At 38.3% G+C, this 72,089-nt stretch overlaps 3 protein-coding genes and 2 long non-coding RNA genes across 11 annotated transcripts in view; 3 read left to right on the top strand and 2 right to left on the bottom strand.

Moving 5' to 3' along the window:
• Positions 1-16,394: 16,394 nt before the first annotated feature.
• Positions 16,395-20,677, top strand: LOC107218306. 7 transcript variants are annotated; one of them, XR_006905308.1, is made up of 6 exons: positions 16,504-16,827; positions 16,998-17,122; positions 17,286-17,412; positions 17,770-17,896; positions 18,003-18,180; positions 20,416-20,677. XR_006905308.1 is itself a non-coding variant. In XM_046745224.1 (5 exons), exons 2-5 carry the CDS (start codon positions 17,036-17,038, stop codon positions 18,016-18,018), a joined length of 357 nt encoding a protein of 118 aa, XP_046601180.1. In that variant the 5' UTR covers positions 16,504-16,827; positions 16,998-17,035; the 3' UTR covers positions 18,019-19,282. The 7 variants fall into 7 exon arrangements, 2 of the variants coding, with proteins under 2 accessions (XP_046601180.1, XP_046601181.1); XR_006905307.1 differs by lacking the exon at positions 20,416-20,677 and adding an exon at positions 19,025-19,282 and having other exon boundaries at positions 18,003-18,952; XR_006905305.1 differs by lacking the exon at positions 20,416-20,677 and adding an exon at positions 18,426-19,282.
• A 6,503-nt stretch (positions 20,678-27,180) lies between these two features.
• Positions 27,181-31,128, top strand: LOC124295311. Its single transcript, XR_006905211.1, has 5 exons — positions 27,181-27,420; positions 27,514-27,699; positions 27,835-28,035; positions 28,184-28,385; positions 30,990-31,128. It is a non-coding gene; the product is annotated as an uncharacterized LOC124295311 (long non-coding RNA).
• Positions 31,129-37,270: 6,142 nt separating this feature from the next.
• LOC124295569 lies at positions 37,271-38,401 on the bottom strand. Its single transcript, XM_046745995.1, has one exon. It carries the CDS (start codon positions 38,399-38,401, stop codon positions 37,271-37,273), a length of 1,131 nt encoding a protein of 376 aa, XP_046601951.1.
• Positions 38,402-45,199: 6,798 nt separating this feature from the next.
• LOC124295335 lies at positions 45,200-48,507 on the top strand. Its single transcript, XR_006905253.1, has 3 exons — positions 45,200-45,335; positions 47,312-47,324; positions 48,498-48,507. It is a non-coding gene; the product is annotated as an uncharacterized LOC124295335 (long non-coding RNA).
• Positions 48,508-70,391: 21,884 nt separating this feature from the next.
• The window catches only part of LOC124295570, a 2,246-nt gene continuing 548 nt past the window's right edge, over positions 70,392-72,089 (bottom strand). The window contains exons 3-5 of the mRNA XM_046745996.1: positions 71,900-72,048; positions 70,971-71,146; positions 70,392-70,451 (exon numbers count right to left, since the gene is read on the bottom strand). Coding sequence (XP_046601952.1) covers positions 70,392-70,451; positions 70,971-71,146; positions 71,900-72,048 — 385 coding nt within the window. The remainder of the gene's footprint in view (positions 70,452-70,970; positions 71,147-71,899; positions 72,049-72,089) is intronic.

Raw genomic sequence — 72,089 nt, forward strand, 5'->3', positions numbered from 1 at the left:
TAAAATGTGTAATAATCGTATGGCAAAATTGCATATTATCATTATTATTATTATCACTATTATTATTATCATTATTGTTATCATTATTATTATTATTATTATTTTCGTAGTACAGAGTATGGCACATGTGCGCACAAAGGAGATAAAATGTGGAAATATTTGTATATTCAAAATCTTTTATTGTAATTCGGAAAATACATACAAATTATGTTACATGTCTGTTTTATTCATCCAACTATTGTGCGAATTATCAAAACCCAACCACTTCACATAGAACAGATTCCCCCGTTTGCGTAACACTTTCTCCACAAGGTAGCCGTCGGGATATTTCACTTTGGTGAGCTCTTCCTCGTAGAAGCCCCCCTCGATGGGATGATCTTGATAATCGGTAAGTTTGTAGGTGGGTGGATTGGTATTTTTCACCTCACTCACGGTGAATATTTCTGTCGTCCAATTGGATGTATAGCCTTTTTCGAATACATTCTTGTACTTGCTGATTCGAACTCGATCGTCTACACTGAATTTCCGCGCTCGATCACTTCGTTTGATTTGCCGAGGCTTGTACACGCTACGATACAGCTGTTTTTCATTCTCCGTGCTAACATCCTGTAAGTTTTATTCGAATCGTGCGATGTTTGGTGTTGTTGTAGGACTTCATTAAATCACCCAAAATATTAATCCACTTGTGAAATCCTAGGAGAGTAAACCACATCCACATTTTATTTTTTCAATGTTCGACTAAAAACGTTCGCATATCGACGCCTTTATGTTGCTGAGTGTCAAATACATGTTGATATTGTGCTGCATCATGAGGGCTTTCAATTTGCTGTTGTGAAATTCTTTGCATTGATCAACGTATAGATGTGCAGGTATACGGCTCTGGGTTAGTACAGATTTCATAGCAGCAGCCGCATCTTTCCCCCCACCACGGATGAGGATGAAACAAAAATGTGACAACGGTGTTAAAGTGGGTAAGCGTGTCAAGGATGCGAAAACTGCAACGATAAATAACATCACGTTTAATGATTATAAGAACCGTCTGAGGGGCTTACCAAGAGTCGATCAACCCCACAGTGATTAATACGTAGTAAAAAAATGCGAGGTTAGCTCCAATGTACTGAAAAATTGATCATGAGTTGACAAGACGGTAATATGCAACCGATACCTGGGCAAACAGGCACCAGAACTTGGAGGGTGTCCTGCAACCCCGCAATAAACTAGCCGTAGGCTGGAACTGAGGGCATAGAACCGTTGTAAATATATGCGTTTGACATCCATGGCGATAGTTCATGAAGCAGAGACGTTTCGCCGGCAATACGATATTGAGCAGATCGAAGTTTTAAAATTCGAATACCGTGTAAATTCATGTATTCATCAATTATTTATTTATTTATTATTAATATATTGAACAATTATTCATATTTATTCGTTTACCACGAGAAAAATTTTCAGAAAATGGAAAAAAGTTTCCAGAAAACGAAAAAAAGTTTTCCGAAAACTTTTTTCCCATTTGATTAACACGTAAAAAAAGTTTTCAGAAAATGAAAAAAAGTTTCCGGAAAACGAAAAAAAGTTTTCAGAAAATGAAAAAAAGTTTCCAGAAAACGAAGAAAAATTTCAGAAAACGAAGAAAAATTTCAGAAAATGAAAAAAAGTTCATCAAAAAATAAAATGAGCATTAATCGTATGGAAAAATTATAGATTATCATTATTATTATTATTATCATCATCATTATTATCATCATTTGAAGGCCTTTGATCACGGCAGGCGATGGTGGAGGTGCCCCCTGCTACCAGGGTCCGGCACTATCGACGTCGAGGCCACCTGCAGCCCCTCTCTTCCGCAGTCCAGGAGGACCGCGATCCTCGCCCCTTCCAAGGTCGTCGCAAGAGCTGTCATTGCTCGCGAAGTAATGACCCCCGGATTTAGAGTTCGCATGATTGAGCTACGCATACGACGTCCTGGCGCGGAGCTTCAGGGGCGGCTGTGTCCTAGCATTTCACAAGTGGACTAATATTTTGGCTGTGCCGCCCCGAAGCTCCGCGCCAGGACGTCGTATGCGTAGCTCAATCATGCGAACTCTAAATCCGGGGGTCATTACTTCGCGAGCAATGACAGCTCTTGCGACGACCTTGGAAGGGGCGAGGATCGCGGTCCTCCTGGACTGCGGAAGAGAGGGGCTGCAGGTGGCCTCGACGTCGATAGTGCCGGACCCTGGTAGCAGGGGGCACCTCCACCATCGCCTGCCGTGATCAAAGGCCTTCAAATGATGATAATAATGATGATGATAATAATAATAATAATGATAATCTATAATTTTTCCATACGATTAATGCTCATTTTATTTTTTGATGAACTTTTTTTCATTTTCTGAAATTTTTCTTCGTTTTCTGAAATTTTTCTTCGTTTTCTGGAAACTTTTTTTCATTTTCTGAAAACTTTTTTTCGTTTTCCGGAAACTTTTTTTCATTTTCTGAAAACTTTTTTTACGTGTTAATCAAATGGGAAAAAAGTTTTCGGAAAACTTTTTTTCGTTTTCTGGAAACTTTTTTCCATTTTCTGAAAATTTTTCTCGTGGTAAACGAATAAATATGAATAATTGTTCAATATATTAATAATAAATAAATAAATAATTGATGAATACATGAATTTACACGGTATTCGAATTTTAAAACTTCGATCTGCTCAATATCGTATTGCCGGCGAAACGTCTCTGCTTCATGAACTATCGCCATGGATGTCAAACGCATATATTTACAACGGTTCTATGCCCTCAGTTCCAGCCTACGGCTAGTTTATTGCGGGGTTGCAGGACACCCTCCAAGTTCTGGTGCCTGTTTGCCCAGGTATCGGTTGCATATTACCGTCTTGTCAACTCATGATCAATTTTTCAGTACATTGGAGCTAACCTCGCATTTTTTTACTACGTATTAATCACTGTGGGGTTGATCGACTCTTGGTAAGCCCCTCAGACGGTTCTTATAATCATTAAACGTGATGTTATTTATCGTTGCAGTTTTCGCATCCTTGACACGCTTACCCACTTTAACACCGTTGTCACATTTTTGTTTCATCCTCATCCGTGGTGGGGGGAAAGATGCGGCTGCTGCTATGAAATCTGTACTAACCCAGAGCCGTATACCTGCACATCTATACGTTGATCAATGCAAAGAATTTCACAACAGCAAATTGAAAGCCCTCATGATGCAGCACAATATCAACATGTATTTGACACTCAGCAACATAAAGGCGTCGATATGCGAACGTTTTTAGTCGAACATTGAAAAAATAAAATGTGGATGTGGTTTACTCTCCTAGGATTTCACAAGTGGATTAATATTTTGGGTGATTTAATGAAGTCCTACAACAACACCAAACATCGCACGATTCGAATAAAACTTACAGGATGTTAGCACGGAGAATGAAAAACAGCTGTATCGTAGCGTGTACAAGCCTCGGCAAATCAAACGAAGTGATCGAGCGCGGAAATTCAGTGTAGACGATCGAGTTCGAATCAGCAAGTACAAGAATGTATTCGAAAAAGGCTATACATCCAATTGGACGACAGAAATATTCACCGTGAGTGAGGTGAAAAATACCAATCCACCCACCTACAAACTTACCGATTATCAAGATCATCCCATCGAGGGGGGCTTCTACGAGGAAGAGCTCACCAAAGTGAAATATCCCGACGGCTACCTTGTGGAGAAAGTGTTACGCAAACGGGGGAATCTGTTCTATGTGAAGTGGTTGGGTTTTGATAATTCGCACAATAGTTGGATGAATAAAACAGACATGTAACATAATTTGTATGTATTTTCCGAATTACAATAAAAGATTTTGAATATACAAATATTTCCACATTTTATCTCCTTTGTGCGCACATGTGCCATACTCTGTACTACGAAAATAATAATAATAATAATAATGATAACAATAATGATAATAATAATAGTGATAATAATAATAATGATAATATGCAATTTTGCCATACGATTATTACACATTTTATTTTTTGGAAAACTTTTTTTCATTTTGTGAAAACTTTTTTTCGTTTTCTGAAAAGTTTTTTTCATTTACTGAAAAGTTTTTTTCGTTTCCTGAAAACTTTTTTTCATTTTCTGAAAACTTTTTTTCGTTTTCTGAAAAGTTTTTTTCATTTTCTGAAAAGTTTTTTTCGTTTCCTGAAAAATTTTTTTCATTTTCTGAAAACTTTTCTCGTGGTAAACGAATAAATATGAATAATTGCTTGATATATCAATAATAAATGAATAAACAATTGTTGAGTATATGAATTCACATTTTGAAACTTCAAATCCATTAAATATCGTATTGATCATGAAACGTTTCCGCCCGATGGTGGATCGTTCGAGGCGTCAAAACATCAAATATTTACATCAATTCTATGTCTAAAGTTTATCCTATAGCTATTGGGGGCTGGGACAAAACCCCAAGGTACGGTGTCGGTCTGTCCAGGTATCAATTGCCGCTTGTCATCCTGCCAACTCAGAGCCAATTTTTTTTGTACTATCGTGCTTACTTCGTGTTTTTTGCTGCGTATTAAACACTGTGGAAGAGTCAACTTTCGGTAAGCCGTCAGACAGCGCTTATAATCATCAAACGTGATGCTATTTATCGATGAATTTCTTACACCCTTGGCACGCTTACTCACTTTTACGCCACTGTCATATTTTTCCCCATCCTCACCCATCGTAGTAAATGTGTACAGCTCTGCTCGCAGTCTCACAAACTCTGTCATAATTTTACCATTATTTTCATCCTTCATTAGCCCCAGTTGTTTTTTGTTTTTAAGGGGAATACCATACACATTGTCGGGCGGATAGTCAGAGGTGTCAAACATTGTATCTACATCACGTTTGATGATATCGTAGATATTAGGCACATTGAATTGATAAATAAGGCTGTCTGTGTCGGTATACATCAATTTAGCCTGTTTATTCGAAAAGTTGGTTTTAATATAATTATAGTGGAAATCGTAGAGAAAGATTTTTGACAGATCTAGAATTGATGCGCCGACGTAAATAGGTTTGGCGAAGTGAACTTTGACACGATTCATTTCAACGATAACCATATCAGTGTCAAATACGGGTGCAGCTGTGAGCTTATATGTATATAGACCGATAGATCGCAAGAATTTGGGAACTGTGTGCACTGCGTTCTGCGCATATCAGAGGGTAAAATGACGTCAAAGATGCGGTGCGCACTGCGTTCTGCGCATATCGGAGAGTAAAATGACGTCAGAGATGCGGTGCGAACTGCGTTCTGCGCATATCGGAGAGTAAAATGACGTCAGAGATGTGGTGCGCACTGCGTTCTGCGCATCTCGGAGGGAAAAATGACGTCAGAGCCGACTGGGCCCACCCTTTATCCGACCGGCCATCCCTAAATTTTTGAGTTTTATTGCTCTCCCGGCTCTGCAGAGAAGATGAAATTCATGTAAAAAATGAGGTCAGAGGCGACGGGGTCCGCAGTCCCCCTCCCGCCATCCCTAAATTTTTGGGTTTTATGAATCGTTAAGCAGCGTGAGCCATGTGGTGGGAAAAATCGGTCAACGAAAAGCGAGTGGCGAACAGTGTTTGGTGTCAGAAAAATCTTATCTTGCCCGCTCTTCACCGGATGGTATGTGCACATGCAGTTTTGGGGTTTTACGACTCTTGATAGCGAGCAAGTCCGAGCCTGCACATCCCCAACCATATTAGCGTGGGGTATGCAATGGAAAGCTGGCGAGCTCTTGAGAAAATTTTCTCCTAGCTTATACCGCCTCCCCTGCGTTACTCTTTCGTCGAAAAATCGGTCAACGAAAAGCGAGTGGCGAACAGTGTTTGGTGTTAGAAAAATCTTATCTTGCCCGCTTTTCATCACCCTCCCGACTCTGCAGAGAAGATGAAATTCATGTAAAAAATGGCGTCAGAGGCGACGGGGTCCGCAGTCCCCCTCCCACCATCCCTAAATTTTCGGGTTTTATGAGTCGTTAAGCAGCGTGAGCCATGTGGTGGGAAAAATCGGTCAACGAAAAGCGAGTGGCGAACAGTGTTTGGTGTCAGAAAAATCTTATCTCGCCCGATCTTCACCGGATGGTATGTGCACATGCAGTTTTGGGGTTTTACGACTCTTGATAGCGAGCAAGTCCGAGCCTGCACATCCCCAACCATATTAGCGTGGGGTATGCAATGGAAAGCTGGCGAGCTCTTGAGAAAATTTTCTCCTAGCTTATACAGCCTCCCCCCGCGTCACTCTTTCGTCTCTATGTCACGTGATGCGTGCTCTACGAATGATTGGCCGGCTGGGTTTTGCTCGGTGGGGGGCGGGTGCGAGTCCTTTAGTATTTATTCGAACAGTGGTTTGAAAACTTCTCTAGTAATTTTGAAAAAATCCTTCGTGTCAAAACAGACGTTTTTGATAAAGTGAGAAAGAAAAAAATCGGTGTTCATTGGAAAAATCTCAAGACTTCAACGAGTTTATATTTTTTGTGAGTACTTTATAGAATACACATATATATGTATATGGTGCTACGCCAATCTTACGATACTGTGAATGTTGATTTGAATTCCGTAATGATTATCGCATTTGATTAGTATGTTAACAAAAGTTTTTTCGATTTGTTTTAACTTTTCTGTATTCCCTATCATCGTATCCATAAAAATTCTGGAAAAATTTTAGAATCATATCGAAAAAATATGAACGGACAGAAAAGGGGGTCATCAGACTCCCCACCTCATTCACCACCACGATCGCCCACATATAAGCGGGTATGCAGAGGGGCGGCTTATTATGAGGAGGATGATGATGATGAATTGACAGATAGTGATGCTGATAGGCTAATTATCGACCCCGAGCATCATCTCGAATCATCATCATCATCGAGTGATGTGGAGGAGGAGGGGGAGGAGGAGGAGGAGGAGGGGGAGGAGGAAGCAGAGGTGGAGGATGTTTGGAATGGCGGTGATGATAATGACGCACGCTTTCAATTCGCTTTACTTCTGGCTCAGATTGATGAAATCCGCGAAATCCTGGGAGACATAGATAGGGCTGACGATGATGGATATTTTTCGGACGAGGATTGGTGAGTAGCACTACATTAAAATAAAATTCTAGTATCTTTCACACCTTCTCCGTATCACTCATTTTGAATAGGTGGAAACTTTTTTGAATTGGAGATTTATCATGCATATAAATGATGAGTGCAGCAGCATCAACTTTTCTATTTCGGCTTGCTCTGTTTACAGATTTTTCATCGCGAATCAATTTTGGAAAGAAAAAATGTCATCTCACTCGAGTGATGATAACGACGAGTGGTCGAGCATTGATTGGGGCGAGGATGAGGAGGCTGAGGAAGAGATAATTATAGGCTTTTCCGAAGCAACACGCGAGTTCTCGTTGGAGGAGCTTCGGGATCTCGTTGAGGATGCGCGAGCTGCTCGAGTGAGACCAAACAGCCAATATTATATAAATTACGGTGATATATGTATGCAAATAATTGTAGAAAAATGGGCGAATGAAACTGTTGTAATAATTATAGATGTTGAAAATAGCGATGATGATGATATTGTTAACGAGCAGGATAGCGATAATGATTTTATGGATGATTTCGAGGAATAAACCACGCAAAATTCATAATTATTGATTATATATTTTTCACAAGTAAAAATTCATAACATTTACATTTTGTATGACGAGAATGGGTAAAAGTTATAAAGATATATATTTGTAATGTATCCTATTTCTAGATTATAATTTTATTGAATAGTAAATTTTTTTAATTCTATGTATAAGCTATGATATAATTGAGATTAATTCTATCGAATATTCTACATATAAACGCGAATATAATTGTATATATCCTAATAAATTCTATTTTTATTTTGGTAAATATTGTCCATATTATCTATACACGCGATTGCAAGCTAAACAGTCTTTAATTAGGGGATTCGGTCCATCCACGATATCGCCATCGGGTCCTGGTGTATAATGTATGCTACATCTGCGGAACCTTGCGACGGGGTGGTCCATTTTCATATTCTCTGGTAGTTTATCCCATGCATCATTGATGGAGTTTGATGCGAACGTGCAGATAAATTCTTTTGGTAAAAAAGCTATATCCTCGGACATCATTCCCCTTAAACCATCCAATTCTTTGTACAGACGGAAGGATTTCTCGAGGGAGCTGGTACACTCCTTCGAATACCAACTCCTTAGTCGCTGCACATTTTCAAACGCGCAATTGTATGCCGGGATGTATTCAGAGTTGTCATCATACCAAATTGAGCCTGGCGCTGCTGCTTGCTGGAGGTTATTCGCTGGAGAGTATCCATGGTTCGCGTCGTGCCACGATGCCGCTTCCATATACCTCAATTTTTCCAGTGCAGGGGGTATGATATGCAAATCTTCCATATTAATAACCCTCGTTGTACCATCGACGATCTCCGTCAGCCATGCTTTCTTCTCCGCCCCTTTGACGTATACGTAACACGCATTTTCAACCATTTTTCTCACAATCTTCGTCACATCCTCGTGAGATTTGTTGCCTGCGTTCCATGATATTCCATGGTGATTGTGCGTCAACCATACATTGGTAGCTCTACATTCAAGTGGTAGGCTTGCCAAATCATAGGGCGGCTTGAAAATGATGTAATCCAGACCCGACCCGTTTACATTCACGACTGCGACTTCCTTGGGTACAAACTTCATGTTATGACCGATAAAACATTGCACGTCTAGGATCATCGCCATGTTGAGGAGTGGGAATGTTGCGCTCGATTATATACTGACGGATTGTATGTGGAAGACTGACTATTCCATCTCCAGCACGCCCGCTTTTACCCCCTCGTGGATGAATTTTGTGGAAGTAGAGGGGGGTCGCATAGTTCATTTAAGGTGCATAACTGCATGAAAATTCGAACTTGTTGAATTCTCCACCAAGGTATTTCATTTGCAGGCGATTTTCTCCGGCCATGCTACACATTTCAGTCAACTGACTGGAATCTTCTTGTAGAACTCTTGCGATTCTCGGCGGTAAGAAGACGTTGTATTCTCCATCGATTGTCGCCAGAACACGTACCCCGAATTTTGTTTTGACCAGTCGTAACCCGATGACGTCATACACTCCCCCAATTTCGAGTTCCGACATCTTCTTGGTTGGCAGATTCTCCAGGCGGCTGACGTGGTTAACTTTTGCTAGATCCATCGCGTTTCGAGGTTATTTCACGAGCGAGAACAGTTCACAATGAGAATACGATGAGAACAGAGTGACGATCACGATAGACGTACGCTTTATATACCACCCACCCCCACTACAATTTTTCCATTGGACAAGTCTCGACACGCATATTGTGCGAGGAATTTTTATGGGGGCCACTCCCCCACTATCCCAGATTGGTTTAAGTGCATTGTCGGCACTATCTCAAAGAGCAATTTCCTGGAATTTTTTCAATAGATCTGGCAAGTTTTTACCCTATCTGATTTATGTGCGGCTTTCCGGCGCCAAACAAGTCTCGACAGGAATTATTTAGTGTGTGTGTGTGTGTGTGTGTGTGTGTGTGTGTGTGTGTGTGTGTGTGTGTGTGTGTGTGTGTGTGTGTGTGTGTGTGTGTGTGTGTGTGTGTGTGTGTGTGTGTGTGTGTGTGTGTGTGTGTGTGTGTGTGTGTGTGTGTGTGTGTGTGTGTGATCCTATGGAAATAGCCGCCAAAAATGACGGGGGGGGGGGGGGGGGCTAGGGGGGAGCTAGGGGGGAACTAGGGGGGAACTAGGGGGGAGCGCCGCCATCTTTGAGTTAGAACTCTCATATATATACTACTAGCGTTCAGAACGTTCAACAAATTTAATTCGTATAAAAAAAACAAGGGGTCACTGTTATATTGTTAAATAATTAATTATTTAAACAATTAGTTAGTAACTTTTGAGTGATATTAATGTTGGTTACTATATTTCATAGTATGCCAATTGTTGCTGAATTTTTTCAGATTTTTATTAAATCCCAAAGTACAATAATTCTGATCTAATAAAATTTTCGTCCGAAAAGTGTCCCGAATGCATCCTTAAGGCCTTACATATACCGTGGTGCCTCGATTTTCGAACATTTTTTTTTTTACGAAGCAAGGGGAAATCTTTTTTTTTCCTACATTGTTTATTAACTGTTTAATTCTATTAAAAAAAAATTTAATTTTTATTTTTCATCTTTTAAGATCATTATATTTAGTTTATAAGGTCGGGTGGCCAATGAAGATGGTCGACATCCTTACGCCTACAATATTGATCCAATCTGAAAATGAACTTATAAACTAAATATAATGATGTTGAAAAATCAAAAATAAAAAATCAAAATTTTTTTTAATAGAATTAAATAGTGATTAAACAATGTAGGAAAAGAAAAAAAAAGATTTCCCCTTCCTTCATGAAAAAAAAAATGTTCGAAAATCGAGGCCCCACCGTATGTGTAAAGCCTTAACTTTTATTCTGTACATCTGTAAATTATGATTTGTTTATTTCTGAAGTTTCTGTACAACTTTCATTAAGATCAGCAGTGCTTAATTTTCTATGTTTTTACAGGCAACTCTGGTTTATTAAAAAGGAGTTTAACATCGCTCGTCAAGTCTGGCGTTTGTGCATCACATTTCACGGAGGATGATTTTGTGACGCCTGATCATTTAAAAAGCACAGCTGTTCCTGTCGATCATAACACGTCGGCCCTGAATAACTCTTCGGAAATCATGCAGCACGATCAGTCTGGAGTAAATGATTTCGCGGTTGAATTGCATTCATTTGCCGAAGAACCCATGGAACACGATCAACCTCGCATGACTGAAGCTGCGATGGATAATCTCCTGAAGAGGGTAAAGTTACTGGAAAAGGAAAATCATGACTTTCGGAAAGAATTGCGCGCCTTAAAAAAAAAGTTCGTAAATATCAACGAACGTGAGAATCGAGTAAAGACAAAAGCTCACACGTTCACTAGGAAAAGAACACGTGAAATAGTTTTGTCACTTTCAGACTTATCGGCAGGTGCAAAAGCGATGGTATGTTTGCAACTGCATACTAAAAATGCGCCCTTCTCGGAGGAAGAGAAAAATTTGGCAAAACTATTGCACTATTACTCTCCAGTTGGCATGAGTCGACTTCGACAAGCAGAACGCAACTTTCCCAGCTCATGTACAATGAAACGTTGGGCTATGCATTACGACATCAAACCTGGGTTTACTGAGTTGATTTTCAAGGCCCTGGGGGAGAAACTGTTGAATTTACCTCCCGAGCAACGACTTCTTTCTTTGATTTTCGACGAAACGAAAATAAAGAGTATGGAGGAGTACTCTGAAACAATTGATCAAGTCGAAGGATTAGTCGATCTTGGCCCTCTTGGACGACGAGATCAGCGAGCGACAGACATTTTGGTATTTTCATTTGAAAGTATCAACGCTCAAAAACCGTATCGCCAACCGATAGCCTACGTGTTGTCGCACTCGGCGGTACCTGCAACACATCTGCGTGAGTTGGTCACGATATGTTTGGAAAAACTTGCTGCCGTTGGAGCTGATGTCCGCATGACATGCTGCGATCAAGGTGGGCCAAATCTAAAGCTGTACAGTACCGAGCTTAAGGTGATACATGAGCAGCCATATTTCACGCACAAGGGCAGGCTGTATTATGCAGTAAGCGACTTTCCACATTTGAGTAAAAGGCTTGCGGCGTTCTTCAGAGAGGGCAAAGATGACTCCAAAAAACTTTATCAAAATGGTGAAGTTATCGTGGCTTGGAGTGATTTTGTCAACACGTGGAGAATCGATTGTGCCACGGAAGCTGGGTCAAACCTGTTGTCTCACATCACTGAAACACACATGAAGCCGAAGACTTTCGAATCGATGAATGTGAAACGAGCATTTCAGTTGTTCAGCAACCGTTTCTCGTGCGCAATAGAAACGGCGGGAACGACCGGCCAACTGAAGAGTGACACGTGGAAAGCTTCATCAAATTTTGCGAAGAAGCTAAATGATGTCATTGGTGCGTGCAACTCGTACAGCTTGAAAATCACTGTCGGGAAAAAACGAGTTTTATCGGATATGAATCCCGATATTGCAAAGTTGCTCCAAAAATTCATCAATGAGTGCGAATCGTGGAGTACTATCCCGAATGGCAAAAAGCAACTGCCATTTATGCGAGGCCTTCGGCAAACGGTGACAGCCTTACTCTCACTCTACAATTCTCTCAAAGACGAATTTCGCGGATTCGAACTTGCAACGGGATTATGCAATCAAGACTCGGGTGAACAAATTTTGTCCAAGTTGCGGCAACGTGGGGGATTTTTAATGCAAATCCAACAGCTCGGACGGCACGCATCTCGCTAAAGCATATAATATCCAGCAAAGACATCTATGCTCCAGAAAAAGGTAATTCGCAATGTCCTGAAGCTCCTCAACTTCTCCATACTCCGTTGATTGAGACACAAGAGTCTGAGGTCGATATTGTCGATTTTATAACGCCGGAACAAGATTCTGAAATTGTGACAGATATCGAGCAGATGGAAGAGGATATTCGAAGCGTTACCCAGGATACTTAATTCGATCTCAACGCGTTCAAGGGCTACGACCAAAACGCTTTAGCATATTTTAGTGGCTTTGTGGCGTTCCGCACAATCGCCAAGTTCAATTGCACTCAGTGTCGCGATGTTCTTATAAAGACGCCTATGGAGCAAATCACCGATGACGAATTCTATCTGGCAGCGGAGAGAGTATGAGAATCCGAACGAAGATGAACCATTAATTCCAAAACTGACGCGACCACAAGATATTCTGAAAAAAGTCGTCTTCGTGCAACTCCAGCATTTTCATAATACGATTGAAGACTACTGGAGCCAAGAGGATGTTCTCCAAAAAACGATGCACGGTTGCGTGCTTATGACGGATCAAAAAGTGCCGCAATGGTTTGATTCCGAGCACCCGTGTCGGGAACATCGCATGCATGCACTCAAATATCTTCTGAAAGTGAAAATGTACGCACTCGCCAGATTCAGAAATCAACAAGCCCTCGACGATAAACGACACAAGCTTAGCCATAAGCTGAAAAATTTGAAAAGCTTGTGAGAAAACTTGTGTAACGACCGAATACGGCGCTGTAACGAGTCACCGGATATATGCACGAGTCCAATCGCAGCTCTCGCGCTCGAGGTTTGGCCCGTCTCTCTGTCGTCGCATACCGCGCGTTACCCGTATCGCTATTATCAAACGTATTGGAATATTCAATTACGAGTAACGAAAAACGAATAACCCATTTTCATGATTTTCTTCCTTATTTTGTTTTTCTGCCAGCAGGTCATTCCGTTCTGCGGCAACAAAATCATGATCTGTTTGGCATGTTACGTACGAATTTTCTTACGCATTTGTTCGTTAAGTACAATTATTGTACCGTATTCATCAGCTTCTTTGATCTATGAAGGAAAAAGCATAAGAGAGAGAGAGGAAGATTGATTGATTGATTGATTGATTGAACCTTTATTATGCCTTGGTAGTACCATGAGGCGAATTATGAAATTACATAAGATTATTCAGTGTAAATCAGAAATAAGTTTTTCAAGGATATTAAAATAACAATAGTTGGTATAAGTATAAAAAAGAAATATAAAAAATAAGAACGCAATTAAAATGAAGTTAAATAAAGGTCAAAGGATTGTGGATAGATACAATGTGATGATAGTTAAAATTTAAATTAAAATAGCCAAAACGTTAAAATTTTGATTAAAAATAGCTAAACCGTAACCCTATCTATAGCAAAGAGGTGGTTGTGCAGTCGAACCTTTAGAATTGGAAGTGAGGGAGAAGTTGCTACTTCAGCAGGGAGAGAGTGCCAAAAATGCGTGGCAGAAAGATAAAATGAATCGCGATAGGTAGACGTGCGGGGTAGAGGTAAGTGGAAATAATGAGTTTTCTGCTGTCGGGAAGTATGGTTCGTTTGATTTTGGAGAGAAGATAACTCTTTCAAATATGATGGTGAGTTGCCATGGATTATGTTAAATACCATGATACCTAGAATATAGAGGTGCAGAGAAAAAAATGGTGATTCAATGATAGATGAAAATAAGATGCATATGCCAAATAAAACAGTGGGAGGGCGTGTAGAGACGAAAAAGCGGGTGTGATAATGAACGAGAGCGAGTGAAACAGCATCGTCTGTCTGTTGTCAAGAATTTGTGAAAAAACTCCAAAGGTCGAGCGCGAATAATAGCCACATAAATGCGTTCTTTAACTGTATGGTTAACAAATAATGTATTGCTTGAAAAATAATTGAAAAAAAGTTGAATACATTAAACAGATTTCCACACACACAATTTCAACGAATGGAGGAATGAATTGGCCAACTTTTAATTATAACTACATATATTCCAGCAATAATTAAATTTGTGCATACGCGTAATTTATAATTGTATCAAAGCAGGTGGTCAAGAGATAAGATTATCGTGAGTGATAAGAAAAAAAAATTCTTTAAATTCGGTTTGACACGTTTGACACGTTTGCCACGCTCAATATGTTTGATAGTACATAATTGTTTACCTTGTCGCTAAATTATTTTTTCTATAAAAATATAAATGAGGAAATTTTTGTTTCTTTTGTAAGGGGAAGGGAGGGGGGAGAAAGAGAGTAATTTATGATTCGTTTATTATTTATTTATAATACCAATATTTATTTATTTTTATAATACTGGATTTGTTTGTAGTACTATAATAATTAATTGAATAAGTATCACATGTAGAGTATTGCATCCGTTTACGAAGCAAGATCCGAAATTGCATTTCTGTAATATTAAGCAACTGAATCTTTGAAAAAAGCGGCAGAGTGGCCGAGGGATACCGCGGTTTCACCCTGTAATACGCGTGCGTGTGAGCTTACATGTATGGATCAGCAAAACAGAGAGCTCAGCGGTGGAGCAGATAATACAGAGCATGCTTCGTTATCTGTGTCCATCGCTTACCCGCCGAGAATTTAGTTCACGGAACGGACACACAGATCCGACGGAACCGAGCTCCGCCAGTCTGTCCCAGGCTTTTCGCTCCGTGGACCCTCTCAGGTTTCTCTCTGCCACCGGCATAAAGTTCATGATCTACGTCTTGAGGATTAGGCTGTAACATCCGACCGGAACGTCCGTATGTTTTATCGACTATTATTACTGCATGTTTCTTTTATCAACTAACCAAACTCGAAGTACGAGAATCTTGTAACCATAAGGAATTAAAACAACTGTCTAACTATTTGGAATATCCCTAGATGGAAATAACTATGACATTCACTAAACAAAGCTTAAAAACCATGTTACGAGATCTTCGCACTACAAAGAGCAATAATATTATTATACGTTATTATATATCACTATTATATTAACACCATAATTAACTAACACGATTATATCCAATTATCATATAGCACTCGACAATGCCATTTGTGCATTCGGAGCTGAGAGCTATACTATAAGCAACTTACGCTTTACCATATAGCCTGGAGTATAGAAGACTGTAAAACCATAGATAAATGTATAACCAATAGAATGTAAAGATAGCACTGCTGCAATAACCCATAAAACCAGAGACTGCAAAACCTTCAAAACCGTGAATACTAATTATCCAGCATGAGCTATACCTTCCTCCGTAACGCCGTATTGTAGGCAACACGCGCAACGTTTTGAAGGCAATGCAGATCTCCAATGTAGAGCCATACAGAGCTTCATCTAGAGAACACATTAGGAAACTTACCGACGAAACGATTGAAGGTAAATCAACTCGCAATAAACTCATAGATGCATACGTGGCAACGCCCAATGACAGGCAACCAACAAGTATAAATAAAACGTTCTAGAAGCTTCCAAGCCGATTTATATCAATATAAGAATTAATAATTACAGTAGAGAATTATATACAAAAAGCACACATGTAAACCTGCTCTAAAGCTATGAATTATCAAATTGTCAAGTACCCTAAATCTGTTAAGATAGTTATAACACAAACACCTAAGAATATTCGCAGCAGCGTGATTCTAATAATGTTAAGCAAATAGCAACTATGTTTCATAAACAATCGCTATTGTACTCCAGGTGAATAACGACAGTAATCGAGTATAATACATATGTAATTTTATATAGATACACATATGACATATGGACTTTGTAACGAGCAAGATAGTAAAAATATTAAGAAGTAAACAGGAAGAAGCTCAGTAGCCGAGGGGCCAAGGGGGGCTTGCGCCCCAACAAAGAAGCTCACGCAGAATGGAAAATTACAGAACAAAGTCCCCGCACCTACACCACCGCACCAGTGCAGCGTTATACCATATGCAAAAACTTACAATATAGTAATAGCTAATGAACTAAGATCACAGGCGTGCATGCGGCGAAGATGTCGTGTCCTAATTAGAATTCCTAGAAAAAGGGGGAGGTGCGCAAAGGTGACAAAAAATCTAAAGAGGGGGATCGTTCTGCGCAACGATCGACCCCTATAAAAACGGCGACCGATCACCCGATCGTCCTCTTGGTTTCTACCTCCAGATTCGTCATCTTGTTCCGGTACAGTCTCGCGGTAAAATCCTTTTGCCTTTTGCATTTAAACTTTTCATACAACGTTACTCTGCCCAAAAGTCCAGCGAGCTTCAGCTCCATTGTGTCATACTAAGTTTAAGATCTCACACTGTGTAACTCCGTTTTTGTGACTTTTAAATATCGAACTTATAAAATAAACCAAGTCAGTCAAAATATCCAAATATTAGAGTCAGTTATTCCACTAAAGCCTCTCACCAATCTACGCTGCAAGTCATCACACCCAGAATATTCTCAAAAAGGTAAGCCAAATTAAATCTTTTATCCAACAATTACTCCCTCTTCGGTTCGTTCGATTAGAGCGACTGAATGCCCGTTGTCCGGTGTATTTCAATACTTAATCGGTAATTGGTGACCCAAACTACTGATGTGAGTCTAGCTGTAGCTGCGTGTGAATGTTTCCGGTGTCTAGCATCTGGAAATTTCCACCAGGTACCGTTCCGACGTCACATGCACTACCAGTATATGCGAACTGTCAAACTAATCTCTTTATCTGCATGTGTGTGGGTGCGTAACAAAAGACATTCGTCAGGTCCTGTAAGTATAAAATTCTTCAGAATACAAAATTCATTTATTTAATTGTTCGTTCTGGTTGTTGTTGAAGTGGAAATAATTAAACCTTTCGTCACGTTTGACCTAATATCACCCAATTTCTAACCTATAATTCGAGAATATTCATATCATAACCTCTTATTTGCAGCCTGTGAAATGTGGATACTGTAGCTGGCTAATACAAGGTTGTCCAAATATCCTACAACACAAATGCTTGGAGCATTATGACGAGCACGTAGAGTGCCTGAAAGTTGATGAAAATATTGTTACTTTGGGTAAGTTTAGCTCTAAGTCTTCTCCGCCAACGAATCACTTTTTTTTTTCAATTGAGTCACAATGAATTATTGATTTAACTGAACCTTTAAAGCTATAGACTAAGGGTGAGAGTTTGGCTAAGATTTGGTTAAGCGTTTTCATGAAACCTATAGAATTGTGAAAAGCTAGGTAAGGGGCCCATAATACAAAAACTGTACATGGCCACGTGCGACCAGTAGTTTTTTTAAACATATGGTTCATTTTATTCTTTATCGAACCAAGTACTTATGTATCTCATTGATACAGGGAAAATATGCCTGAGCAAGAAAGATTTCATACTATTTTATTCTTCTAATCACATCACGCAATTTTTGTAGTACCAAGACCAGGCGTTACGGAATCTCCAAGTACCGAAGAGGTCGACGATGAGAATGTACTGTGCGACGAGCTTCTCATTGAAGCTGTTTCCAAAAGAGTCTTTTCAAATCAGCAACACCTTGGGAGGTTGGTGCGAATAGTAATGTTCTGACGATCAAAGCTAGTTAGGTTAGGCTAGCTAGTTGGCTATCTTCAAGTAGTCAATAAGTCCATATTCTATCAAATGTTACAGGCATCACTACAAATGATGCGAAAAAAAGATGGCAATACTTACGAGATTGTTAAATGAAGGAAAAAACGAAGCAGCAGACATACACACCTAGCGGGTCTGCAGCTGGCACATTAAAAAAACCGTCATTCCGACATTATGACCTAATGAAGTTTGTGGGCGACTTGTTACCGAATACACAGTACGTTTATTTTCTTATCAGAAATATGATGGGAGATTTACACTGCCAGCCAAAATTTTGGGTACACCAGTTGAAATTTCTTGTCGCACTGAAAAATTAGATAGAGGACTCAAAAATGAAGATAATCGAATTTTCCAAGCGGCGTTTTAAAGAGGAGAAATTAACTTTCATTTTTCTTTTTTTTTATAAAATTCTCCAATTATTTTTTATCTCAGTACATATTTTTGAAAATGGCCATTTTTCAGCTGCCGAAAATGACACCTACAGCTAAGGGAAACTTTTTCCTCGGTTCTAGCTACACTAAAATTGAAAAGGATATCAAAACCTACATTTTCGTTTTTTAGAAAGTTTCGTACGATTTTTTCGCTCCCGTATTGCATTTTCAGTTAAAAAATGCATGTTTTAGACAAAAAAAGCGTAATACAATAACTATGGAGTTTCACAGGAAATGTCAAGAGAGTAAAAAGTTGCGTAAGTTCAGACCAGAGTAGTTAGAATTTTTCAGATTTTTTGTTTTATTTTCATTTTTTTACAATTTTCTGTCGGGACTGAAGAGTGGAGGGGCTCCATTTGGGAATTATGAGGTCTAGGATAATATACCAAGAAAGAAAATTTGTTTACGTTTTCAATCTTAAAATCTTAACTACAATTGTTTCAGAATTTTTTGAAATCTTATGTTAAAATTTTTTTCGGCTGGAACTCGGAGAATCATCGTCAATGAGCTTTTTTCCTGAAGTACGAAGAATTACTCACTAGCAGCGCTAGTAGTTCGGTAGGGACAAACACTGTCTAACCCCCATATAAACACACAGTAAAGTGCACTAAAAAAAAATGTTTTTAACAGAAGACGACGTTCCTGGAGCAAAACTAAAATTTGCAACCGTAAAAGACAACAATGTAGTAACACTAAAACGTTGGCTTGCGTGCCGTAATTTAAAAGTTACCGGAAAAAAAACGAGTGAAAAAATAGCGGGAGATTCAAACTGTAATAAGAGAAATTGAAAATAATAATAAATTTCAGATTTATTTCAGAGTGAAATATGAATCAAATATAGATGGTAATGAAAAAAAATTAAATAAATGAATATGATTTAGTAACAGATAGAGGTTATATGTCATTCTAGTCAATGGTAATTAATAGTGAATAAATTAACTATTCATTTAATTTTTTTTTTTAATAATTTTGAAAACATATATAAATGATGACTCTCAGTGATGAGTTTATCAGTTAGTTAGAATTTAATAATTTAATAATCTTTTATTAGTACGCATTAGGGTCAACGATTGTATAAATAACGGAAGAGAAGGAGTTATTTTTGAAGGTGTCGACAAAGGAATATGGTTAGTGAAGAAGAAACAATGCTTGCAAGCATCTTTAACAGTCTCATTGGCATCTACATCTGGATCAACAGTGACATCAGATTCTTCTACAACATTACCCATCCATACTACTTTCTATCCTAATGATAATTGGCAAACATTTCCATCTAAACAGGTTCCTCGTTCATTTTGTTACGGTATTATACATGAGTACATTACAGAAGGTAAAAATTCACAGGAAAGCGATGACGATGATCAAGAAATGGACGACGATTTAATGCCTGTCTCTGGTAACTCTAAAACCATTCAAAGAGGTAGATTGTACTGTATTAGTGATTGTATAAAAGATTTACAAGATAATAGTTGTAACAATATTTATTATCTAAGGGCAAAAATCCAATAATCCTTTAAAACTACGATTTACGATGTGGTAATAGGTCTTGATGACGATGGAAACGTAATAAATGCTGCATGTCAATGTCCAGCGTCTGAATCTTTAAATTGCTCACATATTGTAGCATTACTTTTTAAACTAGAAGAATATACGCTTCAACATGGTTTTGAACCGCTAACTTGGACTTCTAAAATAAAAGAATGGAATCAAGGTCGCAAAACAGGAAATAATCCATCAAGTATCATCACTGCTGAGTGTAAAAAAGTTGAATCAACGAAAAATTCAAGTGAAGAGTGTAAAAAAAAAAAATTGTAATGAAGCTAATAGAAAAAAAGTAATTGATTTTAGTGTGCAGTCGAACCTAAGCAGTTCTGTGAGTGCTGATATAATGACAACTGATTTTATTCAACGCTTACAACACAAAAATGAAAAATCAATGTAGATCGACTTACTGCAAATACAGTATGATGATTATGATTTGGACTGTGATCCAAAGTTAATATTAAAATTAAAAATTGCAGGGTTTCAAACTAATTTAAGCTCATCAACGCTTGGTCCATTTGAGCTTCAGGTAGAACAAAATAGTCCGGCATGGCTCAATGCACGAAGATACCGAATTACTGCATCAGATTGTAAGTCATTTTATACAAGCAAAGATTTAACAAATTTAATAAATACAAAGTTATGGCAAGAAACAAAAGATATTAGTCACTTGCCTGCGATTGCTTACGGTCGAGAAAATGAATCAACTGAAATCCAAGATTACCTTACGTCTATTAATAGGACTCAGATTAAAAAACCAGGATTGATTGTTAATAATCGGTTCCCAGGACTTGGTTGCAGCCCAGATGGCTTAAGGTGCCGCTGACCTGGCATGTCCTATATATATTTCGTGACGTCAGAAGCGGGGAAACGCCCGCACAAATCCTGATAAAACGGGGGTATGAATCTGACTGGGAAAATTTTTAAAAGATAGCTTGAATAAACTCAGTCACTACTATCGCAGATCATTGATAACGTCTAATAAAAATAATGATGAACTCAATAAAATCACGTCGCGTCAAACATGGCCGATCGGGCTAGCGACTTGTTGAATATGCACCGTTTGTACGATATCAGAATTTCTTTCACTTTTGCCAGGGAGATACCGACGTACAAAAACACACACGTAATCCGGGCAAACCTATAGCACCAGTCAGTTTTCTGTAAATATGTCACGATTTGTGCGGGCGATTTTCAGGTGACAGGAGCCCGTTCTGATGCACGAGAAGTCTGTAATTTAGTTCAACGTTGAACCTCCAGAAGCGCTGTAGTCGATCGAAGCGGTACCAGATGGTAAAACGACATGGTAATACGCACACGCCCTATGTTTCTGCTAAAGCAACAATCTGCAGTGCCGACGAGAGCATAGGCTTTTAGGTGGATACGAAAAAATGTACAACTCACTCAGAATAACCGCTAGATTTTGAAACTCGTGCATATCATAAGGCATCGTTTGGAAATTGTAACATCAGTTCACAATCGCGGTAACTATTCGTAATCGCACGTAGCCCGACTGTATGTGAACGAGGCATTCCATGCGAAACCGACCAACCCGTGACCCCGACCAATTTCGATTCTATCGAAAATTTTACACTTTCTTGTACCTGCCAAAAGCAGTCTTTCTGAAATATTTTAGATGTTTGTCTCAAACCATCCAAACACCTTAAATTTATCAAAATTTCGCACAATTTTTTTTTTAAATGCTCATGGCTTTTCCAAAACACGATATTAAAATAACATACTGTTTCTTTTCTCGTTTTGAGTCGTAGTTTCGCAAAAAAAAATTATTCTTTTTCATTTTATTGAAGGGTTTTGGGGCATTCTACATCGAGTACGCACCACTTAAATTCGCCTTTTTTCATCGATTTGATAGAAAATCATTAACAAAAACGAAAATACCTATCCCTTAATTCCTGTTCGTCGAAAAGGCAGATATAAATGGAGAATAATTGACATAGAATGCCCCATATACGCTCCGGATATCCTCATCTAATAGTAGCATCGATGTCCGCAAAATTGTCATACTTACAGATTATTGACCGAAAGATTAGATGCGGCAGTAAAATAAATACCGAAATTGCAGGAAACACGCAAGTATAGGCGTGAGGGTTTAGGGTTGAGATAAAAAATTATGCTCTTGAACACACCATTATTTATTGATTGATAGCAAATTTGGGGGGGGGGGTCGGTTGATAATCGTCCGAGCCTGTTTTAAAGATTACCCTAATACATACGCGACATTGTTTCTGAACCGGATGTGTTTAACAATACTAGAAATACATCCCGCAAAAAATCTATGTCATTGTACATACATACAATTACTGCATACAAAGGTTCAAGATTCGTGGCAAATATTTTACAGGGCCGATCCTTGTTAAAATTCTGATGAAGAATTTGCTTGCCAATTTTTTCTGTTTTTAATTCTCAACAAATAAGGATTTCATACTTTATTTGCTTCGTTTCATTTGTCAATTACGCCTAGTTCTGAATGATGCTACCAAAATTTTTTTTTACATTAGACGAACTACCTGAAAGTTACTCATTCGGTGGAAATCGTTATAAAACTACATACCGTGACTTCTCGTAGATGGTATACGCTACGGATACGCTAGAGAGTTTTGGGTTGGTTTCTGCATCGTATACAACCTACGAAAAGTCAGGGTATGTGTTACTGTTGTACATCAAATCCGGCACAATCCTATAAGATTTCACAGAAATTTGGAACTCTCGAAGGAATCAACTTCTTCGGATTCCGAGTACTATCCCTCACACCCCACTGTCCCCACTATCCGCGCGGCCGTCACTTCTGCGTTTCCTCGCGTACCGTCCACATTCACTTCTCGCGGCGAACGAAGCAAACGCGAGTGTTTTGGTAATTTGCCGTGTCACAAGTTCTAATCACGTGCAAATTTTCACGCGGCCAGTGTGTATACATATATTTGTTACAAACAACAATAATCTTGTGAGTGCAACAATGGATGAGTTACGTCGCACGGCTGAACCGAAAAAAGGTTAAATTTGACGCGCCGACGAACGAATCGTTCGTTGCGATGGTAAGTGTTTTATACTGCAAATTTCTGTTATGCAATTATACATATCATTTACAAGAATCCTGCCAAATCTGCACTTGCTATGCAGGGTGATTCGTAATTCACAGCAAATACTTGACAGGGCGAATCCTTGTCAAAATTGGAGTCGAAAGTTCCTAAGAAATTTTTCGGGAAAACGCCTTTTTTCATTCAAAGAAATGGAAATTTAATTTTTTCGGATTTCTGTTTAGATCAACCTTTTAATTTCTTGGGTCATCGTCAGAATTGATATCGAAATTCCCCGGTTAATTTGTAAATAATTTGTACGAAAATTTTTTTTTCACAGCTGTCTCGGGGGGGTCACTGGGAGTGTCAATTCAAAATGGCGACCAAATCATGCTTATGCGTATATTCGAAAAATGGTTTTTTTAGATTAAAATGGTTTTTCTTGAATTACTCGGCCGGTATCGATTTTACAGAAAAACCGTCGGAACAAAAGTTGTATCAATTTTGATTCTCTACAAGTTTAATTTTTACAGTTTTTCTTCCAGGATCAAGATTTTTGGAATTAAACCTGAAAAAAGCGACAAATTCGAAATATTTCCATTATCTCGTTTATTTTCAACTTAATGGCATTAATGAATAGCAACAAACTTGTTGATAATCAAATTCTGAACAACTTCGGTTGCTACCTTTTTTTCCAAAAATCGATATTTTCGGAATTTAACCCGAAAAGGAAGGATTCTCTGTCAACTCGGCCGCTTTTTTTTCGACCCATAATTGGTTAAATCAAAGTACTACTAGAAGGTGCTCTGCGTGAATTTTTTCAGATTTTTCAATTCATAATTTGAGAAATTGCCGTTTTTTTCTTCAAATGAATATACACTACCGTTCATAAGTATGGAAAAACTCGCCCCAGAGTGTTCTCACTGTACCCATGATGCTCATTGTATTTCTACGAAAATGTATACCGTTGAGGAGTGGTGAGGGACTTCCAGCATTTTCATAGTATAGAAAAAAAATGTAGGAAACAAATCGTCTTGTTTACGTTTGCTTCGAAAGAGTGGCGTTCGAAAGATCGTCGTTTTGTTGACATTTGTTTCGATCGTCGTTCTGTTATACATTTTTCAAAATATTGAGTGACCAAATTGTAGACGTGTTTCAAATTTTCTTTTCTCTGTTCTCTTCATGTATAATCATTTTGATTTTTCGTTAGGAGTGTGCAGAACATAAGAATTGCTGAATGCTTCGTTGCGAATACCACAATTTTATCGGAGCCTAGATTCGAATGCTCGGAGAGTTCAATTATTGTAATCGTACGGTAATTTTCTTTTCCGATAATTGGAGAAATTTACACTTGTTGACATATACCCTAAGTACGATGCAAATATGCGAGAAATTTCAAATCTTAAGGAAAATAAATATTACGACTGTTATTATTTCATCATGTAAACCATAAAAAGTTAGTTGGGACGAAATTTAGGTTCTTGAGTCAGAAATATCATTCTGACAAAATGTGACCGCGTATTTTCCAAAACAATGAAAGCTTTTTCGAAGTGATATGTGAGCATAAAAAGTCAAAACCTATTTCTACGATTTTTTTTTCCGGAAGCGCCGAGTCATTCAATTTTGTTGCAAAATGAGCGCGCAGCAAACTTGAAGAATCAATATCTCATCTCCAGTTCTACTTGACGTAGAAAAATTATTCACAGCACATTCGCGAGCAGAGAGGATAAGCTTTCGTAGAAAACTTTGGTTTATCCGGAAACATTGAACATTATTTGTCATAGGAATAATTCTCCAATTCGTTTCATTCAAATATCTCAACTGGAAAGTACGCTTAACTGTGAAACAGCCACTAAGGATGCCCAATTTTGCGGGTTGATCTTACCCCTTCCAGACGTTTATCCGCCGATAAAAAAAACATGTGTCGCTTTGATTTCAATGAAGAATAACATATCCTCAAATGGACGAAATCGGGCGGGAACACCTTAGGCTGTTTCCTTGTCGGCTTGACCTCTTGTATAACCACTACCAGCTTGGTCACTTGGAGCTGGGATACTCTGTATATTGCTAGTATCATCAACACGCAGTTAAAAGCTACGAGATAATGGCGACACCGTGATCGAGTAGTTTTAAGCTCGAGCAGAAGTAGGAGAGAGACTGATAGCTGGGTGGTCGGTCCGGGGCTTATATGGGCTGGCCGAGCGTGGCCGAGCGTATCGGTAGCTCGGGCAGCGAGCGCGTTGAGTGTGCCAGGCGGCCGTTTAGAGCACTACGGCCGCTCGCAGCTTTCGGCGAGGTGGCGGCAGCGGGTCGGTTTTCGGGAATTGATAAGCTGGTTACCGGCCGGACTGCCTATCACCTCGTCGCGTCCTGAAGAAATGCTAGTTCTCGCAGACACTGTACACTATCCGATGCTGCTTTGTTTAGAGTCAAGTAATGAAGCTGGTTCTGTTCCCTAAGCCAAGATTTCAGTTTTGATTAATTTATTAGTTAGCAAGAAAGCAAGTGGTTTGTTTTGTCAAGTTTTAAGAATAAACAAGAATTAATAAACTTTACAAAGGTTTGGCAATCATGCCCATGCTTCATGGGTTAGAAAATTTATTTTTACATCTGGGGCATTCCACACCAAATCGATCACTTTTGAACCCGGCTCCTTTCGATTTGGCTGAAACTTTTTTATCCTTTTCTACCTTATGAAGAACGTTTCTCAAAATTTTTTCAAATTCTTTTACCAAACCTAAAAAGTTATGAATTTTTGAAAAATATGGCTTTTTTTAAGTAGCTATAACTTTTTCAAAATTTAACTTATTGAAACGTTTTTGTTTCGAAATTTTCGTTTTTAAATATACTTATCGAAAAAAAAATACAAAAAAATTATTCAAACCTATTTTTATAGTGTTTTTTTTTTTTTAGATTTTTGGACAAAATCGAAAATTTCTCGATGATTACTATTTTTGATTTTTTTTCTCGTTATTAGATCTGTTACGTTCTGGTAAGAAGATCGCAAGAAATCCTTTCTTCACTGCGTGATTTTCAGCCTTAAGTTGATTTACAAACCTCGTGGTATTTAGATTTTGATACAGTTTCTCGTGCAGCCTGTCTTGGTTTCGAATTTTGTTGTGGCTCGTGCCAGCTGTCACTATGCGTGATTGAAATAATTTGCTCTACATACACTTTAATTTAAAATACACATTTATTAACAGTAATATATTCGTTGACTGATTTTCGAGATATAGGATTTTAGTGTTATTCACTTGGTTAGTTGTACTAAAGTTCGAAGCTTCTGAATATGAGTGCTCTATGACAGAATGATCTATGACGTTTTTGATTCCGAGGTGTGCAATGGTCTGAAGTCTAAATTGGTTCTGTTTCTTTCGATGGCTGAAGTGATTTCGGTTGCAAACCAGAACTGTCTGGTTCGAAAACGATCTTCAATAGTGGGAGATCTGGAAGATATTGGTCTTGAAGAGGCCAATTGGTGCAATGTTGACAAGATAATTAGTAGTAAGAATGCATATTTGAATTCTAAGAATGATACGTTGTGAACTGCTCGTCTTGTCTTTTCTTACGTTCTTTACGTTTGGTCAGTGAGAGTTCGTGAGCCTGAGCTCCGTGAATTTCGATTGTAGACCCATATGGTCTATGTGTGAGTTGAAATTGAAGATATAAAGTAAAGAAATGAAAATGATACATGAACGATTGTCGGTGCGAGACCATTACACACCAAAATAGTAACTAAATCTAAATCGATATGAATCTTAGAGGCTATGATATGAGCATGTGTGCTTTCTTATGGTAATTGCACGTCGCGGCGTCGGTGGGTTACACTGATCTCTATATTACACTGGATAGTGCATTAAATAGGACGACTTGTGACGATTTGAAAACCAAACCGCCATCTTTGATACAGTAAAATATGCTAATATGGCGTCATCTACTGTTGGCGTCTAATGTTGTTGTTATGGCTTGTGCTGAGGATCATTTTATTGTTTAAATAATCAGAATTTATCCTAAAACCAAAAATGGTATCAGCGTGTGCGTTTTGTGGTTCCAAAAAAGGGAATGACTCTAGAACATATCATAAGTAAGTATACAAGCCATATATATACTTATGTTCATGTCTCATGGGTTATATAATTCCTTTCTTGTATTTCGTTTATTATTTATTTCTATAAATCAATATCATATGTATTTCTTATAAAGGTTTCTCTTGAAAGATAAAGATATGTTGCAATCTTGACTGCAGAACATGGGACTAGGGTCAAAGTTTGTACCAAAAAATCATTCCTTATTATGTTCAGATCATTTCGAAGGAAAATGCTTTCAATAAGGTACAAATAATAGATGTCTTCGCATCGGAAGTATTCCGACATTATTTGGAGAATACAAATCGGTTTGTGTTTACTGTCACGCAGTGGAAGGACATGATGAAAAACGATCATTCCGCAAGTGAGGAATTGTGCAAATACATGATAAAAATGTATAAGTTTAATATTCATCTTGTAAAATTTGTATTCCAACCTGTCAATCATTCTATAACAGATTTCCCTTGGACAATCGAAAATTGCTGAAGAAATGGGTAGCTGCAATGAAGTTGACAGATTTTCTTCCAACTGGGAAGAGTTGGTTGTGTGGTGATCATTTCGATGAAAAATGTTTCCGATCGTCAGGGCGAGGTTTAGTACTTAAATGCGGTGCCAACTTTGTTTTCATCTGAAGACAGTGGAGGTATGATGACATATTATATGTATAAATTGTTTCAATTATAATTATTTGAATTGATTGATATTCTTGTAATTAAATAACTTGAGTTAAATGATTAAAGAACTATTCATCTATATAAGAAAATATATTTATTTTCAGGCACTTCTGTAGTACAGCAAGAGAACACAAGCAATACAACTGACGAAGTAGATAATACTAATAGTAATCAATCAACTCGGCAACACGGTGTAAAGCATATTTCAACAGAGTCTTCTGCTCCTCCTTCTAAGATTCGAAGAACTAGCAGTCCTCGTACTAGCCCATCAATTCATTCGAGGAACGAAGCTGTGATGGAATTACGTGAGAACAAAAAAAAATTTAGAAAATGTAATGTTTACGTCAAACTGTAATAACACTGAATTATGATGTCAACAGTTGAGCACTGTGAAGAAAATGTACCACCATCTATTTCATCAATTGCAGAAAAATTAAATGGTTCAATTTGTAGAAAGATGCCCGAAACACCAAGAAGTATTCCGAAAAGAATTTTTCAAACGGAGCACGATCACCAGTATGAAGTAACTCCAAAGATGATGAGAAAAAGATTTATCCAACAATAGCAGAGAATGCGAATTTTAATGAAACAGTCTCACGTACAGAAACAGCATATTTCACGTTTGAAGAAGAAAGTCACCTCCTTGAAGAAAATTGTGAGTGAATAACGAAAAACTCGTGCTATTCCGAATTCAAGTTTAGAGTGTTTAGATTCTATTGCTAATAATAACGTTTCCCAGTTTCTTGAGAGGTTCATTAATAATCATAATAAATCAAGCAAACAAAATTACGATGAAAATACGAACCTTAAGAAAAAGAAATCGAAGTCTCAGCATAGAAATAAGAAACAAGCCATTTCGAAAGAAAAATATCCAGCAGCTCTCAGATCGTTTGCGATGACTCTCCATTTTTATTCGCCCAAAGCATACGGGTTCGTTGGGCGAAAATTTTGCAATGCTTTGCCAGACTACAGTACACTTCGTTCATGGTACTCGGCAATCGATGGTACGCCTGGTTTCACTTCCGAAAGTTTTGAAGCTTTAAAGCACAAAGTTTAAGCATCAAAGTAGTGTCACAAAAAAGTTCTTGTGAGCTTTCAGTTGGATGAAATATCGATTAAAAAATCGTTGCTGCGTCTTCCCGATGGGAAAATTTGTGGACAAGTGGATTTTGGTGCTGAAATGGAATCGAGTGATACTATTCCATTAGAAAAAGATGCGTTGGTTATGATGGTTGTAAGTGTAGATAAGTCGTGGAAAATTCCCATAGGATACTTTTTAATTAATGGAATTGATTCCGCTACAAATTCCGGACTTATCAGAGAAGCTTTCATTCGCCTTCATGAAATGGAGGTCGAAGTTCTTTCCGTAACATTAGATGATGCAGCGAAGTACTTCGTAATAATGCGCGCTCTTAATGTGTCTTTCGATTTGTCAAATATCAAACCTTATTTCTCACATCCGTCCTCACAGTAAAAAATTTATATTATTTTTGACGCGTGTCATATGCTGAAACTAGTAAGAAATACATTAGGAAATTCAAAAATTCTGAAAGATGCTGACGGAAATTCCATTGAATGGAGATTCACTGAGGCGCTAGCTAAGTTGCAAGAAACTGAAGGTTTAAGAGCTGGGAACAAATTGAAAATGGCACACGTTCATTATTGGAAGATGAAAATGAAAGTGGCTTTGACCACTCAAACTTTAAGTGACAGCGTTGCAGAGTCAATAAAATTTTGTGATAAATATCTCAATTTACATGAATTTAAAGGTTCTCAGCCAACTGTCAGATTCATTAGGTTTGTCAATAGAATGTTTGACTTTTTAAATTCTCGTAATCCTTTAGCTAATGGATTTAAAGCTCCTTTGAGAAAATCCAACGAGGAATTTTGGCGAGCACCCATTTTATCACATAATCAATACATGGAATGCATCAAAGATATTTCTGGTACTCCAATCATTCACACGAGAATGTACGTTGCTTTCACAGGGTCCATTATAGCCGTAACGTCCATGATACATATGTTTGATACTTACGTCAATTCTGAAACTTCCCAGCTTGAATATCTATTGATTTATAAATTCAGTCGAGACCATTTGGAATTATTTTTTTGTGCCATCAGAAGTTGTGGTGGTTGGTGCCCAAATCCAACTGCTACACAATTTATGTCAACTTATAAAAGTCTTTTAGTTCACCATCAGATTAAGGCCATCAATGGAAATGTACAAGCAATGGATTCCACAAGCATTCTAACGGTGGCTTCTAATCCAAAAAAAAATTTACCGTTTTGACACAACTGTTTACGAGAAAATGGCTAATATCAGAGTAATAAAAAAATATGATATAGAAGATGATCACAAAGAAAATCAAAGAGACGAAAATTTTTGTAAAGAATCTAATGACTTCGTGAGCGCTATTCCTCGTCTCTCTACTTTCACCAGAGAATGTGTAGGTTACATTGCCGGTTGGGTTGTCAAGAAATTAATAAATAAAGATAAGCCTCTTGTACGATGTGAAACATGCAAAAATGCTTTACTACAGGATTTTCAAAATGTGGCCCAGCTGCAACAGAACTTTCTTATAGAGGCTAAAACGAGAGGAGGATTACTTTTTTCTAGTGAATCTGTGGTTCGTATTTGTGAAAAAACGGAAATATCATTGAGGCATTCCATTGATAAACTTAATGGTTTGGTTCCTGTTGAAAACAATTTTCTAGCTCTTCTTTACTCAAAGATCCTGCGTGATTTTGTACAATCGCCTTGTACATTGTTTCCCCAGTTAAACGAACACCGGTTTGACGATGCAGCTAATGAATTAAATCACATTTATTTACTTTCAAAGCAAGTGTGCAAAGCATACTTAGATTTAAGACTATATGCTGCAACAAATATAACATCTGAAAAAGTTGTTGGGATAAAAATTCGTCATCACCTCAATCGATAAATTATCTGGGAACGTCAGTAATATCTACTTAGTTAGTAGTATTAGCTGAGGCTTAATCTTTGTTTTTTATGTGAAAATTGTCTAGTCAAAGTCTATTGTCTGTGAATATTATGCTAGTCTTTATAAATTCCTTTATGAAATGTTATTTAGAGTATTATTTTATTAATGATAGAATTAAGTTCACATAATCATATGCACGGTTCATCGCTTGCATGAAATAAATGCAATATATATCATTTTTAAAACATGCTGTTGTTGAAACCACCCATCTACCCAACATTACAATAATTCTTGATATATTCATCTACTTTTTGCAGATACTATAAAATAACATTTATACACAAGCATTGTCGGAGAACAAGGATCTATTGATACATCAAGAGACCTAGCAGCATCGTAATGCACAAAATTTTTTGAAGTATGCGCTACAGTCTTTTATACAGTAAGCTGGTTGAATTTGATACGTATAGAAATTTTATATTTAAAACATTGTTTAATCACAATGAATTTCAGTGTATGGACTACACTAGAAGTTAATACAACTTGTTTCATTCAAATTTTTGCAGTCAATCACAGCACGAGCAAAATAACCATCATTACGGCTGATCCGATTTTTATATCCTTTATATTCAATCAATCATTGTATATAATTGTATTCAATTTATTATTCAAATCAATCATTGTGTATGATTATCTTCAATCAATTATTCAATCAATAATTTGATATAATTATCTTCAATCAATTTGTTTAATCAATTGTGTATATAATTATCTTCAATCCATTTATTTAATTAATAATTGTGTACACTTACCTTCGATCCATAATTATATAGGAATACTTATATTTACTATTACTTGGAATATCCTTTGCTTCAATATTTTTCGGAGGATCTCAAGAAAAAATTCCAAAAATACCGTTTTTGACTCGTATTTATGTGCAAGAAGCTGAGTATAATTCAACGGTTAATGGGAAAAATCTGAAATTATTTGAATTTTTTTACACCGATTTATCTTATAGAAGATATTGTTAGACTTATACATAGCAGAATCTTCTGAACAGTTTCTCATATTTGCGAAGATGTGTTACTATATGTATAGTTTAGTATTGAGTATTCAGAGAGGAATGAATCGTTTTCAAATTACAACCTTCTGAAATAAATTATAAAAGTAGAATATGAGGTTCAGAAGTATGTATCCCGAATTGCTCGCTATTTTTAGATAAACACCAATGGCCTCAGGCCATAAAGGTGAACAGACTATGCTCATACATATTCCATACACCCCTTCGGTTTTGCCCAGCGACATGATTGATTCTATACTAAAATATTCATTCATAGGAAAATTTGAAAAATAAATATGAAATAATAAATGAATTATATTTAGCAACACCATTTATTATAAAGACTTTGAAAATGAAATAAATTTGGAATAAATCATCATTTTGGCCTTTGAAAAGTATGTGTTATGCATATAAGAATTTTTTTCATATTCTTGACATACTTTTATATTTTGTGTATATTTTTTACATGTTATTATATTTCTTGATTAAAAAATGATTTTGTTAACTTAAAGCAAATATAAATATTGTACGCACTGTAAAAATTACTCTTAGTAATGATGATAGTATTAAAAGAAAAATATAGTAATTGTCATTTCTATATTTTCACGATAAAAATCGGCTAAATCAGAACTCATGATATTACCGCTATTTAAATGTACCGCTAAAACGTTCATATTTTACTACATCAAATATGGCTGCCCGGCCTTCACACCGTAACACACTTTTTCCACAGCATGCGCCATCCAGTGTAATGTAGAGATCAGTAGTGGGTTACGGTACAGATAGTCCAAGAGCTGATGACAAATTTAGAGAAGGTGTTTTGCCCACATTGAAATAATAAAAAAACAACACTATTACTATGGGTGCATCTCGAATGGTGAGTCTGGTAGAGGTCTTGCGGTTATTTCGCCATTACGCAACCTATTAGATTTGAAAAAAAAAACCAAAAAATATCGTTGGGCAAGTTGAACTTTTTTTTATCTATTTCTTTAGTTATTATACCAATCCACCCACCTATAAACTTACCGATTATCAAGATCATCCCATCGAGGGGGGCTTCTACGAGGAAGAGCTCGCCAAAGTGAAATATCCCGACGGCTACCTTGTCGAGAAAGTATTACGCAAACGGGGGAATCTGATCTATGTGAAGTGGTTGGGTTTTGATAGTTCGCACATAAGTTGGATAAATAAAACAGACATGTAACATAATTTGTATGTATTTTCCGAATTACAATAAAAGATTTTGAATATACAAATATTTCCACATTTTATCTCCTTTGTACGCACATGTGCCATACTCTGTACTACGAAAATAATAATAATAATGATAACAACAACAACAACAACAACAACAACAACGACGACGACGACGACAACGACGACGACGACGACGACGAATTTTCATTTTCCGAAAACTTTTTTCCCATTTGATTAACACGTAAAAAAAGGCGGCATTCTGCCTTTTCTCATTTCAATTTTGGCCGGTCTAAGCGCTACTGGGGCTCTTGCGGGTGGTGCTGCGGGTATAGCTAAAGCTGTCAACGAAGCTAGTGTCAACAAACATCAGTTGAACGAGGCCAAACGGCACAATGCAACAATGGAGGCGATTGCTTTGGGCAAGGGATTATACCTGCGACCCTACCGCAGCGGAATGGGCCTGTACTTACGTCCGGCAAAAAACTAGTAAATCTACCACACCGAGCTCTCACCAACATTGATTTACGCAACTATGCTGAAAATATGAAAATTTCGCATTTTCGTGGTGTTTTCATGCGGAATGATCTGCCGAAATCAGGACCAAAAATGCGAGAATCCGCAATTATTAATCTTGATGATAAAAACGGTCCGGGGACACATTGGGTTGCGTACAAGAAAAATAGTGACCATGTTGTGTATTTCGATAGTTTCGGTGATTTGAAACCGCCTAAGGACTTGATGAGGTATCTCGGCGTTGGTAGCGTTGAATTAAATCGTAAGAGGTATCAAGAATATGATACTGTGATTTGCGGCCACTTGTGTCTCAAATTTCTCAGCGAACAACTATAAAAAGACAGGTGTTACATGAGCAAGCATTAGTCATGTCGGAATCGTTGACGTTAACACTGTCAGGCACATCCTCCGTGCTGGAGGCTCAATATTTCCCTCCAATCGAGTTATAACCAGAAAAGAACTATGTTCTCGGACTCGTCGAGTTCCTGGCATTCAATTCAATACCCAATATTCACGAGAGGTGTAATGAATTTTACCTGAAACGAGCGGACAACAGCAGAGAGAGCATCGCGATACCCACGGGAAGCTATGAAATTGAGGATATTGAAAATTTTCTGCATAAGGAGCTACCCTCCGACATCACCCTTAGTCTGCCAGATAACAACAACGAGCTGAACAGTGAAGTCACATGCAATCATGTGATAGATTTTAAGCCCAAAGATTCCATCGGCCGATTATTGGGATTTAAGGAGGTTGAGCTATCACGAAACGTTACTCATAAATCTGAATTACCCGTAGCCATACTGAAGGTTAATACTTTACGCGTTGAGTGTAGCATAACCACAGGGGCGTACATAAACGGGCATCGAGCTCACACGAATCACGAATTTTTCCCAACCGTTCCATCGGGATGTAAGATTGTCGAAGTGCCTACCAACGTCATTTACCTGCTAATCGCCGTACAATCGATACATCATTTACAGCTGAGAATAGTCGATCAAGACGACGAGCTGATTAATTTTCGCGACGAAACGATTACTGTACGTTTACACGTGAAATCACTCAAATAATGGGAATCGTGTTTGAGACGAGAAAGTTAGGCAAAAGTTATAAAACTCAAACGTCATAGCCAAAAATCATCAGTCGCCCGACACCTCTGACAACGTTTACACCGTCTACGAGACTGACACCTCTGAACGTTCGGTTTCTCCAGAGCCTGGGTCTTCGATTACGTGGAAATTTTAGAAAATAAGAATTCGTGTTCTCTGCATCCTGTGTGTGTTACCATGGAAGAAATAATAAGAATACAGAAACCTGTTGTATTCGACGAATCGATCGCGCACTCTGAGATTCATGCTCATCAGCCGTTTGCATCATACACCTTCCAGAACAACGATGAAATCCATATTGTTGTTCAACATCAAGACTTGTGTCTACTGCCCAGTAAAAGCTCTCTACACATTCATGGAAAAATCACAAAGGATGATGGTGTGGCTGCGGTGACGGTTACGAAATTGATCAATATGGCTGTTTGTCATTTGTTTGAGGAAGTTCGCTACGAGTTGAACGGTCTAGAGATTGATCGGAATAAAAATGTCGGCATCACCAGCACTATGAAGGGTTACGTATCCTTGACTCCAGGCCAGCAATATAGTCTGGAGAATACCGGGTGGTTGAGTGGAGATAAGGAACTAACCGATGCCGCCGGAAATTTCGATGTTGTTTTACCGTTAAATTATGTGCTAGGCTTCGCCGAAGATTATCGTCGAATCATCGTCAACGCTAAACATGAGTTAATTCTCACACGTTCCAACACTGATTTGAATGCCGTGATTCAGACCTCGGCGACGGAAAACTTTAAAATTACCCTGAATAAAATCGAGTGGTTTTTGCCCTACATCAAACTGGCAGATAAACCGAAAATCCAGCTACTCAGCTACATCGCCAAGGATCCGGCCATATCCATGAGTTTTCGTTCTTGGGAAACGTACGTGTATCCGATGCTCCCATCAACAACGCGGCATATATGGTCAGTCAAGACATCGACGCAGCTTACCCGAGTGCGCGTGCAGGAAGGCCATTGTTGATGTTTAGGTTGAAGACGAGCGGCGCGTGGGCTTACCGGGGTCCGAATATGTCTGTAAGGTCCCGTTTTTTCAAACACTTTTTCCGCTTAGTTTTCTTGGCGGTTTCGGCACGCTTGGGTATCTTGGCCGATGTTTTCTTTTTCGATCTTCGTCTAATTTTATTTTTACTCGTAGTACCAGCTGCTCGGTGCGCGCCGACCAGTCTGTTGACGCGGGCAATGCTTGACTGACGCTCTAATCCGCCGTGGACATAGTAATTATCGTCCGAAGGGAAGATGTTTGATCGGAAACGGTAATTCGCCGGAGTGGACTGCTTCGGGTCGAAAAGCAGATATCCGTGTGGCGCTGCGGTAGCGCCGTGATAGGCCTCTTGAAGAAACCTCGGATCTTCGGGATATACCTGTCTGGCAAGATGTTGAATTTGAGCACGATCCCGTGGATTTTTGAAGAAGACTATGTAGTTTGAGTTGAGGGAAATATCTCGTTGACCGTTGCCCTTGTGAAAGAGATTTTGTGTTATATAGAAAACGCTGAGGTTCTTATGATGACAGACCTTGGTAAAAAGATCAACGACGACATTGTTTGAAGCCTCTCGCATCAGATCGTTGATTACCAAACGTTTCGGTTTTTTGTCACCCTCGTAATCGGCGTGTTGCGGTAACCCCTCGGGGTACTCTATACTCTTGTCTCTGTCGTACAACGGCTGCCATTCGTCAAAGTACCATATCACACGACTAAATCTTGTGTCGCACATTGACGTTTCATGACGCAGAAAATTCTTGACGAAATTTCATTTACCGCGTCCTGATGGCCCGGCTACAATGGCCGAAAACGGATGTTTCCAACGTGTGTCCGTCATCGAACAAGAAAAAGAAGAAGAAGAAGAGGAGGAGGAGGAGAAGGAGGAGGAGGAGGAGGAGGAGGAGGAGGAGGAGGAGGAGGAGGAGGAGGGGGAGGAGGAGGGGGAGAAGGAGGAGAAGGAGGAGGAGGATGGGGAGGGGGGAGGGGGAGAGGGAGGGGGAGGGGGAGGGGGAGGAGAAGGAGGAGGATGGGGAGGGGGAGGGGGGAGGGGGAGGAGGAGGAGGAGGAGGAGGAGGGGGAGGAAGAGGAAGAATCCAGGGATGATGCGGGATCTATAAATAATTGAAACAATTGAAAACACGTTCTTTTACTACGCTAGCTTGCTCGCGGCCGCGGCGGTGGCGGCGGCGGCGGCGGCGGCGGCGGCGGCACTCCCTTCGTGCGCTGACTATGAGCTTATTCAAGTGCACGCGGAAGCGTAATCGCGCAGGTACGAGCTCATCGGCGCGGTCGCGGTCGAGCTGATTGTGCGTGAGGCGCTTACGCCATGAGCTTATTCGTACGCGTGCGCGGAGTGATATCAGCTTGAAAACTGCGCGCCCCGCCGCGGTTCACGAGATGAATTTTTACGAGCAATGCGAGATTTTTTCACAATTTTTCATGTGTAGGGTTTAGGCGTGGTACTAACCTTTATACAGTTTGGTGGGGCACATACAAGAGAGTATCTGATGGGTTGGCCTGGCGTCGCGCCGGTTGGAATAACAGACAGTTGGGGTAAGAATCCCTTGGGTGTCCTCTGTCTGTCCGTCTGTTTGTTTGTCTGTCTATCTATCTGTCGCTCAAACGCGCGCGTGGCTTGCCGTCCGGGTATCTGTACTACCGCAGAGTGAAAAGACGGAGGCTGTGGTGTGCAACTGCTCGGAGTCCGGGTTCTTTGTCATCATCCAGTGCGATAACCGTAGGGAAGCGTATCAAAACTCATGACGCAGCAACGCCTTTTCACGTACACCGGCTTACACGTTTTGTGCTCGGAGCGCGTCACGACTGCGTGCAGTTCCGTTCGACGAATGGCGCGATACTCCGAGGGAATAGGTGCAGCGGCTTCTACCACCATCCGCTTGATGGCCTCGAAGTTGATTTTCGAGCTCGTTGTGTGATTCAGTGATATGCCTTTCACCTTACAAATTTTCACCTCTTCACCATTCGGACGTTTAATTATGAAAACATAGAATTTTGGCCCTCCCGAGACGAAAACACGTATAAAACTCCGACGGCCGTAAGACGCCAACTCGTCCGTCAGGTCGCCAAGAAAGTTGCCCGTGGGAGGTTCATCCTCGTTTGGCCTTCGGAGGTTTCGGGTATAAATTACTGAATCGGTGTCGTAATAGAGCACGCGCCGATCGAGCTTCTCAACGAACGAGAAGAGCTTCAGCCGAGCCTGGGCAGTGGTGTACGAGGCAATCACGACGTTTGCTAGTGCTGACGGTTCAACGCTGTGTTGCGCGTGTAACCAACGCACGTACAACACTTCGTCGTTCACGGGCAGCAAATCAGACACCTCGACTTCAGGGTTGGTCAAAAGCTCGAGCAGCTGCTGACGCGTCTTTATAACCTCTGTTTTTACCAGATTCTCGCGTTGCCTGAACTTGCCCCAAAACAAATTTAAGCATAATTTGGAAACTGATTGCATGCAGGGATTCTTAGCAATACGGTCGCGATCTAACCGTATACCCTCGACCCGCTCGTATTCATCAAGATAGCGCATTCGAGCCGGCTCGTCCCCGCATTCAGCAGGCCAGCCGCTTGCCTCTTGCTTAATCTTGAGGAAGGTGTCGATATAGCCGGCGAAATGCCCACCTTGACGAGTAGTCGGGTCAAACGATATCACCGTGTACGACCAGATCTCGCGTATGCTCCTGATCTTGTATCCCATTTCCACGGCTTTTTTTAATTCGATCGACACCGACGGGCCCTTGAATTCTCGCGTAGCCTCGTCATCATGTCTCCACTCGTCCTGGTTCAAACTCTGACAACATGAGTGGCACAAGGCAAACATGAGTTTGTCATGCATGCGCACCGGCAAAACAGGGTGATAAAGATTGCGAGGCAGTAAAACTCGGCACTTGATGAGCCCCTCATAACCTGCCCCTGATAACATGCGATATAAGCGCACTGTGACAACTTATAACCTTTGTATAATTTCGTGTTAAGTCATTCTTATATGTTACTTTAAATTTCCGTATGCATTGCATGCATACGGTTTCTTTTATCTTCTGAAAACCGTTTCTAGAAACAGTTATTTTTGTTTGCGTTAACCTTATAGTCCAATACTACTAAAGGCAGTCCGAATCCAAACAGACTACGTGCACGTGCGTACCAAAACGACACCAGAGAACGAGTGGTATCCTTTAACTATCACAAGCCAACGGTCAAACCATTTTCTCTTTTACAGTGCTTTTTATGGCTTTGACTATTCATCTCATCAAGACTTGAGCAAAAACTGTGTAGCGTCAAACAAAAGTTCTTTAGGACAAACCAGATGCCCGAAAATCATCTTTACGATATTTTCGGACGTGCAGAAACTGTTGAGCACGTGCAGCGTAATAAAAACTTTTTCAAGTCTGTTTGGGAAATGACGACCGAAGGCCAGAATAGCTTATCTTTGTATATATGATGCAATTACGGAAATTCTGACCCGCACCTGCGGGAAAGGCCGGAGTGGGTGGAATTAACCCACTACACTGGACCCAGAGGGCAGGGGTAGTTTGGGGCCAATAAGAAGGCCCAAAATATCATCTCAACTTACGTAAATCGCCCGTATTGGTTCTCTTCTCATAAGAATGGAAGGAACCAATTAGGAAGCACGTTAGAAAATCACACGCTAAAGAATAAGAGATTTGCAGCATGCAGAATCAGAGCAGTTCAATCAAGTTCTTTCAACAGAGCAGATCAATCAAGTTCTTTTAACAGAGTAGTTCAATTCAGTTCTTTCAATAGAGCAGTTCGACCAAATTCATTCAATAAAGCTGTTTTTCACAACCCTCTAATCGAGGCAGTTTGACTAAATCGTTTTTCAACGAGTACACTTCTTCGTAAACCTTCAATCAGAATAGTTGATAAAATCTCTTAGAATCAAGACTAGTAAATTAATCCTGAAGAAATTCCGTGCTTGGCGTTTTATTTGAATGGCATCATATTGTTATCTCTCTATCTAATAAAAAAGTTTCAAACAAGTGAACAGGTAGAAAGAGATTATAATAACAATAGTAAAAAAAATACTATAATAACAATAGTATAAAAAAGATTATAATAACAATAGTGTACGCATGAAGTTGGCGGTGGGGTGAGATCCCGAAAACAAAACAAAAAGCATCTAGCAAATCCTTTGACAGCTGTCATCGGCTGTTTATGACAAATATCTTTATAGGTATCTGTTTCTGACGCGCAAAAAATGAACACGCAAACAAAAATTATCAAGATGATTCCCGACGGGAATTGTCTTTTTCGCGCGTTGGCTTATTGTGTATACGGTACTCAAGACCGACACGCAGAGGTAAGACTGAGTATCGTTTCAAATATAGTGGATAATTGGTCTACATTTGCGGGTTTTATTACAGGTAATGAGTCAAACGGTGCTGTGATTAGGTCACCTGGTGATTACAAATCACATATGAATAAAAATGGAATATACGGAGGAGAAGCAGAATTAGCTGCAGCTGCGGACATTTTTAAGATATGTTTAATCGTGTATCGCGAAGAACAAATTCATCCACACCGGATCGGATCACAAAATGAAACACAATTCTCGCTACTCTTCACCGGCGACGGAGACAGTGGACACTTTGATGTCTTGCAGAACCAAAATAAAATTCAGATAGTGAGTAATAAGTATGAAAAGTAACAGTCAAATAATAGTAAATCTAAATATATCACCAAACAGTCAAAAGCAGTGTTGGGCAAAATTGTAATAAAAAATTAACAATTACAAATCACTAAGGATAATTTTTAATGACATTGAATTTCATTAAAATTATTTTCAGTAATAATAATTGAATCGGAGTTCAGTGAAATTACTTTTGATAATTGTATTTGACTCAGAGTCCATCGAAATTATTTCCAGTAATTGTAATTGAATTGGATTTCATTAAAATTACATTGAGTAATTTGAATTTAATCAAAGTTTATCAAAATTACTTTCAGTGATTGGAATTTAATCAGAAATCATTTCAATTATCCTCAGTGATTGTAATTAAATCAGACATTATTAAAATTCTTTTGAGTAATTGTAAACCACACGATGTGGTCCAATTGAATTTTTTTCTCTAACGTTATTCCTGTGAAATAATAACAAATAGACAAATAAATCTACTCCGTTTTTGGAGTATTCAAATGATGTGATCGAAACGAGTCTTTTACAGTCAATATGTGAATGGGCTATGGTTACCAAAGTTTTTTGGGTAGCTGATCAAGGATTTCACATTACTTTGAAAAATTAATTTGTTTAAATAATTTGCTTGACCAGTCAATGTGAATATGTAAGCTCCATGAAGTTCCCGATGTTTTCGGTATTTGAAATTATGTTGAGAATTCGACATTACGTTTCCAAAAGTAATTTGTTTAAATAAATTATGAAAAACAATTGAAATTTGAAAAAAAACATAATCATTTCCATTAATTGTAATGGATAACAGAAAAATTACAATTGTTCTAAGTAATTGTAATTAGTAGCAAAAAAATTACAATTTTTTCAAGTAATTTTAATTGACAACAAAAAAATTACAATTATTTCGAGTAATTGTAGTTGATAATCATAAAATTACAATTGTTTATACTAACTGTAATTGGTAAATCAAAATTTATAATTATTTCCCGCAATTGTAATTAGTTACTAAATATTACAGTTATTCACAGTAATTGTAATTTACGGGTAATGAAATGACGAAAGTAATTTCTGCTGCCCAATTCTGGTCAAAAGGTCAGCCAGGATTTACGATGACAATGGAGAAAGGAGGAGTTTCACCGGCAGAGCGGTAGTAAAAATAATTCAACGAAGGGTGTCGAAGAATTAGAAGAATCGATTGTAATTATTGATTTGGAAAATAAATCAAGAGGACGACCAACCAATGTGATGGACATAGAAGAGCGAAAAATTAGACGACGAGAACAGCAGCGAAAATATAGGGAAGCGAACAAAAAATATCATACTGGCTTTTCAACCAACGAACAGAAGGGAGGAGTTTCAACTAGCAGACAAGGCGATGGAGACGGTGGATGGTCGGACGTATCACAAAAGAAAAAGGAAAATAAAATTGTAAGTGCGAATAACCAAATAAGCCAGAGAATAATAATAAACAAATATTCCTATAACCAGGCAAGAGGACGACCAGGATCTATGTTAACCACATGAGAAAGAGGTGTTTTGCGGAGTGAACAGCAACACAAATATAGAGAAAAAAATAATATAAAGAAGGTGATTTTGGAGAATAACGGGCAGAGCGGTAGCAAAAATAATTCAGCAAGTCAAGGAGATAGATCGATATCAATAGAGAAGGAACAGCAATTTTCAACCAACGAATGGAAGCTTAGATTGATGAAAAAAAGAAAAGTAAGCACAGAAGGAATTGAAGTGGACAGCAAGTGCAGACCTGTCATCAAATCAACATGAAGGAATTCGCTTGTCTACTAGACAATGCGTAAGGAAATAGTGAGGCGCGCAGCGCCGAGATGGGGATGGCGCGCGAAGCGCGCAGGGGCGAAGCCCCTAGTAATATTATAACAATCCATTATTATAATTTCGATTCAACTAAAATTGTATAAACATTGTCATCGTGTTGAATCTATATTGTGAGTTAACAAAATTTATTACCTTTAATGTGACTAAATCAAACTGGCAAAACTCAACTATTTCCGTACAGATTTTAGTATACCCACTGGCGCCCTATTTGGCCTTGGTGAATTATCCTTCTTTTTTTTGGAAAACCTTCCATAAAACCCCACTGTAGATGCCAAAAAACAAGATTTCTAAACAGCTAAGAAAAGGAAGTAGAGCAGGCAGAAGGGTTAAATTCCGTAAACTCCGAGTAATCGAACGGGAAGCTCATTTTAGAGAATTGTATTCTATAGCAATAGAATCTATGCAAGTCAAAGATAAAACAGAACATAATGTAGTATAAGAACAATTTGAAAGTGCGGAGAATAACGAACTATTCCGAAGGGTTAGTGAACAATTAATATAAAACATTTCATTCATTCTGCCATAGCTGATAATTCAGTGGCCACCGCCGGAGCAATCGTGCGTGAATAGAAACGGCGTGCTTTTAGAAAAGACAGAGACAATTTCGCAATTTATCTCTTATGCAGTCTCCACTGGACACACAGAGCCGCCCACACAGCCCGAGGCTACTCAGATCGACTGAAGGTAAATGACAAGTTTTATTCCAAAAGCTCAACCGTGAGAGGAAAAGTCTGTGTTCATCTAAGGTAAATTGTGTTGAGGGATTCTGTCCTTGTATGAGGTTAATTCATTGTGGCGAATTTTGGTTTTCCGTGAATAAATAATATAACCAATCAAAATCCAGCCCATAACAAATCTCATTATGAGACATTGTATAATGTGTCATTTATAGGTACATTCACACTCGATCGTGATACAAAAACTGTATAATTCATTGAAACTTATTTGTACTGGATTTTTGAAAACCAGAGCAAATCGATAAATAGACATTTATCATTCAAATTGGCTGTTACACCATTATCATTTATTCATTATTATAGTTTATCGACATCCAGCCACTAACCTTATGATAGCAACTATTCGATGATTCAATAGCTGCAGTGGTAGAGATAATTTTTTCTACCAGATTACGCATAGACTTGTAGAGTAATAAACAGTTTCTATACCATTCGTCAAGGGTTGAAGTACTCGGAGAAAGCCACTTCGCTATATTTAATTTATGGTTATTATCCATTTCAAGTAAATGTTTTTCACTGAAGTCTTCATTCAACAGCATATGTATTTTTAGGAACAATTCAACGTTGTTTTGAGTATTATGCGCTCAAACACTTCGTTTAAATCACTGATGTATTAAAACTTATATGTAGGACTGTTGTAAATTAACAGTTGATTCAAGTGTAAGAATTGTTTAAGTGAAAATCCGGTACATCCAATTGTTCGGGAGAAATTCAATAAAAATCTATATCCGCACTTTGTATAATTTAGTCTCTGTAGTATTATTCATATTGTGTTATATTATAACAGATCGACAAAATCGCATAATTAGGTGATTTTCCCGGCTCACTCGTAAAGGGTGTAAAGGCATACTGGAACTAAATTGATGTTAGCGACTAAACAAACCCGTTGCCGTTGGAAACAGTTTGTGGGTCGTGTACAGTAGTGAAAGCAGATTTCTTTAATGAAAACATGAACTGGTTTTCTATTTACACTGAAACGTATTTGTTGCATTGTAACAAAGTTATGGATTTGAACAAGATAACAATATATTATCAATGAACAACTTATCAGAATTCAGGGAATAAAGAATAAATAAAGATCTACCGAGAGAATATCTTGAAAGTTCGTAATCGGTCACCGCCGACTCGGCACCACTCAAGTTCTTCATCTGCTTCTCGCAGGCTGACCATTCCATCTTTAATTTTAAACTGTGAAATGCCGTAAAATAATTACATTGACGACGACGCCGATTATGTTTGCATTTTATTTATAGGGTATTCCCTGTCAAAACTTCTGGGAATAATAATTTGAGTTTTTGATTCCATCTGAATTTTTATGGGTGATTACACCTAATGTGATAAGCCTTCACGACTTTTTATGATTTTTTTTGTTCATCTGTTCTTAAAATACGAATTTTTGATTTTCTTCTTATATTCACAACTTCTTGAAAAATTGACGTAATAAATCTTTTCTTTTTTTTTCTTGAAAACTTTTGTTTCTAAATATACTTTAAGATAAAAGAATATAAAAAACATGATTATTTTCAATTACGGTACGATTTTTTCATTTTAAGCTCAATCTTGACGATTTCGAGAGGTTGAACATTTTTTTTCCTAATTCCCATACAAAGTATTGTTTTTTTTTTTTTGTTTTACAAATTATGCCGAGTGATTAATCGACAACTCACTCTTTTTTTTCGAAATTTCGTTCTGTAGAATAAGGCTTCTGTATTAAATTGGACCGGAAAATCTCTTTAAATTTTAACTGAATAGTGAAATAGTCCCTTGTCTTCGAAATGGTAAAATTTACTGAGCGAGTTCTAGAGGGACTGATAATTCAACGAAGTTGTCCTGTCTGCAAAAGCCTTATTCCGCAGAACGAAAACGTCCAACCTCTCTAAATCGTGAAGTTTGAGCTTTAAATGAAATAATCGTACCGCATTTGATAATGATCACGTTTCCTGCAATTTTATTAAAGTATAGTAGTGAAAAAAATTTTTTTTTTCAAGTAACAAAGCACCTCAATTTCGATTATCAATTTTTCAATGATTGATATTGATATTAAGGGAGCTTTCCAGTGTGAAATTTTCAAAAAATCGATTTTTTTTTTTTTTGCTTTATCGAATAGTATACACTCTTCCGAATATTCCCTGAAATTTTCATGCCGAAATTCAGATTATTTCGGTTACTGTACAGCATTTCTTGGAAGAAGGCAACGGAGCGCTACAGCTGCCGCGTCGGCCGTCTGCCCGTGCGACCGTCATTTCTATTGTCTCGTTCCTACCTGCACGTACATGAACTTGGTTCGCCAATTGTCGAAAATGTGAATTCGGACTATTGCATAATTTGCGGTTAATTAGCCGTAAATTAGTTGCGCCACTTATTTTTTTGTCGCACTCGATTTTCAAAAAAAGAGCGGTGTACGGGCGCGAACACTCAAAACAATAACGAGAGCTTCAATCACTGTGTGTGGCAACTAGCCCCAAAGCACGTATTCTGCGGCAAGCAGATAGTAGAAATCGCTACGCAGTGTGCTGTGTGCACCTTCAATGAAGGTTATGACCCAATTTTAAAAATTTTGGAGACGACGGGATGCACGATAGGGCCGAGCGCCGCAGATTTCGCCGCTAAGTACAAGAATGCGCGCATCACCCAAGCAAACCGCCGGGCGTCCCTGGATAGCAAAGAGGCGAGGAGAGCTCGTCGGACTGAACAATCCATTGAGCACGATCTTTTCGAAGAAGCAGAAGGGATATTATATGGACCTGGTATCGCTGATTGACCGTAAGTAAACGATTTACCTAAAATTTCCTCACTTGAAACTTTGAACGCGTTTTTCTCGAAACAGCATTTTTCAAAACGGTGTCCAACTTGGAGGGCAGAGTTTTAAAGCTATCGAGTTGAATTTTTCACACAATATACTTAACGTCATTGTTTATCGTGCTATGGAAGCTTTTTTTTTTTTTTTGACATCTTCCTATTTTTTTATAAAAAAAACTGCCAAAAAAAATGCTAAAATCGATACTTTTTGTTCAAACCGGCACCATTTTTGCAAAAAAAGAAAAAAGCCTCCATAGCACGAAAGCCAATTATATACCGATCAATAACCTTTTTGGGTTTTTTGTTTCAGATCAAAATTGTGACCCCCAACGTGGACACCACATCCAAGTGCATTTTCTGCAACAATTGTTTCATCATTTTTATAGATATTAATTAATGAATAAATCGATCTTTAAAAAATTGTTTTGTATTCTTCAATACCCAATTAATAAACAAAAAAAAAACCAGACCGATTAGATTATTTTTTCTTTAAAAAAAAAAATCGTGAAAAACAGCGATTTTTCGGGCTGTCACACTGGAAAGCTCCCTTAACCAAAAAAAAATTATATTTTGTTTCCCCAAATTGAAAAATCATGACTTAAATTAGAGAAAGACCCTAAAGAAACTGATAAAAAACTAGGCTTATCATGTTTTAAATGAGTAAAAAAGGTTCAATCACGAAACGCATACTAGGGGTTTCAAATTAATCTAATTAATGTAATTATTTGAACAGTACCAAATTGTACCGAATCTTTCTATTATTGCAATATAATTTATCCTTATCACAATTTTTAATGATATCATTGAATAGAAGTTTTAATTAGAAAATTATAATTCTAAAATCTAATTACAAATATTGTTACACATCGAATTATCCTTTTTATTATTGAAAATCAAGATGATAAATTTAAAATGACAACAATAAACATAAAATATCATTGATTATGAATTAAAATTGATTTGAAATTGGGGAATCTCATCGAGTTTTCACTGTTTTACTCTTTCGAATAAAACTATCATCACGTCCATAAAAAGTTGGATATTTTTTTACGCTATCATGTGTTTTAAATAATCTTAGAAACACATTGATGAAGTGAAATCAAATAATTTTCGAATTAGAAAATATTGAAGTAAAAGGATCTCATCCATTAGTACATCGCAACTTACATTTCTGAGTCACCGATTTTTAGATTTAACTTCATTAATGTGTTTCTAAGGTTATTTTTTACAAATGTCAGCATAAAAAAAATTAGGATTTTTTAGTCACGTGATAATAGTTTCAATAGAAAAAATAAAATAATGAAGAATTCATTACAAAAGAAATAGTTAGGAGCCCCACTTTGTCCATAGGCTTGAATTGTTCGTCCGTACGTTGAGAGTTTGTGGAAATTTTGTCACAAAAATCAAACAGGTCCAACTTTGCGAAAACTCATTCCTTCTGTTTAAAGCATAATTTCAACGTTAAAAGTGCATTGAATATTTACTCACAATTTTTTGTAAGAAAGTTCATTTCAGGACAAAGAATTTAATGTACCTTATCTTGATGATTTAATGTGGCGATAGAAGGATGATATGGCTGATTCGAAATATGCTGCTCAATGAAAGTCGTAACTATTGGAAATTGATAGCGTGTGAACTATTCGAAATAAAAATCGGAGGAAAATACTAAGTATTGCTGTTATCGCGAGGAACGTCATCGAAAACTGGTGAGGAAATCGGAAGGGGTAATGTCCTGTGATAATTTATTCTAGAAAACAATTGATGCATGGTTCAAAATGGCTACCCATCATTACCGTGCAGTACCCCAGGCGATCATAAAATGCACCGGTAATGTTTAACACGTGTTCTGGTAACATATTCTCCAAGACGTTGGTGATTCTTGCCTGGAGTACGACACGGTTCCCGATGCGGCCTTGAGTGTACTATCGGTTGTTTAAATAAGCCCATAGGCTGTAATCAACTGGCGAGAGATCAAGGAACCGCGCGGGCCACTCGATGGTAGGACTTCCCCTGCCAACCCAGCGACCAGGGAATTCTTGCTACTTTCTCTCTACTTTCTAGCGTAAAATGGGGTGGCGTCCCATCTTGTTGGAACCATACTTTTGGACCCTGAAATATAGAATCAAAGAATGATATTCATATTATTATGAAAGATGTTTGTATCATTATTTCAACTTCGTATTTTTCAATTTTAATGTGTATTCGTTGAAATAATTCAATTAACAATGAATAAAATCATAACAATGATTCAATTGTTAATATCCTTGTCAGAATCGTGGAAAACCGAAGCTTCGGGTGACTGCACTGAGATTTGAACCCAGGTCCTTTCGATTGCATGCCAACTGCTCTGCAACCAGTGTTGGGTGTAATTGATTAAATTTGATTTTCGAATTACAACTGTAATTTATAATTGAAAGAATTAAGATCGCAGTCTACAAAGAAAATCATATTGAGCACATTTTATAATTTTAATTAGTTCGACAAATATTGTCCACTACTTTGGCCATCGAGATTTTAATAAGATTTTTAGTTCACATGGGGACCCCGATGTTACATTATTATTATTAATTTCATTATTGTTATCATCATCATCATCATCATTAATAATAGTATTTATAATCTAGCACTTGAATAACCTTTACTTACGTCCCTTTCAATCGCTATGATTGCAGGTATAGCTGCTCCCTGAGGAGCTATAAATATGTTTCCCCATTCAGGTTTCCCTCAATGAAAAGCGGCCCGATAATGTGCCGTCGACAACACCCACTTACATAGTCAACTAGACAGGGTACTGCGTTCGACTTTCAAGGAAAACATAGGGATTATGTTGGGACCACGCTCTTGTATTTTGCCTGTTCGGCTTTCCCACTAAAAACACCGTACTCTTGTCACTGAAGCACACTCTGAGCCGCGGATTTTGGTCATAAAGATTCATCATTTGTTCACAAAATATCAGGCGCCGTCCTGCATCACCAGGCAAAAGCTCTTGGTGATTCTGCAGCTGGTATAAGCTTTGTATTCCGCCGTACGCAACACATATCACTGAAAGTTTTGCAATTTCTTTCTTCTGAGCGATACGGCTTGCAGGTTTCATCGGATCTTCTTCGATACATAAACGTATCGCTATTTTCATTTCAAAACTTATTTGTATATTCGGTTGCGATACCTTCAGTGTTCTCCCATCTACACTTCCATTTTGTTCAAAGCGTAATACAATTTGACGGATCGTATCATCCGGTACGATTGGGCTATCTGGGTACGTTTCCGCGAAATGGTCCGAAATCCGTCTATAGCTCATTCCCTCGTAATGTTGTCTCACCATCGCCACTTTTTCTTCAAGAGTGAATTTATAATTCGGCATTTTTAATGATAGTGAATTGAAAAGCAGATTCAGTTACACCGAAGTAAATGATGGGCTGAACGAGCCATATCAAGCTGGAACGGCCACATTCAAAAATAGAAAAATTTCCTATGGAATAATTAACGGCTAATTAAAGGCTAATTAAATGGTCTATTTTCGAATTGAAAGCTCCGCGCTTTTTAAAAGAATCCTGTAGCGGTGCCAGCTCGAGATGAATCTGGAACCGTTACTCCGAAAAAAAACGGGAACGAGGTGAAATTTCGGAAAAATATTAGGGTCATGATTGAAGGCTAATTAAAGGCTCTTGGAATTTCCTATCTTTGATTTAATTGCTCCGCGTTTTTTCAAAAAAACCTGTGGCGGTGCCAGCTCGAGATAAACCTGAAACCGCTACACCTAAAACAAACGGGAACGAGGTCAAATTTCGAAAAAGTGTGAAGGTCATAATTGAAGGCCAATTAAAAACTTCAGGATAAAAAATTTTCTGACAACCACCCCTAGACAAGACCACCACTCCACCTCAAAACTTTAAAATTCGGTGTAACTCTTTGACGGAACAAGCTACAGACTTCCTATAGGCGTCAAAATTACTCTACAATTAAGGGCTTTCAATCAACCACCCGCGTGAATTGAATGCTGCACTCCCAAGGGGTGGAAATCACCACAAAACTCTAAACATCGCTGTAACTCTTGCACGGAACAAATTACAGAGTTCGTATAGGCGTCAAAATTACTCTAGAATTAAAGGCTTCTGGAATATCACCCGCTTGAAACAACTGCTCCACCCCCAGGGGGTGGAAACCACCTTAAAATTCGAAAAAATCAGTGTAACTCGTGGACGGAACAAGTTAGAGGGTTTTTAGAGGTTGTGACGATATTATAAATTCAAAAGTGCCCGCGGAATCTTGCTTAGCACAGCCATCTCAATTCAGGCGTCAGGCGGGAGACACGGCTTAGCATTTGAAAGAGTCTACGGGAAGACGCCCAACCAACCGGTTTATAATTCCCCGTAGTGATTACTTAATCATTGTAAACGAGAATTAAACTAAAATTCACACATCGACCTCGCTAGTTAATATCCATACGAATCTGAACGTCATTACGAGATCGCCGCAAAGAAAAGTTAAGAAGATCGTGGATTCCAAATTTTATAAAAAGATTCGCAAAATCACATGGACGATTACACGACGGAGCTGCTCCCGAGTATTAAATCAAGGGATAGGTGATTTTTAATATATTTATGACTGACCAACTTTTTACATCATCACCATAGACAATTTTAGATCCCAGTGAAAATTCCGGCGTATTTTATCTCAATTTATTTGTGAATGTTTGGAATGAATGTGTAATTTCAATTATTTTGACGATGGACAGGATTTAAAGAGTTTTTATATGTTATTTTTATTTTAGTTATATTTCATCTACATTTTATTTATATTTTATTTATATTCCCTTTATATTTTATTTAAATTTTATTTATTTTTCATTCACGTTTTATTTATATGATATTTATATTTTATTTATATTCAATTTTTTCCATTTATAGTCCATGTCATATTTATTACCGTACTAGTCTTTTTTTTTTTTTTTTGTAAGCCTGTCCATTGATTTCATATTATTTCTTTTATGTTGACAATAAATTCAAATTCTTTACCGTCCCCTTATTGAGGTATGTTATTGACCTCCCACATTAATTAGAATATAGGCAAAAACAGAAACAAAAAAAAATTATTTACAAGGTATTACATCAATTTCATAATGATAGGCTCTCTGCACAGTTCAAAAGTCTGTGTTTCAGAAAATCCATACAAGTCTTGAAGTAATCTATTTCAATTTTCAGATGTCGGTCACTCCAAAACAATGCATTATTGAATTGTCTCTGATAACAGAAGAATTTTCAAGATCACAAGCCCTAGAAAAATCAGCAGAGAAATTTGAGTAAATTTCAGGGTTCACAAAATTTTTCAGTGCTCAGTTGATTTCACCCATGTTTTGTCAACGATCAAACTGATTATTCTGTTTTGTTAGTACTACAAAATAATTCAAGTTTCACGGTACCGGTTGCCAGTATAGTTCGCTACTTCGTCGCTATCAGGAATCATGACCTCTTTTCAATCCATGATTCCAGAGACTATTTTAAATAGAGCAATTTCTGGTTGTGTCCGTAACTTCATGGTGGCGCATAAATACCTACGGAGTGCTATTCACCAGGTATCAATATTGTACAAAATTGTTTATCGCTCACAAATTTGTTGCAATAATGTGTTCTGCGTACATAAGCCAGTCATCGTCATCCAAACCATGTTTCGCTCTCCATTGACTTGGTTCATTTTCGACGTTATCGCCCCCGATCCGTTGATTTGAATCCACCCATGAATCAGATGCGTAAATCAGTGATGATTAGTAATAAAAATATTGATAATAAAATATGATTTGATAATGATCACAAAATGTAGGTCAACAAAGGATATTTCACATTGTTAGTGTTAATATTAAATATCATCGGTAGGAAAAAATCTTTTTCATTCAACAAAATAGCTATAGGTACTCACAGCATGTATGATTTCAGTAGACTGAGGATTGTGTAGAGGCTACCGTGATGTTGGCCATCACAGCACCACCGTACATCTCGGGAAATATTTTGATTGCGAGATTTTTTAAAATAATCAATATTGCCATTTTTAACTTTTCTTCTGTGGTGTGAAAATTAATCGACAATATATCGAAGTATATTCACATCATGTGCTGTACAGCGTTGTAAGCCCTGACCCTCAAACCATACTCCGTTTTTTCGTACCTCACCACAGGTAAACATGGGCCGTTTGCATTCGCGGCACATTGAACAACTTACAGCTTTACAATACTCAAAATACTAGAAAAATATCTTTTTATTTCTGGAGGTCTTAAATATGAGTTGAATTCATAATAATATCGAACAATCAATTTTACAACTATTGTGAACGTACAGTTAGGTAGCTTAAACAAAAATAGTAGTATAGCAATGGGGGTTCTACACGCAGATTCCTGTTACCGACACTTACTGACATTCTCCCCAGACTCAAACCCTTTTCCGCGATGACGTCACAGTCTGCCGTACTGACTTCAGGTCAAAACCATGCAAACTTACCGACAGTTGTATTGGTCGACGGTAAAAATCGCACTGCTTTACCAAAAATTCTTATCGGTCGAAGGTCAAAATCGTGCTGTCTTACCGACAATCTTACCGACCAAAGGTCAAAGTCTTTATGTGGTGCTCGTCTGCCAACGGTAGAGGGTGCGGCGGGGGCGAGAACTTTTTACCGTCCCGAATTCTTTTCCCACGATAGGACTGGTGATGTGTAACATTAACCACTCCAAATTCTTTCCCCAAGGTAGGACTGCTGATGTGTAACATCAACAACCCCCACATTCTTTTCCCACGTTATCAACCACGTGACATTCCAAAATTGATAGTTCCAAGAATTGTTTTTTATCCACTCGGATATCGCTGATGTGTCACATCAACCACCTCACATTCCTTTCCCACGTTATCAACCACGTGACATTCCAAAATTGATGGTTCTGAGAATTGTTTTTCACTTACTCGGATGTCGGTTTAATATCAACCACGTGACAATTTTTTGGCTTGTAACTGTCATGTGAACTGAACGATCAATTTTGAACGGGTTCAGTCAAGACCAGAGTGCAAGGTCGACCGATAACCGCGGTACATTCAGAGCCATGGATCAGCGGTGTTGGGTTACTATCGCTCTAGGAATGCTAAAAGGTGCGCGCGCATACACAAATATACGTACAGCTGCCCTATAAAAAGGACGCTCATCAATGCAAACGATCATTAAGTCACAACTTGTCAAGTGAACGTGAGGAAAAAGCTCAAGATGGAATCCGCGAAGTGGTTGAGATTGATCGATATTATGGAATCGGCGTACAAAATCTTTGACGAATCATCATCAACAGCAGAGATTCAGAAATGGATAAAATTTGGAAGTCACAATATTCGGCTTCTGAACAAAATTTTGCGAAAGGCTTCACCGATTGGAAAAACGATGAGAATTATCACAACGATCGGACTCATGAAAGCGCTCGCGGAAAAATTCAAACGTCTTCAGAAAACGGGTGCATGCACGCGGAAAGTAAGAAGAAGCGATCGAGTTCACTGGGAAGATTTGAAATCAGCTTTCGAGGGGATAATTCGAACTGGATCCATCGTCAATTTAAAGCATGAAGATGTGGAGAGATTTCTAGAAGACGCAAAGGTACTAGCTGTGAGGAGACTAAAAAACGCTTTGAAGAAAGACAGGAGCTTGAAAGCCAACGTTATCCTGGCTTGTAAATTTGAAGTTAGAAAAGACGATCGCACGGTGGAAGAGATCAATTTTTTTAATACGAGAAATGAAATCATCCTCCAGACAACGGATATCAACGAATGGTTCATCGAAAACGCTCCGTCGCGTTTGTCGAAAAAGGTGGAAGATTTCCAGGAAAAGGATTCAGGCTGGTCGCTGACTGGAATAATCAATTTGACTGTGAATATCAACAAGTACGTGCCACTACGAGGTGGTGTGTTCACATACACCCCGTTACCTAAGCATATCAGTGATAAGAAGGCTGTGGTAAAGATCAGAAACAACGACTCTTACTGCTTTCTTTGGTCGGTCACCGCAGCTCTGTTCCCAGCCGACAACAACCATCCTAACGCGACCAGCTCGTACCCGCATTTCAGCTCAGTGCTACGGTATGATGGTATAAAGTTTCCTATGTCTCTAGATAAAAACATCATTTCAAAATTTGAGAAGCTTAACGGTCTTTCAATTAACGTTTATGGTATGGACCAAGGTAATCGGAAAAAAGTGGAGTAGTACCGATTCACCTGAGTCAGAATGAGTCTGATAAACCTGTAATTCATCTTTTGGCGATAGAAACTAAAATCACTGACGATGACGATGATGATGTCGATATGGAAAATTATGAAAAAAATAGAATCTTTCATTTTACTTGTGTTCGAAATCTGTCTCGATTAAAAAGATCTCAAATTTTGAAGCATAAATGTCGTACTTGGTGATGTGATAGATGTGTGACTCACTTTCATTCTGAACAGTGTTTGACAAAGCACAATGTAGATTGCATGAATTTAAATAAAACGAAAGTTATTCTACCTACAGATGAGGAAAAAATACTGAAATTTAAAAGTTTCAAGCACAGAGAAACCGTTCCATTTTGCATCTATGCGGATCTCGAATGTTTACTGGAACCTACGCTCAAAAAGATGGGTACAAGAACGATTTATCAGAAGCATCTTCCGTATAGTATAGCTTACTATTTACATTGTGCGTTTGACGATTCGCTTTCAAAATTCAAAATTAATCGTGGAGAGACTTGCATTGAATGGTTTGTGAATGAGTTAGCGGAATTGGCACATTCGTTAGAAGTTTATTTCGGAACTGTTGTACCGATGGAACCGCTCAATTTCAATCAAATCAAGAAATTTCATTCAACAAAAGTGTTTCACATTTGTGAAAAACCGTTTACACTCACAGACGTGAAACATCGTGATCACTGCCATTTCACGGGAAAGTACCGTGGTGCTGCTCATCAAGGTTGCAATCTAATTTACCAAAATTCGCACACTATCCCAGTGATATTCCACAATCTGTCGGGTTATAATTCACATTTTCTCATCGAAGCACTGGCTAGATCGTTCTAGGGCACAATTGAGCTTCTACCCGTAAACAAAGAAAAATACATTTCTTATACAAAATATGTCAAGGGGACAGATATACAGTTTAGATTCGTAGATTCGGACCGCTTCATGCCCAGTAGTCTTGAGAAATTAGCAACGTATCTCGATGATGATCAACAATCTATCACACGAAAATTTTATGGTAGCTTAGATAAATTTCAGTTATTGACCAGAAAAGGAGTGTCCCGTACGAATACATAGACAGTTGGAAGAAGCTCGAGGACAGACGGCTACCACCGAACAACAATTTTACTCAAAATTAAATGATCGGGGTATATCAGACGACGACTATGCACATGCATGTCAAGTTTGGCAAACTTTTAACGTTCAAACTTTGGGAGAGTATTCGGACTTCTATTTACAGACGGACGTTATTTCACTAGCCGACGTTTTCCAAAAGTTTCGACAGAGCTGTTGGACAACGTACAACCTGGACCGGTTACATTATTACACCGCGCCCGGTCTGTCGTTTGATGCGATGTTAAAGTGTACCGACATCGAGCTCGAGCTTCTCACCGACATAGATATGGTTATGTTTATCGAAAAAGGTATTCGTGGTGGTGTGTCACAGTGCTCGAACCGATACGCAAAGGCTAACAACACGTACATGGGAGAGGAATTCGATCTTGAGTTCGAAGAATCTTATCTCTTGTACTTTGACGTTCATAATTTGTACGGTGCTGCTATGAGCTTTGCTCTGCCATACAGTTCCTGCGAATGGGTATCAGACTTCGGACAATGCAACGTTCTTACCATCTCGGACGATGCGGAGTTTGGTTACATACTGGAGGTGGATTTGGAATATCGTGAGGAACTGCATGAAATTCATAAAGATTTACCACTGTGTCCGGAGCACTATATACCTCCGATCTCGAATAGTAAGCAACCGAAATTCACGCTCACGCTACTTTCCAAGAAAAACTACGTTGTTCACTATAGCATTTTGAAACAATGCTTACAATTAGGCTTAAAATTACTCAAAATTCACAGACTTCTCAAATTCAGACAAATCCCGTGGCTCAAAAAATAAATAGATTTGAATACTGATTCGCGCGAAGAATCTCACAACGAATTCGAGAAAAATTTTCACAAACTGATGAACAACGCGGTTTTTGCAAAACAATGGGAAATGTTAGGAAGTATAGAGATGTCAGGCTGATCACGAAATGGCATGGAAGATACGGTGCTAGAGCTACAACAGCCAAACCCAATTTTCACAGCTGCACCGTTTTCGACAAAGATATAATTATCGTCGAAATAAGTAAGACGAAAGTCAAGTTGAATAAATCATTGTATGCAGGTTTCTCCATCATGGATCTGGCTAAAACACATATCTACGATTCTGATCATAATTCTATTGAGCAGAAATTCAGCAACCGAGCAGAATAATGTATACGGATACCGACAGTTTGATTTACAATTTCACCGTCCCCGACATATACGAACATATGAAGGAGGACTTGCACAAATTCGATTAGTCTGATTATCCGCTTGACAACGTTTATGGAATGCCTCTAGCTAACAAAAAAGTTCTCGGATTGACGAAAGATGAGAATAACGGAAAAATAATGCTGGAATTTGTAGGATTAAGAGCTAAATTGCACGCATTCCGAGTCTTGGGAAATGAGAAAGACAATAAACGTGCCAAAGGTGTCAAAGGATCAGCGTTGGGAAAAATAACTTTCAACGATTCTTTGGAATGTGTTTTGGACCGTGAAAGTTTGTCTACAAATCAGCATTTGAAATTAAGTCGAAAGCACGAGATATACACCGTAGATCAGCAGAAAGTGGCACTGAGCTGGAATGACGACAAGCGGATCGTGTTTCGAAACACAACCGACACGCTTCCGTGGGGCTACAAGCATACACCTTAGCTTTGTAATTTTTAACTGTACCATGATGTATAAAATATTATTATGTAGGATAGTGAAGAAGAATGCTCCGAAATATAAAAAATTGTACAACGATGCATATGTCTGTCGGGTGTTATGTGTCGGGTATAAAATAAAGAGGCACATACGTTTTTACAAAAAATACATCTATTCAAATGTTACATGTCCGATTTGTTTATCCAACTGTTGTGTGTATTGTCAAAACCTATCGATTTAATGTATATTTTCCTTCCACGCTTCTTGAGCACCTTATCCACCAGATAGATATCCGGATGTTCAACCTTGAGGAGCTCTTGTTCGTAGAAACCAGCAGCGATGGGTTGATCTTGGTAGTCTTTGAGCTTGTACGTCATAGGATGAGTATTTTCCACTCGACTTATCGTGAATATTTCAGTCGTCCAATTGGAAGTGTAACTTTTCTCGAAGACATTTCTGAATTGGCTGATTCGAACTTTGTCACCGGATTTAAATTTTGCCGATATGGTAGGTATCGCTCAAAGCCCTCCGTACGCCTGACGTAATAACAGCCTCTCGTTTGCAACGGTGACATCCGACGGTTTCGTTCTCACGGTTCGGTGTTTGGCGTTGTTGTAAGCCGCAACCAGAACAGATAAGATATCGAGCGACTTGTAGCTACCTTGCATGCTTAACCGTGTCCACATTTTACCTTTCAGCGTCCGATTGAAACGTTCACAAATCGAAGCCTTCAAATTACTGTACGCGGAGTAAAGTTTGATTCCATAGCGTGTCATAAGCGATTCAAATTTCGAGTTGTAATATTCTGTTCCTCTGTCGACGTGTTAATTTTCCGGCATCCGTCCTTGAACAAGCACAGATTCCATTGCCTTCGTAACATCATCTCCAGACTTGCTCTTCATCGGTACAGCCCACGCATACTTTGAAAAAATATCAATGACTGTGAGCATGTACTTGAAGCCTTTGTTTTGTCCAGCGTATGACGTCATATCAACAAGATCCGCCTGCCAGGTCTCGTCGATACCGCGCACGTCTACACGTCGACGCGGGTAATTCCGGCGAGCAGGCTTATGCAGTTCCGTCACCAGTGTTTGCTTTTTCTCGTTCATATTTCAACGCATTTAGTCAGGTGTCCAATTAAGAAATGTTATTAGCGTTTCGAATCGTCAGGTCTCTGCCTGTTTTAAAGTCTGTGTAGAAGGTATCCAAGGCTTTCTCCGTGGTGAGTTCTAAAGCTTTGATCATTTGATCGAGATTGTCGATTTGTTTTTGCAGCACGTTGAATTTTCGTCCCAAGGTTTTAGAAGTTACAGCATTGTTCGGCTCTGCGGGATCTGCGACATTGTACAGTTTCTTGTTCCGTACATCTTAATGCCCTTCCGCTGTTATTTGGAATCCGACACCCGGAGGACCGCGAGTGCTCGCGGCCGTGTTTTTATCCAGATGCCGTCCAAACACGTCGACGCTCATCTCGCTAATGAATGCGAAAACGATGGGAGCTGCTTGATAAATGATTCCTGCTTCGCGTAGCTCTTTGATAATGGAGATAATTTCGTTATTGTGACTCGGATTTCCCGCTGCCTGAGATGCCGGGAGTAAACGAAGACGCTCCACTCACTCGTTTGGATCATCCCAGAAAACGTATTTCGTTTCAACACCTTGTCGAGTGATCATAGCTTGCGGAAGTAGACCTTCACCCTTTCTGCGAGGTAATGGGGAATAATCCATCAATTTGGCAATGACATTTTTGAATTTGTAACTGTTATCGTTTCGAACAGCCCCATCGGATGAGTAATACTTTTCATGCGCGTTCGTTGCGAGGATTATATCTTGAAAATTTTCCGATCTCCGGCGCTCACAAAAGAACTGTCGGGCTTCTTTTTGAACAAAATTTCCAGCGAACTTTTCGTTTTAGGGTGAAGCGTGTCGCCAATACGAATGCAGTCACTCTCAAAAGATATCAACGAACCACCAATCATTGGTCCGTTTGAGAGGTTGCGTACACCGTACACGTTGTCCAATTCACCTTTTGTCTTCGCATCTCTCATCAGTGCAAAATACTCATCCCCGATTTTCTCGAACGGTGTTTCTGCGATTGTGTCATCTCCCGCCGAAGCAAAGGGATCGTCCATTTCCAAGACAGTTTCATTTTCGTTTCATTTTTGATTTGATTTATTTCTTCTTCAATTTCTTCCACTTCTTGTTTCACAGGTTTAGTATCTTTGGTAACATTCACCAGTTTTTGCAACAGAGTCACTACTGGTTTGAAAACGTCACTCAATTTCTGAGTCGTAGATTCCTTGCCCGACTTGAGCAATCTGTGTTTTCGACGGATCGCAGTACTTGCTTGAGCGGTCTGATGTAGGACATCTTTTTGATTGGAAATTTCAGAGCTCTGCATGTTGACGCAACTGAGTCTGCAACGCTACTGCGTCTCTCGATCGAAAACGTTAGATTTTATTTCTTTTCCAGGCTATCAAAAGAATCGAATCCCCTCCTGTATCGTCCTTTGTTGAGCTCACTGTCTTTGTCGATCACCAGAAACCCGTACTTCTCACCGTCTCAGCATGTAGAGCACACACTTTTAAACTCTGTGTAAGACACATCGGTGTTTACATGGTCGTTGTATACGTGTCTCTGTTTCAGATGGTCTTGTTTGAATAACACGAGTAAGTTTACGTTGTCGCGCACAAGATGTTCGGGAATACGCGCGTACGTCTGACAGAGATAGAAACAGTCAACGTCGTGATGTCTACCCATGCAAAAGTAGGCTCTAATATTTTCCTGCTTCTCGCACGCCACATCGTCAAATATGATTATTGAGTTGGGCCGTGCTTCTTCCGGTGTAATCACTTGCTCACGCTCGGTAAACGCGAAATACTCCGTATTCTCAATATGGTCCAACAATTGCTTCAACAATTGGTATTGAGGTTGGTTGAGAGATTTCGAGTAGATGTAGATATTTCTAAATCTGAGTCCGTTGGAATGGGTTATAAGTGTGAGCAACGCATTAGTTTTACCACAATTCGACGGCCCACAGAATATTGCACGTACACTATTCAGGAGTAATTCACCGTGCCGTTTGTGCCTTTTGACATTTTGCTCCGAAAGTTTGTCAAAATTCATCACGGGAAGCTTAGTAGGTTATTTCTCAAACCGCATCTCAGACATGACTGATCGGATTTGCTACAAATACCCCGTTTTGAAGCACTTCTCTTCGGTCAACGCACGAACATGAACGCGTACAGAGGTAAAGGAAGCAGCAGGCGGCAACATCGTGGCAAGGGTCCGGTGAATGAAATCATCAACAGCCTTCCAGTCGGATTGCATGTACCTGGTTATCAGTACTGTGGGCCTGGTACAAAATTAATGAAGTGACTCGCGCGGGGTGATCCGGGAATCAATCTTCTTGACGCAGCTTGCGAGGACCACGACATTGCTTACTCGCAGAAACGTGAAAATCTTGAAGTTAGAAACGAGGCTGATAGGGTGTTGGCTTAGAAAGCTTGGAAACGGGTTTTCGCAAAGGACGCAAATTTGGGTGAGAAGGTAGCCGCTTGGGCAATAGCTAATACAACGGAAGTAAAATCAAAACTCAGAATGGGAATTCGAAAATCAAAAAATGTGACCTTGAGAAGAATTATAAATGCTGCAAAACGTTCTATGGTTCCAAGCAACGATGCAAAAGTAGCTATCGAATCTGCGCTGAAGGAAGCTGAGAACGCCGTTGAAAAGTGGGTGGGAAATGTAAAGTGCGAACACCTCGCGTCCTACTGGTACCTTCAAAAGTCGGTGGTTTTCCACCGTTTCTGATTCCTATTTTCCCTGGACTTAGTGTTACAGGCGCGTTAGCCGGTGGTGCGGCAGGTATAGCAAAAGCTGTGAACGATGCAAGTGCTGCTAGACGAGAACTGGGAGAGAGCAAACGACACAACAAAATTATGCAAGCTAACGCGTTGGGCAAAGGGCTTCATATGAAAACGTACAAAACAGGTCTTGGACTCCATCCTTCAAAAAACTAGATGCGATGTTACCACGTCGTGCGTTCACTGATTGGGACTTGTTGGAATATGCAAAAATCTTCAAGGTCCCGCATTTCCGCGGTGTTTTTATGCGAAACGAAATGCCCGAAAACGGTCCACGAAAAAACGAGTCAGCTATAATTAACTTCGACGACAAAGACGGTCCGGGAACACACTGTGTTGCATACGAGAAACGCGACAATAATATTGATTACTTTGACAGTTTCGGCAACCTTCAACCACCCTCAGACCTCAGATTGTTAAATACAATCCTGAAAGGTACCAGGATTATGATACATCTGAATGCGGACATTTGTGTCCGAAATTTCTAAGTAGTGAGCTATATAAACATGGTGCGTGATTCGTCAAAGTCAGTCTACCACTCGCAGTCATGGATGATTCGTTAACGTTAACGATTTCGGGAACCTCTTCGATTCTCGAGGCAGAATATTTCCCATCGATCGAACTTGCTCGTGATGAAAGTTATGATCTTGGCTTCGTAGAATTGTCAACCTTTAATTCGATTCCCAACGTTGATGTTGGTCACGATAAAATTTACGTAGCTTATAAAGTGATCACCATACCCAACGGCAGCTACGAGATCAAGGACATAGAGAAGTATCTTCAAAACGTGCCAAGAAATACAGATATCAGGCTCGCCATCAAACCCAACAATAATATGTTACGCAGCGAAGTCACATGCAACCACACGACTGACTTTGAGCCGAATGATTCCATTGCTCAACTTTTGGGATTCACACCACGTGTATTAGAGGTTAATGAAACTCACGAATCAGACGTGCCTGTAACTGTACTCAAGGTCAACGCGTTGCGAGTCGAGTGTAGCATTACAACGGGCGCCTACGTCAATGGACACAAAGTACACACTATTCACGAGTTTTTCCCGACTGTCCCAGCAGGATATAAGATCGTGGAAGTACCGTCGCACGTCATTTACCTACCGATCACCGTCAGGACCATAGATTACGTTCAGCACCCGTTAGTGGATCAAGACGGAGACCTGGTTAATTTTCGTGGAGAAGTTATTACTGTGAGACTACATATCAAATCGCAATAAACGATGGGAATTGTATGTAACTGACTGTCAAAGAGTAGGTATATCAGTAAGTCAGCATGCCCCGATCAAGTCAGTCATCGATCGATTCTCGAACCGTTAACACCTCTAAACGTGGAGTTCCTGATAGCTCTGGGTCTGAAACTGACCACTTTTGGAAGAGGAATTTCCGACAACTAAAAATCCGATTTTCCTGTTTTATCATCTGCTACGTTCCATGGAGGAAGAAATCTTAAACATTCAAACACCAGTCGTCTTTGACAAATCCGTTGCGCATTACGAGATTCACGCTCACAAACCTTACGCCTCGTCAACTTTCAACAACAGCGATGAGATTCAAATCACCGTACAGCATCAGGACTTATGCATATTACCCAACAAAAGCTTGGTACATATCCATGGACGACTCCTCAAACCTGATGGTACAGCTACTGTGAACACACAGCTCGTAAACAACGCCATCTGTCATCTGTTTGCAGAAATTCGCTACAAAATTAATGCAGTTGAGATTGATAGAAGCAAGAACGTTGGCTTGACAAGTCTCGTGAAGGGTTACGCTTCCCTGCACCCTGGTCAGACTTGGCTGATAAAGAACGCTGATGGCTTGATGTAGAGGAGAAGAAAAAATCAACCGATGCCGACGGTAATTTTGACGTACTTATACCGCTCAGCATGATATTGGGTTTTGCTCAAGACTACCGCAAGATCATTGTCAACGCTGAACATGAGTTGATTCTGACGAGATCAAAAACGGACGTGAACGCTGTCATGCAGACTCAGGAGGAGGAATTCAAAATCACGATCAATGCAGTGGAATGGCTAATACCGTATTTAAAACTCGCGGATCAGAAAAAAGTTGACCTACTAAATTTCATTCAGAGAGATCCGCCTATTTCGATGAGCTTTCGCAGTTGGGAATTGTACGAATATCCCCTACTTTCCACAACATCGAAACACGTTTGGTCTGTGAAAACTTTCACTCAGCTTGAAAAACCTCGTTACGTCATTTTGGGTTTCCAAACAAGTCGAAAGAGCAAGACCGGCAAGAACGCAAGTCATTTCGATCATTGCAATATCACGGACGTCAAGCTATTTTCAAACTCTCAATCTTATCCGTACGGTAACCTGAACCTCAACATGAGTCGTAATCTGTACGCGCTCCTGTACGAGATGTACGCAAACTTCCAAGCTACCTCCTACGACAAGAACCCCGAGCCGTTGCTGACAAAGAGTGAATTCTTTCGAGACGTCCCCTTATTCGTTATAGACTGTTCAAAACAAAACGAATCTTTTCATCAATCAGTACGGATCAGTCGGACCTGTCGACATCAGTCTTGTCTTTGGAGCTGAAGCCAACTTTCCCGCTAAAACATCGGCGTACTGCTTGATTGTTCACGATCGTATTGTCGAATACAACCCGCTCAGTGGTGGAGTGAAAAAGTTGGTATCAAAGCTGACCCGTTCCCACCATCTCGCACAGTTCAAAGATGGAGCTTATCGTTGACATACAAGGCTTTCGTAAACCTTTCAAAAATACCTTCACATTGAAAGAATTTGCTGTAATTTCAATCTACTTGGAAGCAACTCCATCAATATTCTTCTTCAAGCCACCTTACGAATGGGATTGCTTGGACGTCAAATACAAAAGTCAGAATTCTTGATTAGAACGCGATTTTCACGGTTTACCTTGGAGCTGTGGAACCATACCGTTTGAGGAAGTTGAGTGGACCATTGAGGACAGGCTATGCACAGTTGAAACCGCGTACGTGAAAGGAGAAGAAAAACGAGATTGGTTGCTCAAAATTGTCCCGAAAGTTCAAATCATCGATATGCTGGACTTTGACTGTCCGTCGCTTCAAACCTTGCAAAAAACTTCAGCTGTGTCTCTCAGATGCGACCTTTATACAATACCAAACGCAATCTGTGCAGCACAAAACGTTCTGATACTTCAAAATTGGCTACAAAATCATCATACTGTTTGGATGGCGAGGGTGTACGATCTACGTTACTGCGCAGAAGCGTCTACAAGAATGGTCCCGCATTCCTGGCGAATATATCATTCTGGTCATGATACTGTTGAATAGAATTATTGTACTATCGTTGTGAAGTAATTGTCAACTCAAAATTGTACCCTGAGAATCGTACTCAATAAAACTGTTTTTTTAAGAATATTCATGAAATAATTTTACACCTCCACCTTCACCTTAGCCTTGTAGGTAAGATTCAACCTTGCTCACCATCCTTGACCGAGCTGTACTCAAACCGAGTTATGTTTTGCATTCCCAGAGCGGTAGTAACCCAACACCGCAGATTCTTGGCTTTGAATATATACTACCGCAGCTATCGGCCGACCTAGCACTCTGGTCTTGTCCGAACCCGTCCAAAATTCATCGTAGAGTTCACATTACAATTACAAGACGCAAACGCAGCTCGAAACCCTCCATCGTTGCTCAGTGGTGTTCGGAGTAGCATTTCCTTAGATTTTGAGACTTAATTCTAGATACAATTACAAGGTACAAAACGTACGTAGGATTGAAGATATACAAGATGGTTAGGCGATAAATGAAAAAATATTCATAATTTCAATCTTTTTTTTTCTTTTGTTTATTGAACGTAAGAATTCTATAGGACACTGGATATTCGAATGTGATTCTCAGATTATACGTATACGAATTCAAGTTGACCGTACGGTCCGTCAAGATAGCGTAGATGCAACCGTATCTCCTTACTGGCTGTCGTCACCTTCTGGAACAAATCTTCATCTTCTTGGAGGGCCTTAGTCAGTCGGTTCGGTAGAAGAATCGTGAAAGAGTCCTCCAAGTCCAGAACGATTTTATCACCAAATTTTGTTTTAACACGACGAACGCCACTGACTCGTTATTCGAAGTATACTTCGAGGTCCGAAAGCTTTTTCAAGGGCAGAAATGTCTCCAGGCGAGCGACTTCGTTCAATTCTGAAAAGTCCATGATCGTTACTGTCGAGTTGTATGTGCTCAAAATCTCTTGTTAGTTGATTGAGGTCAGATCTGATTTTCAGCAGATGTTTTACTTCTCCAATGTTCTTGATGAGCAGTTCTAGTCGTTTCTTCAATTTACGTTGTTGTTCCAGAGCACTTCTCATTTGCAAGAAGAACAGCTTCAGACTGGCGATGAAGTTTTCACTTTTCACTTAAATAACGTTCCCCCACCACATAATTTGAAATTTGGTGGAGCGTAAGGAATCTCACGTGATTGATATCAAATACGTATATTTGTGTATGCGCGCGCACCTTTCGGCATTCTTAGAGCGATAGTAACCCAACACCGCAGATCCATGGCTCTGAATGTACCGCGGCTATCGGTCGACCTTGCACTCTGGTCTTGACTGAACCCGTTCAAAATTCATTGTTGAGTTAACATGACAGTTACAAGCCAAAAAGAAAGTCACGTGGTTGATATCAAACCGACATCCGAGTAAGAGAAAAACAATTCTCAGAACCAATAATTTTGGAATGTCGCGTGGTTGATAACGTGGAAAAAGAATGTGAGGTGGTTGATGTTACACATCAGCGATATCCGAGTGGATAAAAAACAATTCTTGGAACTATCAATTTTGGTATGTCACGTGGTCGATAACGTGGGAAAAGAATGTGGGGGTGGTTTATGTTACACATCAGCAGTCCTACCGTGGGAAAAGAATTTGGAGTGGTTAATGTTACACATCAGCAGTCCCATCGTGGGAAAAGAATTCGGGACGGTAAAAAAGTTCTCGCCCCCGCCGCACCCTCTACCGTTGGCATACGAGCACTACATAAAGACTTTGACCTTCGGTCGGTAAGATTGTCGGTAAGACAGCACGATTTTGACCTTCGACCGATACGAATTGTTGGTAAAGCAGTGCGATTTTTACCGTCGACCGATACAACTGTCGGTAAGATTGCACGGTTCTGACCTTAAGTCGGTACGGCAGACAGTGACGTCATCGCGGAAAAGGGTTTGAGTCTGGGGAGAATGTCAGTAAGTGTCGGTAACAGGAATCTGCGTGTAGAACCCCCATTGCTATACTACTAAAAATATATTTTTTCTTACTTCCAAACAAGTTTGAAAGTTTCATACCGGTAGGAAAATACGTCTTCCAAAATTTGAACCCCAATCTTGACATTAAGAGTTTGCGCATCACACCTGTCTATTCTACGCATGAATGACATGGGGGAAAAATGGTTTATGCTTATTCTGATTTTCATCACCAGGTAACGATGCGTCGTACGGAAAATTCAAAAATATTTTTTTAGAGAATTCAAAGCGGTTCGAGAAAAGATATCTTATTATTTTTTGATAAATCTATTCTTTCAAAAGCTGTTTAATGTTCTTAGATGACGATTGACCTCGAATAACTTTTCAACGAGTGGATTTCTCGAAAAATAATAGAAGACCTTTTCAATAGAGCGTTCAATTCTCTAAGAAAATTAGTCTGTGAATTCTCTGCACGGCGCATTGTAAGCTAGTTATAAAAATGAGAAGGGGCAAAAAGCAATTTGCCCATGTTAATCTGATGAAATGAAGAAAAGTACGGTGCGTACCCTCATAAAATCAATAATAAGAGCTGAAATTTTAACAGGCGTATTTTTATACATAAATGGAACTCTTGAACCTGTTTGGAGGTGATTAGCATTTTTTTTTTAATGCGTTATGTGTTTTAAGCATTCTACATGTCTGGTCACAAATGCCTCCCTTTTTCGCTATGTTATTCATTATATCGTTAGTTTGTTTTTCTATTGTATTGGTCAAGTCTTTACATTTTTTATACGTATTGGTATCATTGAGTATTTCATTTTTGAAAATGTAATAATATTAGACAAAGAGACAAACTGGCATGAAAGAATTGTAAAAGAAATGATACACATATCAACAAATGATACTGTAAACAAAAAAACAGACATCGAAAATCTAAGTCACCTTTACGTCGACATTTTATAATATCGCAAAAAAACATATGTGTTAAAGGTCATGTAAACAAAGTGTCCAGTATAATAACAATCACATAGATAAACATATGACATTATATCATTGTTATGATAACTAACATTAAGCAGGTCAATTTGACAGACGGATAGTTCACTTTCTTCTATAACTCCATGTAAGAAACAACTGTTGAGCTGAGGAATGTCTAAAAATGTGAGTGTATAATATTTTATTATTTTATGACAACATAACAACTATAACAAATAATGGCATTTATGTATACAAATTTTAATCGAAAGTTCAAATTGTAAAATGTGTTTCATTTAAATTAGCTAATTTTGTAATTTTCTGTATAATATTTTTTTAAGAAACCTGATGATGGTAGGCGGGGTCCTGCTGGAACGTCGTTAATAAAAGCATCATTCCATGAATTGCATCTTGTTATCATTGACTGTTAATACCAACAAAAATTTAATCATATAAGAAACACAGTCACGAACTTCAAACTTCATTCAATGTTATTTTACTTCAGGTATCAAATGTTCAATATCAGGAATATATTCCGAAGCTGCAGCAACCCCTTAGAATATTATCTAAGATAATTGTACTCAATAGATCCCGACATTTGATCAGTCTCGTAAACCTGTGACGCCTTTTGAACAATTATCTAAATCATATAGGTATCATATTATACAATTGTGCAACTATAAAATTATCTAATTATAACAATATTCCGATTACGGAATTGATATAAAATTTTTATAAAGGCACCAGTGAAAATATCTGATATCAAATTATTCAATATTATAAAGCTTATCAAGGCAAGCTTGGAAAGTAAGCTAGAAGCTAGTTGGGATACACAAAGCAGATCATATTATGCAACAACCGATACATAAAATTAGGTCAATCTGGTGCGAATCAATCGAAACGCACTTACCCCCCAAAAGATCGCTGGTGACTCAATGCAATAAATCTGCCAACCGAAATTGTACAGGACCATGCCGTATATAAACGGGTGCGGACTAAGCTCGTAGAGCCAGTTCAATGTTAAAATTCGATTAGTAAGGGGGTACTATGCCCAAACGTAGATTCAGTGTAAGAATGTAAAGTCAATTGATAAAAGGATCACTATGTCCAAACGTAGAGCATACTTAATCTAAAGTTTCAGTAATAATTCGTCACTCTAAAAAGATCTCCTTGTTAAAAGTGGACTGATTCCACCGAGACACACTATTCGAAGTACAATTTCGTGTATAATTTCAAGTAACATTATATTCCAATTGTAATCTAATTTTATAATCCATACTCAACTCTTGAATAAACTTCAGGTCAAATTTAACTTTCAATCCTTTGTCAATTACAGAAACCTCAACCATTAAAGTAATTCCGCAACATCGACCACTCATCTACGGATTTTTCGCCGTTCCACGAGAATTCCTTGCTGCCGACTACAACATTAATATGAGTTCAGCCGACAAACCGTCAATCTAATCTAATCTAAGCAACGGAATCGTTTGTGGTTCGTCTGTAGATGATTGTAGTGCATGTATAATTGCTTGATAGTTAACCGATTTTTTTCACTAAAATAAAAAAAAATTTCACACCTATCTAGCCGATAATCATATATAAAGTTCAATATATTTAACAAATTCCGTCACGTATCGATAGAGAATCGTTTGTAGGGCAATAATTTATTGTTGCAAGTGTTTGATAGTGTTGTGTGAGCGTGCCTTTAGGCGGCGCCACTTAAAAGCGGGGGGCTTGAGAGTGGGAGCTACCGAGCGGGGATACGAGTGGACACGAGCCAGAGGTCGGTCGCTCCCGAAAGCACGCTCTCACGATACCTTGATTCTCACTCTTACACACATACCGGGACAATCTCTTAAAACTATTCGCTAGGTGCGTGACCCCAGCGCCACCTTACGATACAACTTACGGTGGCTCTTTTTAGATATTTTACATGTACTAAATGCTAAATAGATGTTTAAAAAATTAAACAAAGTTGAAAAAAATATTATTTATGTTAAAAATGTAAAATTTTACACAGAGCGCATATTAAATTATAAGTTTTTACCTGGATCAGCTGAAAAAAGTAAGTAAAATTAACACAATGACTAAAACAAGTCTCATGTGAATAAGGTTAAGCAGTGTTAAAATCTGTCAAGAAGTTTATTGTTAAATTAATATTGAATGAAAAATAAGTATTAATATTAAATATATAACAATCTGAAATTATATAAAAAATAAAAAATATTTCATTTTGACATAATTATATATTTACGAAAATATCTAAAATTTTTATTTTCTTTATTTAATTTTTCAGATAAAAATGGAATTTGTGTTAAAAACCGGCTTTCAATCTATTACCCACAATATTATTTTCCAACCACAAACTTTAATAAAAGGTAAAAATTTAGTTCTGGCTGAACATGTGAGAGATGTTGAAGAACATCGAAAATTAAATCAAAGTTATTTAATTAAAGCGCGCGTCATTAGACAAGCATCGGTAAATTCAACGCCTTACACAACATCATTGAATGTAATAACACTTACATACTACAATTATCATTGGTTGGATTTTTTTTTAATTTTATTTTTATTGTTTTAATATTTCGGATTAATGAGACACGACTTGTGACAGATGTCAAGTGTGATTGTGTATACAATCAGAGCAAGAAATGTAAACACATCGCAGCATTAATTTATTTCATCAATAGTGAAAAGAGTGCAACAAAAACAAGTAATGAACAAGTATGGGGAAAACCTAGTGCCCGACAGTTTGCAAAAGATAAATATGCTAAAGGTAAACAATTTGGAGAAATGTTTCCCGCAAAAAGAGAAAAATGTTATGAGGCTCCAGAAATAGATATTTCTCAATTGTTAGAAGAATCTCCTTTACAACAGGTGATGGTAGCAAAAGCTAAAAATACAAATATACATACGGTCAAAAGAGTCATGAATTCATTACTGCAACAAGTCGAAATTAATTTAGAAAAGGAAGACTGTGAACAATGTGCAATTAATTTTCTAATTTCTTGTGATGAAAATACGCAATATAAAACAAATTTTAAGTTAGATAAGAAGTTAGAAGATTTTTACGTCGAAAAAATTGAAATGTCCGAAGAAGATATTATAAAACTATGCTGTGAAACTTTGGGACAATCTACTTGCACTGAATGGTATGCTGCTAGACAACTAAGATTGTCTGCTAGTAAAAACGTGCACAGTATTAAAGTAAGAAAAACTAAAACTATTGAAAGTCTGGTGTATGAAATATTACATCCAAAAAAAATTGATTGCGCTTCTACTAAGTATGGTTTAAATAATGAATCACTTGCAAGAGAAAATAATGAAAAAGTTAATAACTGTACTGTGAAACGTGTTGGTGTCACAGTTTGCAAATTTCAACCTTGGCTTTGCGCGAGCCTTGATGGAGTAGTTGTACTAGATGGATGTATCTCAAAACTAGTCGAATTTAAATGTCCCATTTTATGTAAGGATAAACCTGTGATAAATATAACTGATAATTTGTGTAATGTTAAATATTTAGAACTCATTGATGGTGCCTGGGAACTGAAGAAGTCTGATAGTTACTACACTCAAATTCAAATACAATTGTATGTGAGTGGGATGGATATTTGTGATCTTTTTATATATTCACCAATACCAGGTGGTTGTTGTTTAGTTGAAGTGCTTCGTGATGAAGATTTTTTAAAGAAAGTTATTTCACAAAGTGAAATATTTTATTTTCGAGATTATTTACCAGCTCTTTGTGCGGCAATGACTAAAGAACCAAGTACAGAGAATGATGAAAACATTGATACATCAAATACTGATAGTTGTGCTGAAAATGAAATTTACGTTGACAATAACAACAACAGTGAGGAAACCTCACCAGTGCGAATTTTTACAGAAAAAAAAAATTAATCCATCAGAATAATTATATTAAAATAAATAAGATGTTTTATTTTATATTATTAAAAGTTTATTATATCATTATATTACATTATTTTAATATTACATAAAAAAAGCTTTATTACGTGTTGCTAAAAGTTGAAATATGATTTATTAATGTATATTTTATGCCTAAGAATATGTATTTAATATATAATTCAGTTGTAATGTTAGTACATGATCCAAAAAATTTAATAAATTAACCAGTTCATTAAAAAATATCAATTATTTTGAACCATTAATTATATTCTTCATTTTTTTTTTTGGAAATTATTGGTGGTTGTAAATTTACCAAAACACAGCATACATGTATGATGTCATCTACACAATGAAATAGATTTTCAGGAAATTTATTTAATACTTGATAAAGTCTTAATCGTTGCATTATGCGTTCAATATGAATTCGTACTTTTGCTATGCTGTACGTTTCTTGAGTTTGTTGTGTTGTAAATTCAGATTTTTTCTCTAAAAAAGGTGGCATAACCATTTTTAATTTTTTTCCACTTGCATCGATAAATGTTTTAATTTCCGGAAAACCTTTGTCAGCCAAAACGACGTCACCATCTTCTAGAAGATCTAATAAACCTGATTCAATTGTCATTTGAGAGTCAGATTTACGACCACCAGCTACTTTTGATTTCAAGGAAATAAATCCTCCTGGAGTGATACCTATGAGAACCTTCGCAGTAAAATTTTTTTTATAATGCGAATAACAATAAACCCGATGATCAACATTAGCAGGAATTTCAATATTAAATTCAGTACAATCGATGATTACTCGAGTATCACTGTAATCATGATGAAAACACTCAGGCATCGTTGCTTGAACAACATCAATATCCGGCCAAAATACTAAATTAGCTGTCGTACTAGCTAATTGCTCCAAAATGTCGAAAAAAATTCTTGAAATCGTTGTTCTATGCACGTTAAATAATACGCCAAGAGCCGAAAAAGTGAGTCCTGTTTTTAATTTCATTAAAAATATGAACAGTCTATCTTTGTAACCAATCGTCGATTTTTTAGGAGGTTTTGTTCTGTCTAATAAAAAATTAAAATTATTAAATGTTACACCAGCAAGATCTATGAGTTGCTCGTTTTTTTTAACTGATGAAAATCCTTCAAACATATTGGTTACTTGAGTTTCATGATCAGCAAACGTTCTATGTGGTGTACCGCACTCCTTGTTAACATATTTTTTATTATTTGTAATTATTTTTGACGTCGACGCTTCCAGAATCTCTGTTTGTGTCTCAGCATCACATTTGTTATTAGTGATATACCGATTACAAATGAATGTTTTTGATGAAACATTGGAGGTGAAATATATATTCGCTTCACATGCCTGCTCCACCGTTTGATTCATGAATGTATTATTTTGATCACCTTCAGCTATTTCAGGCGGTTCTACAAAATTCATCACCGGATGTATCTCAGCCGTTGACGATAATGACTTTTTCATTATTCTTCTCTCCATGAAGCGTTTGTGTCTAGATGAATTAATTACGATAACAGAAATAAAAATTAAATT

This window comes from Neodiprion lecontei, chromosome 7, assembly GCF_021901455.1.
Source record: "Neodiprion lecontei isolate iyNeoLeco1 chromosome 7, iyNeoLeco1.1, whole genome shotgun sequence".
NCBI classification, from domain to species: domain Eukaryota; kingdom Metazoa; phylum Arthropoda; class Insecta; order Hymenoptera; family Diprionidae; genus Neodiprion; species Neodiprion lecontei.

What these genes read in the sequence shown, in the direction of transcription:
- LOC107218306 (XM_046745224.1), top strand. Translation starts at nt 17,036, where the DNA reads ATGCACTACCAGTATATGCGAACTGTCAAACTAATCTCTTTATCTGCA. An exon ending in AAAGACATTCGTCAGGTCCT is followed by an intron (nt 17,123 to 17,285) that starts GTAAGTATAAAA and finishes TCTTATTTGCAG; the next exon opens with CCTGTGAAATGTGGATACTG. An exon ending in TGAAAATATTGTTACTTTGG is followed by an intron (nt 17,413 to 17,769) that starts GTAAGTTTAGCT and finishes CAATTTTTGTAG; the next exon opens with TACCAAGACCAGGCGTTACG.
- LOC124295569 (XM_046745995.1), bottom strand. Translation starts at nt 38,401, where the DNA reads ATGCATGACAAACTCATGTTTGCCTTGTGCCACTCATGTTGTCAGAGT.